At 45.9% G+C, this 72,089-nt stretch overlaps 1 protein-coding gene across 1 annotated transcript; it reads left to right on the forward strand.

The window, feature by feature from the left end:
• Window positions 1-1,424: 1,424 nt before the first annotated feature.
• LOC134966151 (visinin-like) lies at window positions 1,425-37,505 on the forward strand. Its single transcript, XM_063942682.1, has 3 exons — window positions 1,425-1,900; window positions 30,400-30,511; window positions 36,964-37,505. Exons 1-3 carry the CDS (start codon window positions 1,520-1,522, stop codon window positions 37,059-37,061), a joined length of 591 nt encoding a protein of 196 aa, XP_063798752.1. The 5' UTR covers window positions 1,425-1,519; the 3' UTR covers window positions 37,062-37,505.
• Window positions 37,506-72,089: the final 34,584 nt, after the last annotated feature.

Here is a 72,089-nt window from a genome sequence, read left to right on the forward strand (position 1 = left end):
GATCTACTTCTGTGTTTTGTGTTGTTTTCCTTTTGCATCACCCAACTTCTGTCTGGTTTCAATTGGTGGACAGTCAGCCTTACATTCTTCATCCTCTTTGCTTACAAGCCGTGTCATCATCCTATGCTCTTACACAGCACTATGAATGATTTGTTCACTTTACCCTACTGAGGACTCTTGGGTACTGTAGGTCTCTCATAATAATAGATTCCCTCACAGAGCAGGCTAACAACACTCTGCACTGTCAATGATCTTTCTATAACTGGCTTCCAGAGCCTGCCGTTTGGATTGCACTTTGGTATTCAGACATTGACTACAGATAGCGTCTTCTGTTCCAGTATAGTTGAGCGTTAACAACCAGGTGTAACTTAAAGGTTTGCACCCTCTTACAATGAAGGCTAGGAAGGGAATACTTCCACGAGGATGTTTTACTAGGCACTTGACCGAGTGTTTAAATAAACTGCTCCCACCACAATCCTTAGACATGTCTGTGAGGCTCACTGATATATTGCCCTGACACTTCTCATTCACTTGCATCCCAAGTTCTTTTACTCGTTAAGTAGAGATTTGAGTTATGTTGCTCTATCAATCGCTATGGGGGTTATTCATTTAGTGCCATTTTTTCGGCTAGCCGAAAAACCGCCACTAATTCGACGTAGTGTATTCAATTGCGGGTGTTTTCACCCATTTTTGAGTCACTTTATGCCCATGCCTTTTCTGTTTTTTTTGTGGACGAATCAGCATGGGTGAAAATGGACCCAAAAACTGGCAAAAACGTCTGTGATTTTGCCAAAATACGTGGATTGGCAGTGAATTCGCCAATCCACATGGTTTTCGCCCGTGCCGGTTTTTTTGACCAGTCAAAAAAAGGCACAGGCATTGAGTAGGTTGAATGTTAATTCGACCTATAAACAGCCGAATAGTGCAGTATTTCATCTGGACGGAAAAAAAAAACGCCACTAAATGAATACCCCCCTATGTATCATATACTAAGACATCCTACCCTCTGTGTTTTGTGGATATTTATTTACATGTTTGTCAGAAAATGTTAAGTAAAATGTTTATTTTAGCTACAGTTTTAAATTAATAAACTACTGGTTTCCAGGTATTGTTAGGGGGTGTAATATGTTGTTGTTGTTGTTGTTGTTGTTGTAGTTGTTGCTACTATTTTTATCTACTGAAAGAATGACAGAGTATAAGAGATGAACAAGGAGCATCTGGTAGAAATTAAAGATGTGACTAAACCTGCTCAGGATTGAAATCTCTCTTCGTTAAAGAGATATAGGCATCACTAAGTCCTTCACGCAACCACTCATGAAAGGTAGAGATGAAGGGGTTGGTCTTGTGATGTAATAAATAATTTAGGAGTCTATAAAAGAGGAAGCAATTACTCTTGACACCTTCACTACATTTTAGCTCAGTGGAAGTAACAAGAGTTTGAATCCAACATTTTTCTGAATACAGTTATTCTTGGTGGCAGGAGGTAAATAGAGTAGGAAGAAGTAAGAGAACAAATAGCATGGGGAACAGTAAAAGCGGAGCTTTGTCTAAAGAGATCCTTGATGATTTAAAGTTAAACACAAAGTATTCAGAGGATGAGCTGTTCAAGTGGTATGAGGGTTTTAAGAAGCAATGCCCAGATGGCAAGATCAGCCGCACAGACTTTGAAAAGATCTATGCCAATTTTTTTCCTAACTCAGACCCCAAGACCTACGCAAGACATGTTTTCCGTAGCTTTGATACAAACGATGATGGAACATTGGACTTCCGGGAATACATTATTGCACTTCACCTTACCTCTTCTGGGAAAACCAGTCTTAAACTAGAATGGGCATTTTCTTTATTTGATGTGGACAGAAACGGTGAAGTCAGCAAGGTCGAAGTACTTGAAATAATCACAGTAAGTAAACTTTGGTCTTTTGCATTCACTTACTGTCTAGACAAGATAAAGGGGGACATTTACTAAGCAGTGATAAGAGTGGAGAATTGAACCAGTGGAGAAGTGCCCATGGCAACCAATCAGCACTAAAGTAACATCTATAATCTTCATACTATAAAATTATACAGAGCTGCTGATTGGTTGATGGGGAAACTTCTCCACTGGCTCACTTCTCTGCTCTTATCACTGCTTAGTAAATGCCCCCCTAAATTATGTAAACCAAGCTCTGTTAGAACATAGCAACATACGTACTCCAGTTAAGTGTTTATTCATTTTAATACAGGTTGAGTATTCCATATCCAAATATTCTGAAATATGGAATATTCCGAAATACAGAATTTTTAAGTGAGACTGAGATAGTGAAACCTTTGTTTTCTGATAGCTCAATGTACACAAACTTCATTTAATAGACAAAGTTATTAAACATATTGTATTATATGACCTTCAGGCCATGTGTATATGGTGTATATGAAACATAAATGTATTGTGTGTATGTACACAAACTTTGTTTAATGCACAAAATTATTAAAAATATTGGCTAAAATGACCTTCAGGCTGTGTGTATAAGGTGTATATGAAACATAAATGCATTCTGTGCTCAGACTTGGTCCCATCGCCATGATATCTCATTATGATATGCAATTATTCCAAAATATGGAAAAATCTGATATCCAAAATACTTCTGGTCCCAAGCATTTTGGATATGGGATACTCAACCTGTAAATTTTATTTAAAATAAAATGATGGTGGGGATCTGTCATACCAAAGTTTTAGGATCCATGCCCAAGTAGACTAATCCCCCTAAATATATGCCAGCAGGCAAAGGGTACACCCCCTTTTGCACCAAATCAAGGTAATTCCAGCAACTCTTCAAATGTATTAATTTAAATACAAACCTAAACGCGACTTTGTAAGAGTAAAAACCATTTTATTGAATGATTGAATTCAATTGCTATTTTAAATGCTATTCAAAAATATATTAAACAGGAAAAATATATACCATTACTGTCTTATAGTATGTGTCAGTCATGCAATAAAATAATTGTTACGATGGGGCAGTACTTTTTATCTGATGGTTCTCAATATTATGCAGTACTGCTACTTTTTTTGTATCATTTTTAATACTTAAATCTAGTTCTAGAAACGAAAATCTGTTAAAATATTTCACAAATAAATAAAATAAGCATCTAATAACTTGTCCAGAGTGTGGGAGCTACTATAGATCTTGCATCATCTTGTAACATTAGATGGGTACCGGCACCTTATTCCAGAGTCCCGGTATCTGTTTTCGTAGGAAATTGTCAACCGGATCTTGGTACTGTAGCTCAGTGGATGTTGTGTTACGTATTAGAATTTTGTAAACATATTAACAAATAAGATAGGAGAAAGAGTAAAAGCTTGCACAGTGGTAAATAAGTGGTTTAAGGAGAAATAACAGTGAATTGTTACAATTCCGAGATCATTGCTCTGGGTTACAGTGGTTAACAAGGATCAGTATTGGGCCTATCCCCCGTAGTTGGCGTTGTATGTACAATAAGGTGTCCATATTTGTAAATGACATTAATCTATGTAGAAAGTTTAATACAGACATTTACAGTAACTCACAACAGAAGGAATTACGCAAAAGTTAGGTGTGAAAATGACAGATAAAATGTAACAGATGTCAGGTTATATAAGTCGAGGCACCAATACCATTTATGCTACTTATGTACTGAATAGAATATACAGTAATTGGATAAATCTCTGCTAGAACAGGATTTACAAATTCTAGAAGACAGTAAGCTGAGCAGCGGCACTTACACCAGCTGTTGTAAATGCTATTAGTATCCTGGGATGAACAAAGCAGCAAAAGTAGTATATGATGCAAACAGAGTTTTACATTTGGTCAAAAATCTCATAAGACAAATATTTGTCTCATGACTTCTGTACCAAGGTACGTGCAAGTGAAGATAAGATTACTTTGAATGGGAAAAGGTCAACTCTTCACTGTAATGTTAGTCCCACTACTATAATCTCAGCCAGATGATGTGGTGATTTGTTAACTGGAATCAAAATGTATTGCATGCTGTTATTGTAATAAATTGTTTAAACAGAACAAGTGAGTAACATCATTGAGCTAATTAATCTGGGGAATTCATAATGCAATATTCTCCCACTGTGAGGATGAGATGGGAATTGCCTAATTGATATTTGTTACCTTTCTCTGGATCAATATAGCTAGAGAAAGGAAAAGGCTGATTTTTTTTCTATAACACCCTATTAATCCTTTAAAAGCAGGCATGCACGGCAGCCCACACAATGTACTGTAGGCCAATACTTCTAACAACATTGACAGAATACTGCGTGTGTGATACATTTAGGAAAACTTACAGACTGACCAACCCAAATTGCTCTTCTGACGCTGACTGGTGCTATTTTTTTAATCATTGTGGCATATGCAGTATAATGCTTTGGGCGCATATTAAACCATTATTTCACAATAATTGTATTATTTATACAGCACATTTCTCCAACAGGACTCCAGGCATTTTACAGAAACCATAATACAATGTTGAGGCAGCCATTTTGGGTATCACTTCCAAAGTTTATTCATCCTTTCCACAAAGGATCCAGGTCAGGCAGCCATTTTAGGTGCACTACATAGGATTACATTAGGCAGAATAGGCAATGTCAGGAAGACATGACACATCAATGGGTGAGATAAACATGCTACACAGGATAAAAGATCATGGCAAAAACATCAGAACAATGCCTTGTTCATCCTACACGAGAAAGTACCAGGTGAGGCAGCCATCTTGAGCACACTATGTAGGTTACAATGTGCCTGACAAACAATACATGGAAATAAGGCGTACATGGGTAAAATGAAACGTACTAACAGGATACCCACTGCATAAATAGTTCCACATGTTATTCATCCTGCCCTTGATAGTACCAAGGTAGGAAACCCTCATGGGGCACTACATAGGTTAGAGAGAGTAGGATGAGCAATTCATTGATGTGTAAAATACAGTAAAGAGTTACAGTAAAAAAAATAAAAAATAAAAAATAATAATAATAATAACAACAATATATATATATATATATATATATATATATAGATGAAGCGTGAAGAAAAGCGGCACTCAAAGTCTGATATAGAAGTCAAATGTATTTCACACGTAAAAGTGAACCGACGTTTCGGGGACCAGACGCCCCTTTTTCACCTTGAAAATATTTTGCAAGGTATATGATCACTAATAAAACTCTATTCTAGTAATACTACACAAAATTTCTAAGTAGATTTTGAGTATGACTATTCATATTTAAAACCATCCTTTTTCATAAATATATGATTTGGGTGTTTTTTTCAGCACTGCTTATTAATAATTCATGAAAGAGCAAATTCATTTTGTTTTTTATTAATTGATAGGAAATATTGACTGCAAGAACAGGTTCGATTTTAATTTTCTTATTGCATCATACATATTCTTTCCTGAAAGTTAAAATGTAATTATCACATAAATTCAAGAAAAGTGAATAATATTATGTATGAAACTGAACTTGTATGAATTTGAAAGATAAAGTATATACCATTTGCTGGTATGGGTTATATTTTTGGCTTACATGGATAACATGTTGTTTAAAATCCTGTTTATATACAGTCTCATAAAGGAAGGTATTAATTTATAGGCGCCCTCTACAGGGAGGAAATACATTGCACTTATCAGATAATATCAAAAATATAATTTTACTAAATCTTTTCTACAAATATAAGTACCCTACATTGATGCCCAATTGATCAGTGCCCCTGTGCCAAGTATTAGTCATGTAGAGCATATTGTTTAATTAACATAATTAACTTTTCCATCTAAAAACATTGATCCATTATTTTAAGCTTTAACCTGTTGTAAATCCAACTGCTAAACACCTACACTTAAAATAATATGAATTCCAATAATTAATGAGTAGAATTGTTTTATTTATTCTTACTAAATATTATCTATTTTATTTTTGAGCTCTAAACTACTTACCTATCATACTAATAACTAATAATGAAAATATATAGACATGTTCTGTTTTGAGTTGCTTTTCTTTTATGTAAATATACTTAACAATTAGTGTCCAGATCTGGACTCCTTCCTGAGTCCTTTCTAAGGCATTAACTTTAAGTTCCAGACACTCTGAATGCGTATATTGATATGAATAGGCAATTGTAAGTAGGAAGTAGACCTCTTCCTGTGCAAGTGAAATCATCTGAATGCTAGTGGGCTATTTCCTTAAACATAGGCTTTCACAGGCAAGTGTTTGTGATAAAACCCACCATAATCTGATCACAGGCACAAACGTTGTAGAGTAAGCCAAAGGAAAGAAAAACGGCAGTTTTTTCGGATTGGAAAGTAAATATTTCATGCCGTATGAAAACATAAATTATCATCAGTTGATTATATAATTTTGTATATATTTATTAATGTCATCCAAACTTCTACTTATTCTAAACTGGAGATACAATATCACTTGCAGCTGACGTTTGAAATAAAAAAAAATTATATTGTTATATATAGTCTTTCTGTTTCTTTATGTATGTATCCCTTCCGTTGTAGAACCGTTCTGCAGATACAGTTTTTGGAATAATTATGTGTTACATGTGTTGCATGTCATTTACAGCTCCTTGCAAGTACTTAGGAAACCATGCTGGCATTTAACATGCAGGAGTAAGCAACACTTGTACCTGCTGATAAGCATCAAAGGAGAACACTGCAACATATACATCCTATTTAATAAAACACACTTGTGTATGATTGTAATGCCAGTGGGTAAGGAGCCTTAGGTATTATTCAGCATGACAGGTAGGATCATACTTGCCTAATCTTCAGGAATGACCGGATAGTTAATGCAAACATCCCCCCCCCCCCCCCCCGAGTTATCCACAAGTGGGTGGTCTGTGGAGCGATGGCGGAATTCATGCTGAATTGCGTCCTACTGGCCCCGCCCCCTACCTCACAATGCTGGTAATCCCAGCACTGTGTAGCAAGGGCGGGGCCACCATGATGTGTACATGTGGTTCCGCCCCTGTTCCGCCTCCTATTCAGCATCACGGCACCCATCATGCCCCCTCCCATGATTCCCCCCCCCCCACGGCCCACTGTGCCAACCTGGCTGCCAGAATGTCGGCAAGTATGGGTAGGAAGCGGCACCTTTTAGTAAGCATTCAAAAAAATCCAGTAGTTCCACCTAATGTACACTGACGAAACATAAAGCTGAACAAAATTCTTTAAAAACAACTTTAGGGTTAAATAAGCACACAGCAAGTACATCAACTGCTGTCTATTAGAGATATCAGTAGGTGGGACAGATGTAGGGGTACATTTACTAAGCATTGATAAGAGCGGATAAGTGAGCCAGTGGAGAAGTTGCCCATAGCAACCAATCAGCACTGAAGTAACATCTATAATTTGCATACTATAAAATGATACAGAGCTGCTGATTGGTTGATGGGGAAATTTCTCCACTAGCTCACTTCTCCAATCTTATCACTGCTTAGTAAATGTTCTCCTAAATTACCCACAGTGTTTACAGAGCTGGTAAAGCTCAGTATTTAACGCCTAGGACTATTTATTATTTAGTTAGTTTTCCTGTGTAGTATACCTGTAAATAACGTGTGTTAGCCCACAGATTCTGCGTTAAGGGCATGAATCTATGGGTAACACCACAAGTTAAGCCTCAAAGGATGCAGTTAAAGTGATTTTTTTTTCTCACAGCTCCTGGGGCTGCAAGGAATAGTCTGCGTTGAGTACACTTTCAACATGTGGGGCTGCAGCAGTCAATTGAATTGCTCAGGTTTTACCCATGGCTAATTGAATCTGCCCCATAGAAATAGGCTCCCAGATGCACCCTCTAGGACAGGCTTTTTCAACCAGTGTGCCGTGGCTGGTGTAGTACTGAGTGATAATGTTAGAATGTAAGCTCTCACGAGTAGGGCCCTCTTCCCTCATGTGCTTATACTTTTCTTACTTTAATAATCCTCAACTGCCCAGATCCCACAGTTTTTTGACCACCTGGAACTTATCTCTATGTTTACTGGTGTAGTTATGCTTAGTTGCCCTGTACTTGTCCTATATTGTCTTCAACTGTAAGTCACTGTTTTCCTATTTTTTATGTGCATTTGTACTCTGTAATTTGGCGCTGCGGAACCCTTGTGGCGCCATATAAATAAAGGATAATAATAATAATAATGACTACAAGAGTGGCCGAATTGTGTACGACTCTGAATTAGGCTCTTAATCCGGGCCGGATTAAGTCTTGAGGGGGCCCCAGGACAATTCAATTGTGGGTGTCCCTTCCAATAAAATGAAAAGTGTTGGACAACACCTAGAAGGTCATACAAAAGCATATACTACAACATACCTCCCAACATATGTCCCCTCTGATGTGGGACTCCCTCGTGCCGCATAGCTGTGTGCGCCCAAAAAGGAGGTGTGGCCTATGGAAAGGGGTGTGGCTTCACGGGACTACTACTGCTTTAATGATCCACGCCCCCGTTTTCTATCACTGTGGTGGCATGCCCAGAGCTCCATGAGCTGCTAGCATGCCCCCAGTACATCTGTCTCCCGTTAACAGACACTGCCCCTCCCACCACCGCAGGACACTGCAGCCCATGGGAGGGACAGCGGGAGACAGTCCCAAAGAAAACAGGACTGTCCGGCAAAAAAAACGGGACAGTTGGGAGGTATGCTACAACTATTTTATTAATTGATCCTCCTTTCAGCATCATATAGAAAAACCTGATGAGATGGACTGACAACGTGTGCTATTAATAACTATGGCCAGTGGTGCCGAGAGAGGGGGGGAGGGTACAAATTACCCGGGCTCAGGTCTGATAGAGGGGCCCAGTGGGGGCCCCGGGCTCCATCCCCCTTACCTGGTAGCAGAAGCTACAGCATTACTCCTCAGCCCAGAACATGCTGCTGTTTGCTGGGCTGCAGTGTTGCCATGGAGGCACTTAAAATTAGTGATGTGCACCGGACATTTTTCGGGTTTTGTGTTTTGGTTTTGGATTCGGTTCCGCGGCCGTGTTTTGGATTCGGACGTGTTTTGGCAAAACCTCACCGAAAATGTTTTGTGGGATTCGGGTGTGTTTTGGATTCGGGTGTTTTTTACAAAAAACCCTAAAAAACAGCTTAAATCATAGAATTTGGGGGTCATTTTGATCCCATAGTATTATTAACCTCAATAACCATAATTTCCACTCATTTCCAGTCTATTCTGAAAACCTCACACCTCACAATATTATTTTTAGTCCTAAAATTTGCACCGAGGTCGCTGGATGGCTAAGCTAAGCGACACAAGTGGCCGACACAAACACCTGGCCCATCTAGGAGTGGCACTGCAGTGTCAGGCAGGATGGCACTTCAAAAAAATTGTCCCCAAACAGCACATGATGCAAAGAAAAAAAGAGGCGCACCAAGGTCGCTGTGTGACTAAGCTAAGCGACACAAGTGGCCGACACAAACACCTGGCCCATCTAGGAGTGGCATTGCAGTGTCAGGCAGGATGGCACTTCAAAAAAATTGTCCCCAAACAGCACATGATGCAAAGAAAAATGAAAGAAAAAAAGAGGTGCGAGATGGAATTGTCCTTGTGCCCTCCCACCCAACCTTATGTTGTATAAACAGGACATGCACACTTTAACGAACCCATCATTTTCAGCGGCAGGGTCTGCCACACGACTGTGACTGAAATGACTGGTTGGTTTGGGCCCCCACCAAAAAAAGAAGCAATTCAATCTCTCCTTGCACAAACTGGCTCTACAGAGGCAAGATGTCCACCTCATCATCATCCTCCGATTCCTCACCCCTTTCACTGTGTACATCCCCCTCCTCACAGATTATTAATTCGTCCCCACTGGAATCCACCATCTCAGGTCCCTGTGTACTTTGTGGAGGCAATTGCTGCTGGTGAATGTCTCCACGGAGGAATTGATTATAATTCATTTTGATGAACATCATCTTCTCCACATTTTCTGGAAGTAACCTCGTACGCCGATTGCTGACAAGGTGAGCGGCTGCACTAAACACTCTTTCGGAGTACACACTGGAGGGAGGGCAACTTAGGTAGAACAAAGCCAGTTTGTGCAAGGGCCTCCAAATTGCCTCTTTTTCCTGCCAGTATACGTACGGACTGTCTGACGTGCCTACTTGGATGCGGTCACTCATATAATCCTCCACCATTCTTTCAATGGTGAGAGAATCATATGAAGTGACAGTAGACGACATGTCAGTAATCGTTGGCAGGTCCTTCAGTCCGGACCAGATGTCAGCACTCGCTCCAGACTGCCCTGCATCACCGCCAGCGGGTGGGCTCGGAATTCTTAGCCTTTTCCTCGCACCCCCAGTTGCGGGAGAATGTGACGGAGGAGATGTTGACGGGTCACGTTCCGCTTGACTTGACAATTTTCTCACCAGCAGGTCTTTGAACCTCTGCAGACTTGTGTCTGCCGGAAAGAGAGATACAACGTAGGTTTTAAATCTAGGATCGAGCACGGTGGCCAAAATGTAGTGCTCTGATTTTAACAGATTGACCACCCGTGAATCCTGGTTAAGCGAATTAAGGGCTTCATCCACAAGTCCCACATGCCTAGCGGAATCGCTCTGTTTTAGCTCCTCCTTCAATGTCTCCAGCTTCTTCTGCAAAAGCCTGATGAGGGGAATGACCTGACTCAGGCTGGCAGTGTCTGAACTGACTTCACGTGTGGCAAGTTCAAAGGGTTGCAGAACCTTGCACAACGTTGAAATCATTCTCCACTGCGCTTGAGTCAGGTGCATTCCCCATCCTTTGCCTATATCGTGGCCAGATGTATAGGCTTGAATGGCCTTTTGCTGCTCCTCCATCCTCTGAAGCATATAGAGGGTTGAATTCCACCTCGTTACCACCTCTTGCTTCAGATGATGGCAGGGCAGGTTCAGGACTGTTTGGTGGTGCTCCAGTCTTCTGTACGCGGTGGCTGAATGCTGAAAGTGGCCCGCAATTATTCGGGCCACCGACAGCATCTCTTGCATGCCCCTGACGTTTTTTAAATAATTCTGCACCACCAAATTCAATGTATGTGCAAAACATGGGACGTGCTGGAATTTGCCCAGATGTAATGCACGCACAATATTGCTGGCGTTGTCCGATGTCACAAATCCCCAGGAGAGTCCAATTGGGGTAAGCCATTCTGCGATGATCTTCCTCAGTTTCCGTAAGAGGTTGTTAGCTGTGTGCCTCTTCTGGAAAGCGGTGATACAAAGCGTAGCCTGCCTAGGAACGAGTTGGCGTTTGCGAGATGCTGCTACTGGTGCCGCCGCTGCTGTTCTTGCTGCGGGAGGCAATACATCTACCCAGTGGGCTGTCACGGTCATATAGTCCTGAGTCTGCCCTGCTCCACTTGTCCACATGTCCGTGGTTAAGTGGACATTGGGTACAACTGCATTTTTTAGGACACTGGTGACTCTTTTTCTGAGGTCTGTGTACATTTTCGGTATCGCCTGCCTAGAGAAATGGAACCTAGATGGTATTTGGTACCGGGGACACAGTACCTCAATCAAGTCTCTAGTTGCCTCTGAATTAACGGTGGATACCGGAACCACGTTTCTCACCGCCCAGGCTGCCAAGGCCTGAGTTATCTGCTTTGCAGCAGGATGACTGCTGTGATATTTCATCTTCCTCACAAAGGACTGTTGGACAGTCAATTGCTTACTGGAAGTAGTACAAGTGGTCTTCCGACTTCCCCTCTGGGATGACGATCGACTCCCAGCAGCTACAACAGCAGCGCCAGCAGCAGTAGGCGTTACGCTCAAGGATGCATCGGAGGAATCCCAGGCAGGAGAAGACTCGTCAGACTTGCCAGTGACATGGCCTACAGGACTATTGGCTTTCCTGGGTAAGGAGGAAATTGACACTGAGGGAGTTGGTGGTGTGGTTTGCAGGAGCCTGGTTACAAGAGGAAGGGATTTAGTGGTCAGTGGACTGCTTCCGCTGTCACCCAAAGTTTTTGAACTTGTCACTGACTTATGATGAATGCGCTGCAGGTGACGTATAAGGGAGGATGTTCCGAGGTGGTTAACGTCCTTACCCCTACTTATTACAGCTTGACAAAGGCAACACACGGCTTGACACCTGTTGTCCGCATTTGTGTTGAAATAATTCCACACCGAAGAGCTGATTTTTTTTGTATTTTGACCAGGCATGTCAATGGCCATATTCGTCCCACGGACAACAGGTTTCTCCCCGGGTGCCTGACTTAAACAAACCACCTCACCATCAGAATCCTCCTTGTCAATTTCCTCCCCAGCGCCAGCAACACCCATATCCTCATTCTGGTGTACTTCAACAGTGACATCTTCAATTTGACTATCAGGAACTGGACTGCGGGTGCTCCTTCCAGCACTTGCAGGGGGCGTGCAAATGGTGGAAGGCGCAAGCTCTTCCTGTCCAGTGTTGGGAAGGTTAGGCATCGCAACCGACACAATTGGACTCTCCTTGGGGATTTGTGATTTAGAAGAACGCACAGTTCTTTGCTGTGCTTTTGCCAGCTTAAGTCTTTTCATTTTTCTAGCGAGAGGATGAGTGCTTCCATCCTCATGTGAATCTGAACCACTAGCCATGAACATAGGCCAGGGCCTCAGCCGTTCCTTGCCACTCCGTGTCGTAAATGGCATATTGGCAAGTTTACGCTTCTCATCAGAAGCTTTCAATTTTGATTTTTGGGTCATTTTACTGAACTTTTGTTTTTTGGATTTTACATGCTCTCTACTATGACATTGGGCATCGGCCTTGGCAGACGACGTTGATGGCATTTCATCGTCTCAGCCATGACTAGTGGCAGCAGCTTCAGCACGAGGTGGAAGTGGATCTTGATCTTTCCCTATTTTGACCTCCACATTTTTGTTCTCCATTTTTTAATGTGTGGAATTATATGCCAGTATCAATAGCAATGGCCTACTACTATATATACTGCGCACAACTGAAATGCACCACAGGTATGGATGGATAGTATACTTGACGACACAGAGGTAGGTAGAGCAGTGGCCTTCCGTACCGTACTGCTATATATACTGGTGGTCACTGTGTCAGCAAACTGCAAAACTAAAATGCACCACAGGTATAGAATCTAGATGGATAGTATACTTAATGATGACACAGAGGTAGGTACAGCAGTGGCCTTCCATACCGTACTGCTACAAATAGTATACTGGTGGTCACTGTGTCAGCAAACTGCAAAACTAAAATGCGCCACAGGTATAGAATGTAGATGGATAGTATACATAATGACGACACAGAGGTAGGTACAGCAGTGGCCTTCCGTACCGTACTGCTATATATAGTATACTGGTCGTCACTGTGTCAGCAAACTGCAAAACTAAAATGCACCACAGGTATAGAATGTAGATGGATAGTATACTTAATGACGACACAGAGGTAGGTACAGCAGTGGCCTTCCGTACCGTACTGCTATATATAGTATACTGGTGGTCACTGTGTCAGCAAACTGCAAAACTAAAATGCACCACAGGTATAGAATGTAGATGGATAGTATACTTAATGACGACACAGAGGTAGGTACAGCAGTGGCCTTCTGTACCGTACTGCTATATATAGTATACTGGTGGTCACTGTGTCAGCAAACTTCAAAACTAAAATGCACCACAGGTATAGAATGTAGATGGATAGTATACTTAATGACGACACAGAGGTAGGTACAGCAGTGGCCTTCCGTACCGTACTGCAATATATACTGGTGGTCACTGTGTCAGCAAACTGCACAACTGAAATGCACCACAGGTATAGAATCTAGATGGATAGTATACTTAATGACGACACAGAGGTAGGCACAGCAGTGGCCTACTGTACCGTGATGCTATATATTATATACTGGTGGTCACTGGTCAGCAAAACTCTGCACTGTACTCCTCCTATATAATATTATACTGGTGGTCCCCAGTCCCCACAATAAAGCAGCACACTGAGCACAGATATGGAGTGTTTTTCAGGCAGACAACGTATACTGATGGTCACTGTCAGCAAAACTCTGCACTGTACTCCTGCTATATAGTACAGCTGCTCCCCAGTCCCCACAATAAAGCAGTGTGAGCACATATATATATGCAGCACACAGCACAGATATGGAGCGTTTTTTTCAGGCAGAGAACGGATAAAACTGGTGGTCACTGATCAGCAAAACTCTGCACTGTACTCCTCCTATATTATACAGCTGCTCCCCAGCCCTCCCCACATCTAAGCAATAATGCACAATCAGGTTCAACAATAACGGAGAGGACGCCAGCCACGTCCTCTCCCTAACATTTCCAATGCACGAGTGAAAATGGCGGCGACGCGCGGCTCCTTATATAGAATCCGAATCTCGCGAGAATCCGACAGCGGGATGATGACGTTCGGGCGCGCTCGGGTTAACCGAGCCATACGGGAGAATCCGAGTATGCCTCGGACCCGTGTAAAATGGGTGAAGTTCGGGAATGTTCGGTTTCCGAGAAACCGAACCCGCTCATCACTACTTAAAATACAATTTTTTTCTGTATTTTTTCTAAGGATGCATGGCCATGCCTCCTGTATTTGACCACGCCCCCTGAAAAGTACCTGGGTCCAGCGAGGCTCTCTACTGCCCTGACTATGGCACACGGGGATAAACTGTTCCTGGTAACTATGGAAGCAGCGCAACCACCCCTAAGTGAAATACAGGGGGGGAAAAATTGGCGCCTCCAGCAAAATGGGCTATTAATTAATAGACCAATGGATAATATACTGTATTATTTACACATACATAACTAGCAGCTGTTAAAGGGGTTACTCAGCCCTTATCAAAACACAATCCAAAAACAAAAGTGACCCCTAAGTGACACTATGTACACAATAGAGAGAAACTGTGGGACAGGGGCTGCTGCTTCTCAGACTGCCAGCAGCTCCCGGGTCCCTCACCTCCCATGCTTTCTGGCCCGTAATTTGTGACAGCGGCTGCCGCTGCTCAGGCTGCATACAGCACAGTGCAGCTCCCGAGTCCCTTCTCCCAACTGATTAAGATTCTGGGGTATACAGCCTGAGCAACAGGAGCTGCTGTCCCAAATGCCGGGTCAGATTACCCTGTGTGGGGGGCCCTCTGTCTGTGGGGGCCCCGGGACGACCGCCTTTGTTGCCTCTGCCTAAATCCGGCTCTGTTAATGTGCAACTTCCTCATGAGCTGCATTAGGCATTGGTGGGAAACACTGCAGGTGTTCCTTGTCTCTTTACAAAGCATAAACCAAATAGTTACTAAAGAGAAATAAGTGAGACACATTTTCCAAAGTGAACAGTCAGTGCATATAAAGCAGGTGCAGTGCCCTGCCTACAGTCAGAGGCAGAACTCTGGGAGGCAACGGAGTCAGCTGCCGCCGGGCTCCTGCTTTGAATGGGGGCACCTCTCCTCCTGTTTCGTGTGTTCAGCGACATTAATCAATTAAGTTAACTGACAGCAGCCGGTATCTCTTCCGTAGATGAAGCTAACTATATGAAGTTATTTCTCTGACAATTACACGTAACTTTAAACAGTTAGAATTCTCATACTTCCTATGCAAGACCAGATATCTCCATCAGTAAGGTGCATGCTACCAGTGTAATAGGTTGTGGGTTCTAATCCTGGATATCATATGACACTTGCAAATTAATTGTCAGAGAAATAATCAGCATTGTGAGTGACTGAGCAGATCTATGTAGTGTGTGGTTGGACCCCTACATAGATCTGCCAAGTTGCAACAGTTTTGTAGTAGCTTCATATAGTCAGGGCCGGCGCCACCACTAGGCAGCTTTAGGCAGCTGCCTATGGGCGCCGGCCACTTGAGGGCGCCACTACAACTTTCATACTGAAAAATTAATCTTTCTTTCACAGATTGCGCTTGCCAGCGATGGCTGTGGGTCTAATCATCCACAGCCACGCTATCACTAGATCCCTGCTTGTGGGAAGTATTGCGGGGGGGGGGGGGGGGTTTACTGATGGCTGCTACCGCGGAGTGAGATGGAGGGAGGAGGGAGCGACGGCGGGTGTCTGCTCACCTACCGCTGCTCTCCTCTGGAGGGGGGAGAGGCCAGCTACTACTCCGGAGGCGGGGTTACTGATGACTGCTAAAGTAAGTGTGTGCTGCGGGGCAGGAGAATAAGGGGAAATCCGTCTGCTGTGTTTCTTGTAGGACGGGGTAGGAGAGAGATGCCGCTGAGTGTGTCCCTGGGGACGGAGGAGTGTGCCGGCGCCGGGTACTCGTGTATTGTCAGGTACGGGGGATGCGCTGGCCACCGCCGCTGCAGCTGTGGAGAGAGGGGGTGCCTGGGCATTGCTGCTCATGTCCCATGTCCCATGTGTGGTGGGACAAGGGAGATTCACCAGCCACTTCCGCTGCTGGAAGGGGGGGATGCCGCCACTCCTGTGTAATGTGGGGTGTCTCTTGCCACCGTTGTGGATGGGAAAACGGGGGTTCCCGCCGCTCATATGTATTGAAGGGGGGGGGGGCAGTATAGGAGGTTAGCTGCTAATGCTGTGTGTATCTGTATATCTAGCTATCTAGATAGAGATATATAAGATAGATAGATATATATATATATTCATTGACCGGCCTTCTCGTGATGTTATAGGGGGAAAAAAACGACAATTTACATACTATGGCCTTATGTACATATATGTACTGCACATATGTATACACTGCAACATTATGCCAATGACATAATCTATAGTTTCCTACTGCAAGACCCACCCGCAACGCAAATTGCAGTATCAACGTACCATTAGTCCAACTATCGGACGCCCCCTATGGCAGAGCAGAATGTCCATTGAAACATGGCTGCCGAGGCCAGCACGACTGCGTCAGTTACAGCCATCAATGCTTCACAAATTTCTGGACATTGCCACCCAGCAGTGATGGAGCTGCAGCTGCAGGGAGGAGAGTTTTGGATCCCAGACAGCATCTGCTACCTAGGGACTCATCTCTGTACTATAAGTACCTTTCATAACTTCATTATCTGTGCAGACAGAAGACAGAAGACAGGAAGGTACAGAAATACCTTCCTGTCTTCTACTCTGACTGGGTATCTCTCTCTGCCATCTCCTCCTTGTACTTCTCTCCCATCTCCCCCTATTCCTCCTCTCTTTCCTATTTCCCCCTATTCCTCCTCTCTTTCCCATCTCCCCCTATTCCTCCTCTCTTTCCCGTCTCCCCCTATTCCTCCTCTCTTTCCCGTCTCCCCCTATTCCTCCTCTCTTTCCCGTCTCCCCCTATTCCTCCTCTCTTTCCTTTCTCCCCCTATTTCTCCTTTCCCTTCTCCCCCTATTCCTCCTTTCTTTCCCTTCTCCCCCTATTCCTCCTCTCTTTCTTATTTCCCCATCCTCCTCTCTTTCCCTTCTCTCCCTATTCCTCCTCTTTCCCTTCTCCCCCTGTTCCTCCTCTTTTTCCTATTTCCCTCATCCTCCTCTCTTTCCCTTCTCACCCTATTCCTCCACTTTTTCCTGTCTCCCCCTATTTTTCCTCTCTCTCTCCCATCTCCCCCATTCCTGCTCTCTCTCTCAACTGTCTTCCCCTATTCCTCCTCTCGCAGGTGGATTCAGCATCGGTCCTCTCCAGGTCCGGCAGTGCTGCATCTGATTATTGGATCAAACGGAGCTGGGTCAGCAAGGAGAGGGCAGCAATGTTTTCTTTATTCATTTATTTTGGGGTGGGGAAAGTACAGCCTGATTTAAAAAAAAAAAATTCCCCCATGCATTTTTGCTGTAAATATTACCACAAGTTTTTTTTCAATTGGATACCACAGGTATCAAGGTTTTCCATACCTGCGGCAATGAAAAAAAAGGTTGCGATAGCCGTGGTAATTATTAACGCAAAATTTGCACACCCAATCGAATATGCTCACATAAATAATCAAATTTAAGGCACATATGGTGTCTAATTCAGTATAAATCACACAGTAAAAACTGCTGAATTAGGCATTAAATCACTAATACTTAAGGAGAATATTGTAAAATACATTCTTTGTGCAGCTATAAGAACAGACAATCAAGGGGTAAATCCAGTTAGCTGCGAAGTGCCGTTGCCACGGCGTTTAAACTCTGGCAACAGTACCCAGTCTGGATTCGCACAAAATTGCTCATTACCGTATGGGGCAGCGAGCACTTTTCAGCGAGTTCGGTCCGCTGTAAAGTGCGGCCGCTGCCGTGATGATTTGCTCCTGCGATATCATCGTGGCTAATTGGATTAACCCCTAAGTGGGACTCATAGAACTGGACACAATTTACACACATAAAAAAGATGTTTCCTGACTGCCCTCATTTATTTATATTTAGGTAATAAAAATAGTGCAATAAAAAAAAAAGGGTATTGATGTATTCCATGCAAGCAAGCGGCAGGTTTACTTATAAGATGCCACCTGTGTGTATGTGGTGGGGGGGGCGGGGGAGGGGGGAGTAGGCTGAAGTTTTGCCTAGGGTGACACAAAACCTCGCACCGGCACTGCATATAGTTAGAATTAGAGATGAGCGAGTTCAGTTTTACTCGGTGTTACTCGGATCTCAAAATGGCATCTTATTGGCTCACGGATGATATATGGGGGGGGGGGGGGGGGGCACCAATATTTTTCTTGCCTCTGGGCAACTGGGATAAACTTACGCCACTGCCTACAGTGATGCTAACAGCAATGTGATAAAATAGGTAAACCAGTGTATCGGACTGTGGGGGTCATTCCGAGTTGATCGCTCGCTAGCAACTTTTTGCTGTGCTGCGATCAGATAGTCGCCGCCTATGGGGGAGTGTATTTTTGCTTTGCAAGTATGCATACGCTTGTGCAGCCAAGCGGCACAAATTTTTTTTTTTGCAGTTTCTGAGTAGCTCTGGACTTACTCAGCCGCTGCGATCACTTCAGCCTGTTCGGGACCGGAATTGACGTCAGACACACGCCCTGCAAACGCTTGGACACGCCTGTGTTTTTCCAAACACTCCCAGAAAATGGTCAGTTGACACCCATAAACGCCCTCTTTCTGTCAGTCTCCTTGCGATCGGCTGTGCGAATGGATTCTTCATTAAATCCATCGCCCAGCACCGATCCTCTTTGTACCCATACGACCCACCTGCGCATTGCGATCAACTCTGAATGACCCCCAGTGTACCTGTCAGTTTTGGACTCAGGAATATTAATGCATGTGTTCTACTCTCTTCCTACCATTTATACTGTAGGGTGTGTTTGACTGTGGTCACATCACCTCCTCATTATAATGTTCCATTTATAGCTCATGTAGATGTCCCCACTTTTGAATTGTGGTGAAGGAGCTCCCGGTAGCCAGTCTGCGGCTGTGGCCACTGCAGTGTTCACAGAGGCACTAATTATTTCAGGAGATGACGGGACCTATCCATCCATATAGTCATGTTAGAGGTCAGAGCTGCATGTGACAGGTCAAGTGTCATAGCCAGTGCTATTTTTAAGCAGGTACCAGTAGGAACTCAGTTCCTGAAGCTCTCATTAAATATGACAGAATCAGGAACTGGGTTCCCATACTTGTTCTGGGCCAAAATGTATTTTCCATAAAAAAAAATATTTTAAAGTCCAGTTCTTTTCTAAAAACTATCATCTATCTATAGCTTTTTATCATCTATCTATAGCTTTTTTTTTAATATCTCCTCCCCCAGAACCTATTTTTCAGAATAATAGTACTGGTCATAATAACTCATACCTCCCAAGACTGGAGGTCTTGTCAGCGGAATGGGGGTGTTTGTCTTTTTTTAACAAAATGCCTTTTTTAAATATTGCAAGCAGCAGACACCTGCCTCCTCACAGTGGTAGTGCATAGTGCATTCCTTAATAATTCAAGCTGTCAAAAGCTGGATGGTTGTGAGGTAGGCATTATATGAGGAGGAGAATTAAGTAAGCCACATACTGGGCAGGGTGTACAGTACTAACCCAAAAAATTTGGGTAAACCTCTAAAAAATTGACATTTTCAGAGCTTTGCCACTATCCTTATATGAATTAAAGTGGAATGCAGTGGATATCAGAGATATCTGCAGACCACTTGCACTGCAGTCCGCACAGAGGGGGTCATTCCGAGTTGATCGCTCGCTAGCAATTTTTAGCAGCCATGCAAACGCATAGTCGCCGCCCACGGGGGAGTGTATTTTCGCTTTGCAGGAGTGCGAACGCCTGTGCAGCAGAGCACCTGCAAACACATTTTGTGCAAAACAAGAGCGACCCTGTAGTTCCTTATCCTGTGCAATGATTGCTGCAACGAGTGACACGGTAATGACGTCAGATACCCTACATTTTTCCAAACACTCCCAGAAAACGGTCAGTTGACACCCATAAACGCTCTCTTTCTGTCAATCTCCTTGCGTTCGGCTGTGCGATTGGAATGGTCGCTAGAACCAGTGCAAAACCACAATGGACTTCGTACCCGTAAGATGCGCGTGCGCATTGCGGTGCATACGCATGCGCAGATTAGCTGTTATTTTTCACTGATCGCTACGCAGCCAACAACGGCAGCTAGCGATCAACTCGGAATGACCCCCCAGAATTCTATAGAATTCTATGGATAGCATTGCCCATAGAAGCCTATGGGCTTCTATTCACAGTATTCTCATGAGAGGGATCTGAAGGATCCCTCTCCATCCCCCTACAGCTTGCACATGCTCTGTCTGACGGCTACACATGTGCAATCAGACTCCTGGGTCTTATTGGAAGAATTGTCCCTTGCATAAATGTTCATGCAATATATGATACATCCCACCCCCTGAGAGTTAGTAGAAGAAGCAGAGTTCCCAATAGCCTACAGCTAACTTGGCGGTATGATTTTCAGAGCATTGTGTTTAAGACGCATTACATTTGAAACACCGCATGATTGAGTTCTCGGGTCTGGGACTGAGGGTCGACAGCACAAAGGTCGACACACCTTAGGTCGACGCCAATTGGTCGACACACCTTAGGTCGACATGGACAAAAGGTCGACATGGACAAAAGGTCGACAGGAACAAGGTCGACATGGAAAAAGGTCGACATGAGTTTTTTATGTTTTTTTGGTGTCGTTTTCTTCGTAGAGTGACCGGGAACCCCAATTAGTGCACCGCGTCCCCTCGCATGGCTCGCTTCGCTCGCCATGCTTCGGGCATGGTGCCTTCGCTCCGCTACCGCTTCGCTCGGCACACTTTACCGTTCCAATCGTAGTCCACGTGGATCGTTAAGTATGAAAAGGTTCAAAAAAAGAAAAAAATCGTGAAAAACTCATGTCGACATTTTTCCATGTCGACCTTGTTCCTGTCGACCTTTTGTCCATGTCGACCTAAGGTGTGTCGAACAATTGGCGTCGACCTAAGGTGTGTCGACCTTTGTACTGTCGACCTGGAGTCCGGATACCGAGTTCTCTGGGTCTCTTTTACAAACAGCAAAATAGGCAAATGCATGATGGTATTGTGCGCCTTGATTTGCATGGATTCACCTAGATTTTTACCATCTAGCAGTATTTTCAAAGAAAAACATAAAAGTTTTATTTAATGAAAGTGGTAGAAGGTTGCATTTGTTATAATTTTTCACATTGTACCTTGATAGTGGTTGAGCTCCATGTTTTTATGTGTAGGCCTATGTATTTTATTATTATTTATAGGGTGCCACAAAGCCACACTTACCTACTCTAGCAGAATTTGCAGGAAAATCAAAATTTTTAGGTTAGTCCCCCGCACTCCTGGAACAGTAGGTGTAACTCCTGCATCCCACTCACTTCCTAATAAAGCAGGCATGATGGGGAGATTACCACGGGAATCACAACACCGTATTTAGGGGATGGGGCTAAATTACACAAATTGCATCACTTTAACACCACCCACTTCATGCGGACCCAGGAATCAAAGCATTTTTCCCTTAGCGGCGCCCGATGATGCCTCCCCTCCCACCGAGGTGTCCAGCAGTGTCTCCTCTTCAGGCTCCTTCTCTTGTTAAGTATGCACAAATATCTGCAATACTGTACACAGCAATCATAGGAAAACGCAGAGGGTGTTTCTGGTTGCCTGGAAACCCCCCTCCGCCTGGCCAGCAGCTAAAATTCTGAACACAATAGCAATAGTATATAATATGATTACTAGAGCTGCCATGACAACACGCAGTTTATTCACAGAGTGGAGCTGCTGAATGTACCCAATGGCAGCAGCTTCTTCTGCCAAGTTTGCTGTGTGTGGTTCTGAGCGCTCAATCGGTGCACTGGGCCAAAGAGTAGCTGCCAGGAAGAAAAAACAGGCTCCTTACCATGAGGTGGGAGAATGTGTGCTTAGAAAGTGCAGTTCGGTCTTCTACTGGTTCTATTATGTTTGTGTATTTATTTACTATCGTATGTTTAACCTTTTCCTGACCACTTATGTTATTTATATTAGTTAAATATGTTTTATACAGCCTATAATATAGACCATCTATAGTGTTAATTATTACTTCTGTTTGCCATACACTATCCAGTGTATAAGAAAACCAGTGTCTGCACTAGGTTCTGCGGCTCCACCAGACTCCCGCAGTTGCTCCAATGTTCCGCAGAGTGGGAGATTGTGGATTGCATTGGAATCCCCCATCTAGAAATTCTGTGTCTTCCCCTGGCAATGATATACAAAACAGGGTACAAAGCAACAAAATAATCTGTTGATCAGCAAACATATCCATATTTACATATGTAGTCTCAATCATGTGTATGTGTCTAATAGCTTAGATATGTTTAGCAGGTTTGGAATGTTTGACCTGATGTTTAAAATCCCGACAGGGGAGAGGTAACTATGCTATCCCCTCTCCCCTACCCCCCTAACCCTAACCCTCCCTTCCCACAGCCTAACCCTAACCCTCCCCCCTTAGTGCCTAAACTTAACTTCACCCTGGTGGTGCCCAACCCTAACCCTTTCTCCCCGCAGCCTAACCCTTCCCCCCTCCCCTCCCCCCAGGTGGCGCCTAAACCCAAATCCGTCCTCCCTGGGCCTAACCCTAAATCTCCCACAATACTTACAGTCGGGATGCTGGTTGTAGGGATTCCGGCGTCAGTCTCCTGATCCTGTTGGGATTCCGGCATCGGTCTCCTGATCCTGTTGGGATTCCGACATCAGTCTCCTGATCCTGTTGGGATTCCGGCATCAGTCTCCTGATCCTGTTGGGATTCCGGCATCAGTCTCCTGATCCTGTTGGGATTCCAGCGTCAGTCTCCTGATCCTGTTGGGATTCCAGCGTCAGTCTCCTGATCCTGTTGGGATTCCTGTGTCAGTCTCCTGATCCTGTTGGGATTCCGGCGTCAGTCTCCTGATCCTGTTGGGATTCCTGCGTTGTCATTCTGACAGTTGTCAGGATCGCGCTGGTATTCCAACTGCCGGGATCCCAACACCAAGTATCTTAACCGCATCCCTGTTTAGCATAGTGGGAAGGGATGAAACATGAAGAAGGGGAGCTCTCCTTGTGGGGGCTTACATTATAAAGGGAGGGAAAGTAGTGGGGGCATGAGTAAGATTTTATGGGGGAATGGCAGAGATCATAAAGTATCATCAAATAGCTGGGATCTGAGGGAGCGTCTGCAGTGTATGTAAGTGTTTATTGTAGTGGTGAATCATAAGCTGTGCCACTACTAACTGGTCATGCTCAGGATAATTCACAGTTACATATTAAAGCACTTTGAGCACAGCCCAAACAATGCATGCAAGGTTCTAACATCATTCTTACTATAATGATGATGCAAACTCTAAACTAAGTGGAGGCACCCAAGAAAAACAGCAGCACCCTCCTTGTGATGACTGATCATATCAGGAAACGGATCAAATAGATGCTGTAGTGTATATTGCAGATATTGGCCAGGCTAAGAGTTGCGGGATGTGAAAAGTTTGGCGCTGACCACACAGGGAGCATCCTGAGGGTAAGGTCATATGCTCTGTGTTACATGCTGAGGGTAAGGTCATATGCTCTGTGTTACATGCTGAGGGTAAGGTCAAATGCTCTGTGTTACATGCTGAGGGTACGGTCATATGCTCTGTGTTACATGCTGAGGGTACGGTCATATGCTCTGTGTTACATGCTGACGGTAAGGTCATATGCTCTGTGTTACATGCTGAGGGTAAGGTCATATGCTCTGTGTTACATGCTGAGGGTACAGTCATATGGTCTGTGTTACATGCTGAGGGTACGGTCATATGCTCTGTGTTACATGCTGAGGGTAAGGTCATATGCTCTGTGTTACATGCTGAGGGTAAGGTCAAATGCTCTGTGTTACATGCTGAGGGTACGGTCATATGCTCTGTGTTACATGCTGAGGGTAAGGTCATATGCTCTGTGTTACATGCTGAGGGTAAAGTCATATGCTCTGTTACATGCTGAGGGTAAGGTCATATGCTCTGTGTTACATGCTGAGGGTAAGGTCAAATGCTCTGTGTTACATGCTGAGGGTAAGGTCATATGCTCTGTGTTACATGCTGAGGGTAAGGTCATATGCTCTGTGTAACATGCTGAGGGTACGGTCATATGGTCTGTGTTACATGCTGAGGGTAAGGTCATATGCTCTGTGTTACATGCTGAGGGTAAGGTCATATGCTCTGTGTTACATGCTGAGGGTAAGGTCATATGCTCTGTGTTACATGCTGAGGGTAAGGTCATATGCTCAGTGTTACATGCTGAGGGTAAGGTCATATGCTCTGTGTTACATGCTGAGGGTAAGGTTATATGCTCTGTGTTACATGCTGAGGGTAAGGTCATATGCTCTGTGTTACATGCTGAGGGTAAGGTCATATGCTCTGTGTTACATGCTGAGGCAGTGGCGGAACTAGCGAGCGGTGGGCCCAGGTGCGACAAAATGCTTTGCCCCCCCCTCTCCCCATCCCATCCAAGTCCATCCCCTCACCCCTGGAAAGGATCTCGTGAGGGGGACCTGCTCAGGCCCAGAGAAATGGATACCTAGCTACAGTGCCGTAACTAGACATTTTAGCACTGTGTGCAAGAAACGGCATCGGAGCCCCAACCCTGCATGCAAAACAGGGGCAGTGCGCGCCAAAATAATACCAATCTATAAAACGGTGCACAGTAGTCTCCATTATTCAAATTACGCCGCACAGTAGCACCACTACACCAGGTAGAGACCCTTTTACACCTTACGGCGGACAGATTCCTCTTTTTACACATTACGGCAGACAGCGTCTCCTTTTTACGCATTACGGCAGACAGCGTCCCCCTTTTTACACATATTGGCAGACAGCGTGCCCTTGTTACACATTACGGCAGACAGTGTGCCCTTTTTACACATAGCGGCAGACAGCGTCCCCTTTTTACACCTTAAGGCAGCCAGCGTGCCCTTGTTAGACATTACGGTAGACAGTCCCCCTTTTTGCACATGAAGAAAGAGAAAGAAAGCAAGAAAGAAAGCAAGAAAGAAAGAAAGAATTATACTTACCCCTCTCTGCTGGCTCAGGCTCCTCGGTGCAGCTTCTGGCAGAGATGGATCACGATTCCCGGGCAGGAGAGAAGGAGGATGAGGGAGGTGGAGGAGGGATCCGCAGCAGCGCTGTGTTATTGGTGGAGGCGCTGCTGCTGCTGTCCCTCTGCTTCACTATAGGCTGTTCTCCGCCGCTGTGAATGGCTGGGATGCGCTTCACAGCGGCGGAAGACAGCCTATAGTGAAGCAGAGGGACAGCAGCAGCGCCTCAACCAGTAACAAAACGCTACTGCGGCTTCCTCCACCACCTCCCTCCTTCTCCTTACCCCTGTGACCGCTGCGCTGCGCTCCTCTCCTGTGTCCTGCGGGGCGGCTGTGTGCTGTGGGCTGTGTGCCTCTGTGCTGAGGGTAAGGTTATATGCTCTGTGTTACATGCTGAGGGTAAAGTCATATGCTCTGTGTTACATGCTGAGGGTAAGGTCATATGCTCTGTGTTACACTAGTTGAAAAAATAAAAACCCGGAAAGAGAGAGAATAATAAAACTGTCACTAGCAGATGTCACTAATCCGAGCAGGAACATACTGTGCAGGAGAGGAATAAAGAAACCTATGAAATTAACATGATGACACTGATATGTACCTGTATGGAGGCCATTTAATAAGCCTATACTTTTTGTAATTGTATAAAGCAATACGATTTTTCTAATCTCATGAGATAGGTAATGAGATACTGATATTCAGAACTAAAGGCCAGTAACTCTATGCTGTTATACAATTACTGAGCTCATCATGGAAATGCACTGAGTTTATTTTATTTTAAAGTGACTGCAGCATATATATGTAGTTTATCAACGGAATATTTTTTGTACTTATACATCACTTTGGGGCCCATTTATCACAATCTGCATATGAAATGTGGTTGGGATATGAAAAATGTGCCACTGGTCACAATGTGACAGTTAGAAATACCGTATGAATGTAGCAAAATGAAGCTGCCGGAACATAGCCTGCGAGAAAGTGTCCCAGCAGATCACCTCTCCACACTTGTTTATTGCCGCATCCAGCTTTCGCAAGCGTGAAAGCCTTCATATGCCGGCAGCACTGCAGGAGAGCCAGACCTGTCATCAGCTGTGTCTGTGTCACAGTGACAGAAGGGAAAAGGGGGAGAACGGATCTGCAAAGATCCCTCTTCCAGTCTCCTTTCCGACACAGTAGGGGAATGATCTGCAAAGATCCCTCTTTTCAGTATCCTTTCTGACACAGCCAAAGAATGGGGAAGGATCTGCAAAGATCTCTCTTCTCAGTCTCCCTCCCGACACAGTAGGGGAATGGGGAAGGATCTGTAAAGATCCCTCTTCTCAGTCTCCCTTCCGATACAGCACGAGAATAGGGGAAGGAGCTGCAAAGATCTCTGTTCTCAGTCTCCCTCCCGACACAGTAGGGGAATGCGGAAGGATCTGTAAAGATCCCTCTTCTCAGTCTCCCTTCCGACACAGCACGAGAATAGGGGAAGGAGCTGCAAAGATCTCTGTTCTCAGTCTTCCTCCTGACACACCAGGGAAATAGGGGAGGGATCTAGGGCCCAGGTGTTCCTGCGAGGCTATGTCCCCTAACCATGAGGTCACACCCCCTAGATTTGGGCCTCCTCCTCCTGCAGGTGACGGGAGGTATGCTACTAATCCTGACAGTCCTTGCTGTTGGGAGCTAAACTCAGCTGAGCTGGCAGTGCTCTCTGGGCGTGGAGCTAAGACCAGGTAAGAGGAAGAGAACATGTGAGAGATTGTGAGACACAAGGAGAGATAGACAGGAGTGACAGAGGAAAGAGAGCGCAGGAGGTCTGTGAAGGGGTGGCTGAGAAGCATCAGAAGGATCACTGCTTAGAAGTACAGTATATTCAGTGTCGGACTGGGGCATGAAGGGCCCTCCGGGGAAGTGCTGCTGTAGGGGCCAATGATTAAGGGTGTGGTCAGGCTACAGTGGGGGTGTGGCCAGACACCACAGAGGCTTGGCTAATCATTACAGAGTACATGTTCTGTGCCCCTTGGTAAATATATAATAAACCATATTCTTGTGAAGTATAATGTAACACACTGGCGTATCTATAGTGGGTGCAGTGAGTGCGGTGCACAAGAGCCCCTGCGTCCAGAGGGGGCCCACACCGCACACACTGCACTCATTTCTTCTATATACTTACCTTTCTGGTGTCCGGGTGTGGGTCCCCTCCTCTCCCGAGTCCCGTAGCCGGCAGCCACAGCAGTGCTGTTAGTGCTCTGTCTGAGCACTAGAGACTCTGGCAGAGTGCCAGAGTCTACAGCGCATGCATGGTCTCCGGAAAAATGGCCACTGCGACATTTTTTCGGAGACTTGTGCATGCGCTGTAGACTCTGGCACTGTGCCAGAGTCTCTAGCGCTCAGAAAGAGCGCTAAAAGCGCTGCTGCCAGCAGAGGGACAGGAGAGGAGGGAACCCACACCCGGAGACTGCACACAGGTCCCCTTCTCTCTAGATTTGCCCCCGATGTAACATATTCATAATGCATAATTCAAGTGCACTAGGATAGAGTCTGGAACCTGATCCCTAGAGGAGGACAAGGGCCTACAGGCATTGGGGCCCACCGGGGGTTTCCCCTGTTCCCCCCCTGTGGGCCAGTCCGACCCTGAGTATATTAGAGGTGAAAGCACAGAAAATCTGAAAAAGAGGAAAGGGGTCTATGTTCTAAGTCTTGGAGAGTGATAAAGCGGAGAGAGATAAAGTACCAGCCAATCAGCTTCTGTCATGTTACTGTTAATGAAAAAATTACAGCTTTAAACAGTCGCAACTAGTGGCGGAATTTACCTATAGGCTGTAGGACTGCAGCCCCCCAAGATAAAATCCACCACCTTGATCTGTATCAGTGGAGCCAGATGCAGACCGAGACTACATGGCTTCACTGTGACCGGCAGTGACTTCCTATTGGAAGTCCTACTTGTCAGTCACAGACACACAAGGCAGTCCCATTGGGAGGTGTTTCCTCCCTCTGGGTCTGCCAGACCAGGCTGCGATTAGCAGAGTTAATAATACAGTGTCCGGGCAGGGGGACAATTATCACCGCTCCACTTACTTATACTGCATGTTAAATTATTTTGTGTAAATTACACTCAAACTATAACTATATTATCTGTTAGCCTGAGGACACCTTATTACATTGCTGTGCAGTGTGTATGATGTCTCAAAAGCCCACCCCAGGCTCCATGTTTAATTTGTATCATTACTGTATGTTACTAAAGCAACATTTATAGTACTAGTACAGGTAAATGAATGCTTAATATTATTACCCTACCTGTGGTGATGCAAGCGGAGATGTGGTGATACAATTTGTGTCATCGTGGCTCTTCCCCCACGTGGACCTGATGTGATATTATTCAATGGGAAAGGGGCCTAATGACACAAATAACTGTAAATCAAGTCATCAAGGCATCACACCACCCATATGACCAGGGAAGTAGGAGGGAACCAAGAGGTAGGCCTACTCTCCAGAATTCAAACATCTCCCATACATTCTGGGAATGTAGGTAAGCATTATTAGATTCTGACCTGTCTCAGGTTAACCACTTGCCTGGGGTGGTTGCATCAGATGCAACCACACCAGGCTGTGCTTTCCCTGACGTCATAAATCGCACTGTGCAGCTGCTGGAAGAGAATTCTGCTGTCAGAGAGACCTCCCGACCGCTCTGAATCCTGGTTCCTTGCCCCAGTGACTGCTGTGATGTTTCCCTTACCTTCCCTGTGTACACTGGAGGCTGCAGACAGAAGCAGCCGCCGGGAAAATGTAGGTTTGCGATGGTCGCTATGGTCCAATATTTCTGCCATCAATGTTTAACCAATGGTTCTAAAAAAAAAATTGTTTACAAATAATTATTATTTAAAAAAAAAATAGAATTGTGTTAGATATGTTTAAATAGATGTTCTTAACCTAATTCAATCAAGAAAAAACGTAAATTTCTGAGTGATTTTTGGAGAAAATGTCAGCCAGTTGAGTGGTTAAAGCACTCCTACCAGGACTGCATTAATTTCTGGGGGGGGGGGGTTATGCTTTCTTACTCCTGCTCATGCGTGCTCTGACATCACGGTCATGTGACTCCTGTTCATGTGGGCTCTGACATCACTGTCATGTGACTCCTGCTCATGTGAGCTCTGACATCACTTGGTGCAGTTTTCTTATCTAGCCTGCTATTTAAACTCCACTGTTAGAGTAGCGCTACTGCATAGTCACCTGGAGCATCCAAGTGATACTACAGACAGGCACTCTGCAGTCAGTAGCGCTACTGAAAGACACCCAGAGCATCCAAGTGACATTCCAGACAGGCAACCCGTATCTGTGGAGCTGTCCAGAGCGTCCTTAGGACACTCCGGGCAGAGCTAGTGCCCCTGCCTTCTAGGCAGGGCATCATGGATGTAGGGGGTGGGGCTGGCACAGGGTGCACTGCCTCCCAGTTACAGTACTGCTCCTTGGTACTAGTAACCTGGAGGTCATGTGTTAACCCACAACTGAAGCCATAATAGGCAGGATTTAGGGGGTGGGACTGGCACAGGGCACACTGACGCCCAATTACAGCGCTGCTCTGTGGTACTAGTCACCCTGAGGTCATGTATTTTACCTACAATTCAAGTCATGATGGAATACATTATGGAAAACTTTTAAAGGAGATTCCTCCACATCTGCTTCTTCCATCCGAGTTCCGATCTTTTTTGTCTTGGTAAACGGCCGTTCTCTGAAACCCAGCATCAAATACACAGACCAAAACTCCACATACAATATTATGAGTAACAAATGGCAACATTTTTGTTCTGCTCCATACAGGAGAAATCATAAGATATTTCAGAGCAATTGTATAATTTAAAGGACTTTCTAATAATTGTCTTATCGTTTTAATTTTTTCCGTATTTGTAATTGTTGGCATTATCTTAGTTTACCAATACAGTATTTCTCCTTGGTGGTTGGTGTGCTCTCTTAGAGAAATTACTTATAAGTATTGAAATCGTTTCACTCAACAATTAAAAATTAACTTCTCTTTATCTACAGGCGATATTCAAGATGATTCCTGCAGAAGAACAGAAAAATCTACCAGATGATGAAAATACACCACAGAAAAGAGCAGACAAGCTATGGGCTTACTTTAAAAAGAAAGACCATGGTATCTGAACGTTTAAATATTAGTACATAAGTTGTCATATTTATAAATTAATTAATTAATTAATATATTTATAATTTATTTACAAAATATTTATTATTTATTTGTTTATTTGCAGTTTGACAAAGTTGAAGCATGCTGTTCTGTTATGCCCCATAATAGTCATCCTTGTTTATTTTATGAACCATAGTAGTGCCCTAGTTCATATTATGTCACTCTATAGGGCTGCCAGTACACATCATGCAACACAGTACCCATAATTCACATTATAACATACAGTGTCCCTTGTTCATATGGGGGGTAATTCCAAGTTGATCGCAGCAGGATATTTTTTAGCAGTTGGTCAAAACCATGTGCTTTATTTTTACACTGCAATTTAGATTGCAGATTGAACTCACCACACCCAAATCTATCTCTCTCTGCACATGTTATATCTGCCTCCCCTGCAGTGCACATGGTTTTGCCCAACTGCTAAAAAATTTCCTGCTGCGATCAACTTGGAATTACCCCCATTGTCCCATATTACAGTACCCCAGGCCCCCGTTTTTTGGGACTGTCCCGCTGTCCCACCCGCGGGCTGCAGTGTCTAGCAGAGCAGCGGTGAAAAAATGCTGTGCGCATGTGCACAGCATCTATTCACGGGAGACAGAGGGACTGTAACATTGTAATGCCCTGCGGTTCATTTTATACCACACTATGAGCAGGTCTAGGGACTTAACAAAATTTATTGTAGGCCACAAGGCAAAAGTTTGTAAAGGGCCCCAATGGTGAAAAATGCAACTAATACATGTTACTGTAACATAGCAGCTGCACTCCCTGCACCTATGGTAGCTATGCCTTTGTATATAACACATGTAACTGTGAAAGGAAATATGGGCCCCTCTCAGCTCTGGCCCCATAGCAGCTGTACTCCCTGCACCTCCGGTAGCTATGCCCTTTGGAGAGCCACATTCAAGTGCAAGGACATGATGTAATCGGGTGGTCTTCTGTATGCCGAATGTCGGGATCCCAGCGCACAGTATACCGGCACCGGAATCCCGACACCCGGCATACTGACAACTATTCTCCCTCGTGGGGGTCCACGACCCCCCTGGAGGGAGAATAAAATAGTGTAGCGCGCCACCGTGCCCGCAAGGGGCTCCTTTGCGCTCGCCACGCTGTCGGTATACCGGCGGTCGGGCTGCCGGCGCCGGTATGCTGGGCGCCGGGAGCCCGACCGCCGGCATACCGTACGACACCCGATGTAATCTCCAAGGGCCTGCCGTTAACCTGTTTGCAGTGGGAGCGGTGCCAATGTGGGAATAACCCGGATTCGCGCTGCAGTGAGAAAGGGTCTGTCCCGGGTCTGGCCCAGTTTGGAACTGTGTTGCAAATCCCAGGTCAGACCAGGGATTTAGATGTAAAAGGGGTATTAAATATGGGCACGTGAAATAAATAGCATATTGTTGCATTTTACTACTGTATGTGAATGTTACACATTGCTCATACTTACTACTCTTCAGAAACTTGCGGAAGACTTTGGATTTTAGACAGTTTTCCTTAACAGAACATTGGGGTCTATTTACTAAGACGTGGGGTATATTTACTAAGATTCGTAATTTCCGAAAATAGGTCAAAGTTCAATCACGAATGACATCGACAGTGTAAAACTGCAACTTTTTGAATTGATTACGATGGATTTACTAAGCTGTCGTATTCGTATTTTTCTTTGCTTCCGATGTCGATGTCATTCGTTTTTTTTTACCTATTTTTACGGCAGTGATTAGCAAAACACTGCCGTTTTTTTTTACAATCAATCTCGGCCGGATCTGTGTGATCCGTGCTGGGGTTCTTATTTTTTTTTTTTTTAATTAAACAATGTAAAATCCCAAAAAAAAATGCGTGGGGTCCCCCCTCCTAAGCATAACCAGCCTCGGGCTCTTTGAGCCGATCCTGGTTGCAGAAATATGGGGAAAAAAAATGACAGGGGTTCCCCCATATTTAAGCAACCAGCATCGGGCTCTGCGCCTGGTCCTGGTTCCAAAAATACGGGGGACAAAAAGAGTAGGGGTCCCCCGTATTTTTAAAACCAGCACCGGGCTCCACTAGCTGGACAGATAATGCCACAGCCGGGGGTCACTTTTATATAGCGCCCTGCGGCCGTGGCATCAAAAATCCAACTAGTCACCCCTGGCCGGGGTACCCTGGGGGAGTGGGGACCCCTTCAATCAAGGGGTCCCCCCCCCCCCAGCCACCCAAGGGCCAGGGGTGAAGCCCGAGGCTGTCCCCCCCCATCCAATGGGCTGCGGATGGGAGGGCTGATAGCCTTTGTTGTAAAAGAAAAGATATTGTTTTTAGTAGCAGTACTACAAGTCCCAGCAAGCCTCCCCCGCATGCTTGTACTTGGAGAACCACAAGTACCAGCATGCGGCGGAAAAACGGGCCCGCTGGTACCTGTAGTACTACCACTAAAAAAATACCCAAAAAAACACAAGACACACACACCGTGAAAGTATAATTTTATTACATACATACACACATACATACATACTTACCTTATGTTCTCACGCAGGTCGGTCCTCTTCTCCAGTAGAATCCAAGGGGTACCTGTTGAAGAAATTCTACTCACCAGATCCAGTGGTCCAGGCTCCTCGGCAAATCCAGGGATAATCCACGTACTTGAATAAAACAAAAAAACGGCTGCCCGACCACGAACTGAAAGGTGACCCATGTTTGCACATGGGTCACCTTCCCACGAATGCCAGAAACCCACTTTGCCTTCTGGCTAAGTTGGTTTCTTCAGCCAATCAGGGAGTGCCACGTTGTAGCACTCTCCTGATCAGCTGTGTGGTCCTGTCTTCACTGACAGGCAGCACACGGCAGTGTTACAATGTAGCGCCTATGCGCTACATTGTAACCAATGATGGGAACTTTCTGCCCTGCGGTTGACCTAAAGTGACGTCACCGCTGAGCAGAAAGTTCCCATCATTGGTTACAATGGAGCGCATAGGCGCTACATTGTAACACTGCCGTGTGCTGCCTGTCAGTCAGTACAGGAGCACACAGCCGATCAGGAGGGTGCTACAACGTGGCGCTCCCTGATTGGCTGAAGAAACCCACTTAGACATCAGTCAGAGTGGGTTTCTGGCATTCGTGGGAAGGTGACCCATGTGCAAACATGGGTCACCTTTCAGTTCGTGGTCGGGCAGCCGTTTTTTTGTTTTATTCAAGTACGTGGATTATCCCTGGATTTGCCGAGGAGCCTGGACCACTGGATCTGGTGAGTAGAATTTCTTCAACAGGTACCCCTTGGATTCTACTGGAGAAGAGGACCGACCTGCGTGAGAACATAAGGTAAGTATGTATGTATGTGTGTATGTATGTAATAAAATTATACTTTCACGGTGTGTGTGTCTTGTGTTTTTTTGGGTATTTTTTTAGTGGTAGTACTACAGGTACCAGCGGGCCCGTTTTTCCGCCGCATGCTGGTACTTGTGGTTCTCCAAGTACAAGCATGCGGGGGAGGCTTGCTGGGACTTGTAGTACTGCTACTAAAAACAATATCTTTTCTTTTACAACAAAGGCTATCAGCCCTCCCATCCGCAGCCCATTGGATGGGGGGGGACAGCCTCGGGCTTCACCCCTGGCCCTTGGGTGGCTGGGGGGGGGGGACCCCTTGATTGAAGGGGTCCCCACTCCCCCAGGGTACCCCGGCCAGGGGTGACTAGTTGGATTTTTGATGCCACGGCCGCAGGGCGCTATATAAAAGTGACCCCCGGCTGTGGCATTATCTGTCCAGCTAGTGGAGCCCGGTGCTGGTTTTAAAAATACGGGGGACCCCTACTCTTTTTGTCCCCCGTATTTTTGGGACCAGGACCAGGCGCAGAGCCCGATGCTGGTTGCTTAAATATGGGGGAACCCCTGTCATTTTTCCCCCCATATTTCTGCAACCAGGATCGGCTCAAAGAGCCCGAGGCTGGTTATGCTTAGGAGGGGGGACCCCACGCAATTTTTTTTGGCAAAAAAAAGCACTTTCCAACCCCTTCCCACTGATATACATGCACGGATCTCATGGATCCCTGCATGCATCTCAAATCACGAATAAAAAAAGCAGGTCTGTTTTTTTTTAGGACTTTTTTACGAATTGTAATTTTTCACGGCAGTGTTTTGGGTTTTTTTGCTTTGCACTTCTTAGTAAATGACCGAGATTCATACTTAAACAGGCGTAATTTGACCGATGGTGTATTCATTCGTAATTTTTTACCTGAACTAGAAAAAAATTACGAATGCCCTCATCACTGCCGTGATTAGTGTTTAGTAAATGACCGAGATTGACCGAGATGACACTTTGATGAAAAAACGGCATCTCGGTCAAAATCGGGAGCTTAGTAAATATACCCCATGGAGAGATATATGGTGGACAGAGATAAATACCAGCCAATCAGCTCCTAACTGCCATGTTACAGACTGGGATAGAAAAATAACAGTTACCAGTCTGTAACATGGCAGTTAGGAGCTGGTTGGTTGGTTCTTTATATCCGTCTACTTTATCTCTCTTCAAGGCTTAATAAATAGACCCCCAAGTCTGTAGTTGGCCATTAGCATTTTATTCAGCCATATTTAATGGAAAACTTGCTAGGAATGTTCCATATTAATTTCTTTATTAACCAATTAAACCTCCTGTAAACAACTTTATTGTAATACATTTTTTCATAATTACCCATAAAACATTTTACTTACATAGCATATTAAGCCATAATGCATGTTCCAGTTAAAAAAACAATCCATAATAACAGTTTGTCGTAGCGGTGCGAACGGGTCGGAATGATCCCTATTGTGCGCACACACTGAGCGATACAGCAAACGATATTGGCCCTCATTCCGAGTTGATCGCTCACTGACGTTTTTCGCAGCGCAGTGATCAGGTTACTACTGTGCATGCATATGCACCGCAATGCGCACACGCATCGTACGGGTACAAACAGCAACGTTGCTGTGCAATGCTTCTAGTGACGAATCCATTCGCACAACCGATCGCAAGGAGTTTGAGAGGAAGAAGGGGTTTCTGGGTGTCAACTGACCGTTTTCTGGGAGTGGTAGGGAAAACGCAGGCGTGTCCAGGCGTTTGCAGGGTGGGTATCTGACTTTAATTTCCGGGACCGGACAGGCTGAAGTGATCGTAAGGGCTGAGTAAGTTCAGACCTACTCAGAAACTGCAAAATACTTTATCGTCCCGCTCGGTTGCACAAGCGTTCGCACACTTGCAAAGTGAAAATACACTCCCCTAGAGGTGGCGACTATCTGATCTGCAAAAAATAGCTAGCAAGCGATCAACTCGGAATGAGGGCCATTGTGTGTACACACTGAGCGATACAGAAAACAACATTGCTCAGTGATGTCAAGTCACAGCCGGCCCGTACATACAGGTTTGGCCAACATAGCCAAAATTGACCTGCATGTACGGCTGACAGAGAAGGTCGTTAACGACCCCACAGGAACATGCATTGGCCATCATTTGCATCATAGACACTGTGTGATATTTTAGTCGGGATGTACTTATGTGACACAATACCTACAACTACATCCCGCCACCTCACAATCCCGACAGTCGGCATGCCGACTAACAGGGACTATTCTCACTCCTAGGTGTCCACGAGGGGTGGTCTTCAGTATGCCAGTGGTCGGGCTCCCGGCGACCAGCATACTGGCGCCGGGAGCCCGACCGCCGGCATACCGACAATTATTCTCCCTCGTGGGGGTCCACGACCCCCCTGGAGGGAGAATAAAATAGTGTGGCGCGCATAGCGCGCCACCGTACCCGTAGCGTGGCGAGTGCAGCGAGCCCGCAAGAGGCTCATTTGCACTCACCACACTGTCGGTAAGCCGGCGGTCGGGCCCCCGGCGCCGGTTTGCTGGTCGCCGGGAGCCCGGCCGCCGGCATATCGTAGTGAACCCATCCACGAGACCCATAGAACGGGATCAGAACCTGTGGCTAGCGGAGCTCGCCACCGAGCCCGCAAGGGGATTCGCTGCACTCACCCCCCCCCTACGGCATTATAATCCCCGGGATCCTGGCGTCGGTATGGTGACCGGCAGGATCCCAAGCGCCGGTCACCCATACCCAAGCTATTTTAGTCAATATAGCTCAGAAGGGGGAAAATGAGCGATATTGACTAAAATATCGCACAGTGTGTATGCACCTTTTCTCAGATGTCAGATGGTCACACAGTGGATCCGTTGCTGTGCCTTCGGGTGCAGCAGCAGATCACAGAGGCCGGCATTGAGCATTTTTATACTTAAGGCGCCTACTTTGGCTTTTACATATATGAGCACAGCCGCAGCGTACAAATACACAGGGGCTGTGCTATAATGACCACCTCTGAATCACCTCCTTTGTACTTTGTAGACATATCCATGATGTGTGTATGTAACCAAAGTCGATGGTTAAGTCTTATTCACTTCTTCTTGTCATCCAGATAAAATCGCTGAAGGAGAATTCATTCAAGGCGTTATGATGAACGACGACATAATGCGGCTTATACAATATGACCCGAAAGTCGCCGGCAAGTCTTGAAGGAATACTACAGGGCATAAACATATGCCAAATGTGATTGCATGTGGTTTATATGTGTTTGTGAGGTATCATGTTATGTTTACAGGCCACAACAAAGGCTCTATACATTTATAACATAGAACATGGATAGATGTCTTTATCAATTCAGCTGTTGGACTACAAGTCCCAGAATACCTTTTTAAGTGTAGCAGACATCAAATACTGCTTCCCTCTCCAGGATTTTCAGCAATTGACATAATTGGAAATGATCATACCACACTAAGATGGTAACACTCTCTTGGATACACTGGGAGGTTGTGGCAGTGACGTACACTCATTGTGTTTCTTACTGTGACCCTGACTGCAGAAACTGCAAAGATAATTGTCTGGTCAGGACATGGCTATGGGCTGCAGTGCCGTCCAAGCAGTGCAGGGGGGAGCTGGCCAGGACATATGAACATACATGTGCAGTTGTATGTAACATATGTCCTGGCTTCCTTCCCCGGGGATCTGCTGCCACAGCAGCATGGAACACAGTGCTCAGGCTCAATCACTATTTAGCCCGCCCCTGGACTCCTGTGGAACCAGCCAATGGGAGTCCAGGGGTGGGCTAAATGGTGATTGACAGCCGGAGCACTGTGTTCCATGTTGCGGCAGCAGCAGATCCTCGGAGAAGGAATCCAGGACATATGTTACATACAACTATGCATGTGTGTTCATTCATATGTCCTGGCCAGCTTCCCCCCTGCACTGCTTGGATGGGAGCAGCAGCCACCGCTGGGCCTAATCCATGTTTGTATGCAATGCAGATGTTCACGCAACTGAGCAATTATAGGCAGACTGCGTATGTGCCGCGATCGCAGTGCGCACGCACCAAGGTAACTCTGCAGTGCTGCTTGCAGTGAGAATTTCATCCCAGAGTGATTGACAGGAAGGGCCCGCTCAGGGGAGGTAACGGGGAGAGGACGCAAAAACACAGGCGTGGACATGGACATTTTTGGAGCATGTATATGCTGTCAGCTGTGATTATGTATGTAGAGAAACATTGCACCTGCATCACCACTGCCGCGGCCAGTCTGCGCAGCCATAGGGCTACCCTAGCAGTCAATGTTCTACGTTGTTGCATAGGCTGCAAATGTGTACGCAGTTGTGAATGAGATTGCGATGGCTCTGGTGGGCGTTTATCTTCTTTTGCGAAGACCAGCAATTCCGTAGCCTAAAAAATTGCAGCTGCGTAGGAAAGTGCGTACAAACATGAATTAGGCCCTAGGAGCAAGGTCATTGTAAGCAGGACTACAATGACAGGGTACGAAAAAAATCCAGGATCTGAATGTCAACGCGAGAATGTCAACATGGTCTGAATGCTGACATGCTTAACTTCAGGCTATGTCGACATTCAGACCATATCAATATTCTGAACGTATACCGTTATGGGAAACACACCTGTTCACTGTGTAATCAGTACTAAATATACTTCATTTATGCCACAAATATAATTATCCACATGACACCATTTGCAGATTTGACTCCAAAACTGTTTTCTTATATAAGGTTTTAAAATGCAAAATAAAGAATTCATGAAAGACTCCAAATAACACTGGATTTGTTTTTTAAATATCCATGGAAATATTGTAGCTGTATAATGGGTTTTACTTGTCAAATTTGCCTTACAACATACTGTAGATCAGATTCTGCAATCATAATCACTGACAAAGGGCCTGATTGGGAGATGTATGCAAACCCAATTTTTCCTGCAATTGAGCGATTATCGGCGGTCTGCATATGCGTACAAAGGTGGGTACACACTGATAGATGTATCTTCAGATCAATGGATCTGCAGATATATCTATAGGCAGATGTGTTGTGTGTGCAATACACCCTGCCCAATCCGTCGTGACTGACGTCACGAACTGGGGAAGCATTTACATGCGCCCGCCTAGTTGAGCCGTCAATCACTGCTGGCTTGTGCAGGAAGTGTACGGGTAGTTGGTTGGCTGACCGCCCGTACACGCAGAACGATGCACCAATATATCTGTAGATATACTGTATTGGTCATCGTGTGTGCTGCAGGGTCGAATCTATATGTCTGTGAACAACGGCGTTCACAGACATATCGTTGGTACACACTGGACGGTGGACCAGAGATATATCGGCCGTTCAATAGAATGGCCAATATATTGGCCAGTGTAAACGCACTTTAAGTCGCAGTGAGTGTGTGCTGCATTGTTTGCAGAGAGGATTTATTTGCAAAGTGATTGACAGTCAGAGATCTCTTGGGGGGGAGGTAACGGGGAGTGGTATCAAAAGTGCAGGCATGTCACTTTTGGGGGCATATTTGAGGCTGCAGCTGTGATCCCATATGCAGCTGCAATGTCTCTGGTGTCTTACTTCCTGTGCCCTTGCTGCGTTACCATTGTGTTATTTGGAACTTCAATATCAACTGTTCTATGACAGACACTGCGTCTTTATACGCAGCCACTGGGTTTCGCAAAGCTGCAGGTGGGCGTCTCAATCCAAATCCAGATGGTTGCGACATTTGCATATTTTCGCACAGCAACTATGGCCCTCATTCTGAGTTGATCGCACGCTGCAACTTTTTGCAGCCTGTGCGATCAACTAGACGCCGCCTATGGGGAATGTGTATTTTTGCATAGCAAGGCTGCGATCGCTTGTGCAGCTGAGCTATGCAAAAACATTTTGTGCAGTTTAGGAGTAGGTTCTGACTTACCCACTGCGATCACTTCAGCCTATCAGGTCCCGGAATTGACGTCAGACATCCGCCCTCCAAATGCCTGCGTTTTCCACTCCACTCCCAGAAAACGGTCAGTTGCCACGCTGGAATGCCTTCCTCCTGTCAATCTTGTTGCGATCTTGGCAGCGATTGTTTTCCTCGTTGATTCAGTCGCTGCTCGGCATTTCCCATCGCCGGGCAGCGACGCGCCTGCGCATTGCGCCCACTGTGCATGCGCATTCCGGACATGTTCGCATGGCTGCGGAAAAATAGCAGCGTGTGAATGGGTCGGAATGACCCCCTATGTACACATAGCTGGGAATGCATTTGAGTACATCTTTGAATCAGACCCAATGATAGAGTAGCCTCCAAGAAAGCAATACCTGTTTATGAAAAAGACGTTCCAGTTCTGCCTCGAGCAGGGGTCAGCACCCGGATGTGATCATTATGCCGCCTAAAATTTGGTTGAGCTCAGTGTTCTAGTTCTCTCTCTCTCTCTATATATATATATATATATATATATATATATATATATATATAGAGAGAGAGATATATATAAAACCGTCCAAGAAAAAACGGCACTGGAAGCTTATTTCAAGTGAAGAAAATGTATTGCTATTGTATCCAGGCACGCAGCGTAGCTGTTTGCCTTGTATCAGAGTGCCAGATGTTATGGACTGTATATATATATATATATATAGATATATATATTTTATATATATATATATATATATAGATATATATACCCCAACAAATAAACAGAAACTACATTTTAGTTGTGGAGAATATGTAATACATTTCCAACCATACAACTATAAAGTGTGGGAAGTACAATAGCAGTCACAGAGTTGGTGGCAGCCGGATAGACCAAAACACAGACTGAACTTATAGGTACATTTGTTGGTTTCGGATTATTGGTATAGTTTGCTATGAATAACTAAATAAATAAAATGCTATTTTATTTATATCATATAGAGGCCACAATTTAAGGCAAGCATTGCATATTGGTCTTAGCTTGTACATCTTCCGAACCTGCCACTTAAAACTATTCCACATGCCACGTTTGGCACATGCACCAGGTGATGCTAACACACTACTAGGGATACTGTTAAGAAAATACAGTTAATTATTATCTCCACAATAAAATATTTATTTCACTCGCACATAAATCTAATTTAGGTCCTGATAATTGGTACTTTGCTACATAAATTATTTCTGATATTTTCAATGTTAAGAATTTTTACTCTTCCCAGTAACAATCTTGATGGTCCACCTCCTACCTACATGCTGATACAGGTGTAGACGAGATGCAATTAAGTCAAAGTTCAGAGGCCGTGTGGGATGCTGGCTGAACTCTGAGGTTTTTTTAAAGGGGCAATCATGTACAAGGTTAAACCATGCATTGTACATGATTGCCCCTTTAAAAAAGCAACAACCGAGTTTGGCTGGCATACCGCACAGTCACTGAACTTGGACTTTATTACATACCGCCCATAGTCTGCATCATTTCCTGAGCTCTGCCAATGCTGCTAGTATGGAGGCAGCATATAAGATTCATAATTCAACAGCTCTCTGCAGGAAGTGTGCAGAAAGCGGAACATTAGTGGATTGCTGTGGTACTTGTGGTCAGGGACTCCAAGAGCGGGATGGGGGGAGGGGGGTACTGATTACTCTGGCCCAGGTTTGCCTGGGGGGCCTGGAGGAGGCGAAATGCCCCCCTTTTAGGTTAATGCTACCCTGAAGATAGGAATATGAGGTAACGTTTTAATAATGGGTGTGGACAACTTTCATTTTCAGTTCCAAAAGCCCATTCTTTCCAACGTCAATGTACTATTCTTATTCCATTGGAAGTATCCTCATGCTACTTCCTAACCTATTTTACAATGCAATTTCTGAAATTGGTTCAAAAGTCAAATACAAGATCAATGTATTATTTATTTTCTGTGTTTTATACTTTGTGTTGTATGTTGAATATGTCGTCAGTGAATTCAGATCTTTTTAGTACTGACTTTAATTTCTATAATAGTTTAATAATTTATTATGTTGAGCTATTTAATAATAAGTATTTACTCTGTTGAAAGTGATCAATGTCAATTTTCATACTCATCTGTGTCTTCAGCAGGACTTCTAGTCTAATGAACATTATCATAAAACAAATAAAACAATAAAACAATGTAGAGTTAAAGGTTCCTTTTTACTTACAGTATGTGCTGAATACCGTAGCAAGAGTAGATCAATGCTAAACGTTTCTATAAAGAGTGACAAAAATGTTATTAGTATCCACTAACATAGAATTCAACAGTCAGCTGTATTAAGATGTTTGCTATCTAATATATGCACAAGTTTAGAAATGCATTAGAATATATTTTTGTTAGGGGACTGTTCTATGTATACTAGGAAGTGTTGCTTCCTTAGAACATTCCATTGTTTGTCTGTAAGACTAGTGATGACGTACCAGGGAGCCACTCACAGTGTAACGTTGCTATAATACCTTTTTTATTGTCAAGTTTCAAAATGTCTAGGGCAAGCAATAGTCAAATCCATAAAATCGGCATATCCCAATTGTTATATATGACTGTATGTTTTTATTCCATCGTTTCAATAAACATTACTAGAATTTTTGATGGCCTGAATTGACAATGTTTTTAAAAAACCAAAGAAATCTACAATAATGTGTAAATTAATGTGTTTGACCAGGGCTGGCCATGACCAATTTGATGCCCTAGGCAAGAAAGCAAGATTCTGTCTCTGCCCTCCCCTCCCTCCCCCATTGTGGGACCCTTTTCATCTGAGGTGTGTGGCCCTGTGACAGTGGGTGACTGGGGAGGCAGAGGGTGTCAGTTTCTCCAGCCATCAAACCTCATCCCTTTGTGTCTCTAGCCATCAAATCTCCCACACCTTGTGTCTCCAATCATCAGATCTCCCCCGCCTTGGGCTTCCAGCCATCAGTTTCTCCCAATCGTGTGTCTCCAGCAATCAAATCTCTTGGTCAAGCTAGTGTACCACTTCATCAGGAAGCTGCAGGAACTGGGCTGTACAGGCTTTCTGCTGTTGCCTGTCATATAATATGACAGGCAATGGAGCAGCAGTCCTGGAAAGCCTGTACATCCCTGCAGAGGACAGCCACTGTCAGCCAGGACTTTTGAAATTTGGAGACAGTGCAGAAGAGCTCAGATGTCTAGCCTGCCCAGATGCCCCTAGGCATTTCCAGATACCCTTAAGCTTTTCCAGGTGCCCCTATGCATTTGCCTATATTGCCTATTCCTAGGGCAGGCTCTGTGTTTTACCCAATCTCTCTTATCATTAGTCTAACAGTCTGCACCTACGTTCTAAAAAGTGAGCTATGACGGATACGATGATGCAGACAAAACTGTGATTTTGTTAATAATAACAATGCAGGATTTCTGAGGGGGTTTCACAAAGCTTGATGTTAAAGCACGTGTTGTTAGACAAAGAGTATACCCTTTAAACTATCACCGATGTCTATCCAGGTATATTTCTGAGCTGAATTAAGGGGGGCAAGACACAGGGGGCACGTAACTCTGCCCCCCCTCCCTTCCCCCCATCCCCTCTCAGGGGGGCCCCAGGCCTTTATTACAGGTGAAGTGCAGCAGGACTGCACTACAAGGCTTCGAGCTGTGAGAATCTGAAACTAAAAGTAGGTGGAGTAGAAGCAGGGAGGCGGGGCTACATGGCACTCAGTAACAGCCAGTGCCAGCCCAGGCTAGCAGCATGGGAGAGAGAGAGAGGAGGGGATGGAGGAGCTTCTGAAAACAGTAAGTGCAGGTGCAGCCTTGTTTAAGGTGAGAGAGAAGAAGGGGGGAGGCACTTTAATGTCTCCCTCTATGTACATATGTATGTGACTATACTGTATGTATGTGTATAAATGTTTGACTGTATGTATGTGTGTGTTTAAGTGTGTGTATTTATGTATATATGTATGTGTTTATAAGTGTTTATCTGTAGGTATGGGTGTTATACGTTTTATTGACATTTGGGATGATGGAGGTCATAAGACCGACAGCAGCATCCCGATGGAAAAGATCCCAACAGGTGTTCGGTAAGTATACTTACCCTCCCCACCAACTTCCCTAACCCTATCCCTCCATTCCCACAGCTTAACTCTAACCCTCCCAGGTGGTGCCTTTACCTAACCCCCCCTTCCCACAGCCTATACCTTACCCTTCCACCACCCCCCCGCCGCCCCCCTCCTGCAGCCTAATCCTCACCATCCCCGATGGTACCAAAACCTAACGCTCCCTTACATCTGCCTAACTCTAACCCTACCTTCCCTGCAGCCTAACCCTAACATCCCACCGCGCAGCCTAACTCTAAGAGACTCTGGCATACTTATGATTAGAATGCCAGTATTCTGGCTATGTGTTGGGATTCCGGCGCCGAAATTTGGACTGCCAGCATCCAGTCCCCTGGCATGCTGAACAAATCCCGTATGTATTTGTACAGGACTGGCTTAATACCTGTGGGGGCCCGGGGCACTTAAGACAAAGGAGCCCAGAGGAGATATGCATTAGATCAGCCCCTGTACTACTTACACACTGGGACAGGACTCAGGAGGACTATGTGTCTGTGTCTCTCTCTAGACCCCGAATTCTCTCATTAGATAACAGGTTACACAGAACCCAGACACCCAGGCAGGGAGGAGGAGAAGCTGTGGTCCCTGGGTCACTTATAATTCTCTACTCCCTCCTTTCTCATCTATGGTCAGGGAGCTTTATGGGTAGCTCATAAAACCTGATATTCCTGTGTCTCTACCTGCACTGTATATAGTCCTACTAGCATTCTGGCTGCCTGGATCTGCTGCTGTACAAGAGGCAGAGCTAGTGATGTTAGTGTGCTCCAGCCGGGGGGGGGGGGGGGGGGGGGGGGTCTGACAGAGGGGGGCCCAAGGTACAGTATTCCCTTCACACCCCCACTCTTAATCTGGCTATGTGTGTGTGTATTAGTGTGCGTCTGTCTGTATGTATGCATGTAACTATTTATGTATGTGTGCATATGTGTAACTATGTATTTGCATATATGTCTGACAGTACATATATATGTGTATATGTGTGTGACAGTCTATATGTGTGACTATGGGTGGGATGTACTAACTGCAAATTGTGGTTTTACAGCATTCCCGATATGTATCAAGTTGCTTTCTGGAGCTTGTATCTGATAGACAACACTTTCTATAGATGGCATTACCTATATTGGCATCTTGCACATAAATTCTCAAAAGGGATCCTATGAGTTCCCATCAGTGTCCCCCGCAGCTAGGACTGCCAGATCATAAACCCAGGAATCCTCACATCGCAAAGGATGGTCTTATCGGTAGAGCTCTCCTCTCCATAAATATCACAAATCTTTATGCATACGGCGTTAACAAACGCTGTTATGCAGACGGTAAAGGGTGGGCTGTATCACATGCAAAATTCACATTCCACCCTATATACTGTATGGTTCACTACGATCTGCCGGCGGCTGGCCTCCCGGCGACCAGCATACCGGCGCCGGGAGGCCAGCCGCCGGCTTACCAACAGTGTGGCGAGCGCAAATGAGCCCCTTGCGGGCTTGCTGCGCTCGCCACTCTACGCGCGCCACACTATTTTATTCTCCCTCCAGGGGGGTCGTGGACCCCCACGAGGGAGAATAAGTGTCGGTATGCCGGCTGTCGGGCTCCCGGCGCCGGTATGCTGGTCGCCGGGAGCCCAACCGCCGGCATACTGAAGACCACCCGTACTGTATGTATGCACACTCCCTCAACCACCCAAATTTTGTTGGGACTGTAATATATTTGGGGGGGAAAAGTAGGGAGGGAGCTGTCTCACCTGCTGTCTAAGAAAGCGATTTACTAACCTCTAGGTCAGTGGTTTCCAAACTTTTTTGAATCACGGTGCCCTAGAATATTAGAATTTTTTTCACGGCACCCCTAGGCCAAAAATTTCTTATTGAGAAATTTAGAAAGAAATATTACATTAAGTAGATCGCGTTTTTATGTCATCCTTAGGGTCAGTTGTGTGATGAGGGACAAGATTTGCTTCTGTTTGGCCACATATTTTATGACTGGCAGCCACCAGCACTGGTTTTGCCTATGAATAATTTGAACTGGTCCTGGACCACCAACCCAGGGCACCCCCTGCAAGTGTCCCGAAGCACCCCAGGGAGCCACGGCACACAGTTTGGGAACCTCTGCTCTAGTGTGATATGAAATGGGGGCGTGATATGTGGACATGCCCCCTTTTCATGTGCACAAAAAAAGGCTTGCACTCGAGAACCCAATCCCTGCATCTCAAATGATGCTCTTAAGCCAGCTTTGAATAATGTACTAATACCACCTTGTTTGGTGGTGGTTCCGCCTACAGTTCATTTGTGCCACCCACATGAGGCCACTTCCAGAACTTTTTCCAGAGCCACTTTTGGTTTCCAGTCCACCCCTGCTCACCCCCCTCTACTGACATTCAAAGATGGTGAATGTTAATGGATAGCTGGTTCTGTATTACTATAGAGCTGACAGATCCCCAGCAAACAACATCTGCATGTAGCCTGTGACTAACGGTAGGGGGCCTGTTGGTAAAATATTTGAAAATCTGGTAGTGCAGCTTTAACACACCATTTTTTTAGAGAAAATATTTATCACCATGGGCCTAATTCAGATCTGCTCGTAGATGTGCTAAATGCAGCACATCTACGATCAGTTTCTCTGACATGTGGGGGGACGCCCAGCACAGGGCTAGTCCGCCCGCATGTCTGGCCCTACCTCCCTGCAAGAGTGCAAAAGCATCGCACAGCAATAATGCTTTTGCAGCCACTGAGTAGCTCCCTGCCAGTGCAGCTCCTACGTGCTGGCAGGGGACTAACCGCCGCATACCGGGTGAAAGCGGCTGTGTGTGACATCACGCAGCTGCCACGGCCCGTCCCCACAATGGTGCGCACACGCCGTTGGCACGCCCCCTCCCGCCCCGTGACCGCCTCTGCCTGTCAATCAGGCAGAAGCAATTGCAGACCTGAGATGCATTTATCATCTCACTGGGCTCCCGGGGTGCGCGCGCACTCCACAAAGGGATTCAGACTGCAATCGCTACCGCTGCAGCGATCCAATCTGAATTACCCCCCATGTACAAAGCATAAATAAATATTTTAAGTGGAAATACACTAGAGGTTTTCCAAATTTCAAATAAAGAAAGAAATCTAACATGTTACTATATAAGTAAATGTTACTAAATAAATAAATAAATAAATATATCCACATGTCTTTATTGAATAGAATAAATAAACTGTACTGTATCTCTAAAAGTCACTGTATACTATATACAATATATACTGTATACTATATACAATATATAGAAGCTCTCCATCTTTCAATGAAATCAATGAATATTGAGTAACCTGAAAATAGTATTGATCACGTTTATTGTACCAAGCTATCTATATGAACACTTATAACAGATTTACATATTTTTATCAACAGTTATTTATATTGCGCACACATAACTTCACAATCAGATGTCTCTTTTAAACGAATAAGCTAGATATACTGGGTGTGGTATGGAAGGTAGATATTAACTAGGTTGATAGTGTCTAGGTTGACCACTATTGGTTGACAGTAACTAGGTCGACAGGTCGACATTAGTTTTTTATGGGTGGGTTTGTGTCGTTTTCTTCGTAGAGTGACCGGAAACCCCAATTAGTGCACCGTGTCAACTCGCATGGCGAGCGAACTTCGGGCAAGGTGCCTTGCTGTGCTCGGCACAGGTTACCGTTCTCAATTGTAGTCCACGTGGATCGTTAAGTATGAAAAGGTTAAAAAAAAAAATCGTGAAACATTCATGTCGACCTTTTGACCTGTCGACCTAGAACATATCGACCTAGAGACCCTGTCAACCTAGAAACCCTGTCAACCTAGTTACTGTCGACCAATAGTGGTCGACCTAGAGACCGGATCCTAGATAAACCACATATACATATAAGAACTACATATACAAATGATCTAAAAACACTAGTAGCGGTTATATGATCACTGTGCCCTAATGAAATGAACGAGTGTTAGAAGCTAGGGAACTGAAGCTCTCTGTAATCCATATCCACCAAGAAATGATAAGGTATCACAAGCTGGAAGATTGTAATGATCACATACTGTATACATCAAAATTATTAGCCTGAATGAGTGTCTATTGTAAACAAATTTATTCAGGTTTGTTAGCAAACCAAAAAAGTTAGCAATTGGGCAAAATCATCTTAGTAGCCATAAGCCATGTATTGGAGGCCGTTCAATGGTATGTTCATTCAGCAAATAAAAGTGCTTAGAACAGAGGTTCCCAATCGCAGTCCTCAAGGCACCCCAACGGTCCTGGTTTTAAATGTATCCATGCTTGGCCACAGGTGACTTAATTAGCACCTTAGTCAATTTGATTTAACCATCTGTGCTGAGCCATGGATATCCCTAAATCCTGGACTGTTGGGGTGCCTTGAGGACCGTGTATGGGAACCTCTAGCTTAGAGTATGTTGGGGTACATTTAAATGTGTATATAGGGCCTAATTCAAGGTTGATTGCAAAATAAAATTTTCCTCTAATGGGCAAAACCATGTGAACTGCCGGGTGGACAGATGTAACATGTGCAGAGAGAGTTAGATTTGGGTGGGTTATATTGTTTCTGTGCAGGGTAAATACTGGCTGCTTTATTTTTACACTGCAATTTAGATTTCAGTTTGAACGCACCCCACCCTAATTTAACACACTTGGCGATGTCAGCAATTTGGATGATGATCGATCTGAATGATGATCGTTATCGGCCATCGTTATTGACTTGTATTGAAAACCAACGAAAAACCAACAATGAACGACCGCGGGGACATGCATCGCTCATTGGGGGTCATTCCGAGTTGTTCGCTCTGTATTTTTTTCTCGCAACGGAGCGATTAGTCGCTAATGCGCATGCGCAATGTCCGCAGTGCGACTGCGCCAAGTAAATTTGCTATGCAGTTAGGAATTTTACTCACGGCATTACGAGGTTTTTTCTTTGTTCTGGTGATCGTAATGTGATTGACAGGAAGTGGGTGTTTCTGGGCGGAAACTGGCCGTTTTATGGGAGTGTGCGAAAAAACGCTACCGTTTCTGGGAAAAACGCGGGAGTGGCTGGAGAAACGGAGGAGTGTCTGGGCGAACGCTGGGTGTGTTTGTGACGTCAAACCAGGAACGACAAGCACTGAACTGATCGCACTGGCAGAGTAAGTCTCGAGCTACTCAGAAACTGCACAGAGAAGTCTTTTCGCAATATTGCGAATCTTTCGTTCGCAATTTTGATAAGCTAAGATTCACTCCCAGTAGGCGGCGGCTTAGCGTGTGCAAAGCTGCTAAAAGTAGCTTGCGAGCGAACAACTCGGAATGAGGGCCATTGTCGGTACATTCACACTAAACGATACAACTGATATATTGTTCATTTCTGAACGATATTGTTCATATCGCCCGTCACCGTCGCTAAGTGTGTAGAACCCATTACTCTCTCTGCACATGTTAGATCTGCCCCACCTGCAATGCACACGGTTTTGCCCATTAAAGGAAAATGTTATTTTGAAATCAACCTTGAATTAGGCCCATAGTTATTTATATCTGCTTACATACAAGTATGAAATATGGGTAAGAACACATTTGTTACTTCCATCTGCATGTTCAATAACCTTTTTCATATCAGTATGCATACACATCCCAACAAATCCAACATACATATCCAAGGTCACTAATTTTTCTGCTTCTGTTAGAGAAACTAACATGTCTTTATTGTCCAACTTTTCCTATTTAAACAAATACAGTACTATTCATTGGGGAGGGGATATGAGAGCTACTGCACACAGGGGGATCGCAGCGCTGTGATCAGGTCAGAACTGCGCATGCACCGCAATACGCAGGCGTGTCGCACGGATACAAAGCGAATCTTTGCTGAGCGATGAATTTAATGAAGAATCCATTCGCACGGCCGATTGCAAGGAGATTGACAGGAAGAAGGCGTTTGTGGGTGGCAACTGACCGTTTTTTTGGGAGTGTTTGGAAAAACGCAGGCGTGTGTCCAAGCGTTTGCAGGGCGCGTGTCTGACGTCAATTCCGGCCCCGAACAGGCTGAAGTGATCGCAGCGGCTGAGTAAGTTCTGGGCAACTCAGAAACTGCACAAAACTTTTTTGTACCGCTCGGCTGCAAATGCAATTGCACACTTGCAAAGCTAAAATACACTCCCCCTATAGGCGGCGACTATCTGATCGCAGCGCTGCAACAAACAGCGAGCGATCAGGTCTGAATTAGGCCAGAGTCCTGATTTTTGTTTTAGTTGTCACCTAGTCTGGAGATGCAAGGACACAGAGTTGATCGCAGCAGCAAATTTGTTAGCAGTTGGGTAAAGCCATGGGGGTCATTCTGAGTTGATCGCTCGTACGGGTACACAGGGGATCGTTGCTGAGCTATGGATTTACAGAAGAATCCAATCGCACGGGTGATCGCAAGGAGATTGACAGGAAGAGGGCGTTTGTGGGTGGCAACTGACCGTTTTCTGGGAGTGTTTGCAGAGAGAGTTAGATTTGTGTGGGTTATTTTGTTTCTGTGCAGGGTAAATACTGTCTGCTTTATTTTTACACAGCAATTTAGATTTCAGTTTGAACACACCACATCCAAATCTAACTCTCTCTGCACATGTTATATCTGCCCCCCCCGTCCCCCCTGCAATGCACATGGTTTTGGCCAACTGCTAAAAAATTTGCTGCTGCGATCAACTCTGAATTAGGCCCACAATTTATCCCATTGAAATCCGCAATTGCCTAAAACAGATTTCTAATTCAACAGCAAAGAATTGAAGCAACGGGTTTCACCCATGTAAAAAAAATGCTGTGTGGCCTAGTTTGTGGCTTAATGAATCGTCCCCAAAGAATTAATTTGGTAGATTCAAAAAAGTCTTCTTTACATAAGTCATGAACAACAGGAGGTGAGGAGGGCGCCCTCCAGTGTAGAATTTTCTTAGAACAACTAGTGTGCTTTAAAAACTGTGGTCATGTACCAAAAAGTATTTCCAACACAAGCTTATCTGTAACATATCCTGTATTATACTCTGGGATCTCTGCAAATTTTTACTCAGAGAGAACACAAATGATAGAAACAACCATATAATGTGTTATATTCAATAATAAAAGAAAATGTTGATATGAATAATGTAATATGTGTGCAAAGTACTGTATCTGAATGAAAGCAAAATGTAAAATATGTCTTTTGTAAAGATGCATGCAGCACATATTTTGGCCAAAGTACAGTTCAAGTGTGTTCAGGCATAATGCTTCCTATGCTGAGGACAAAACAAAGAAGAAGCTGTTGGGACTTGTTACCCATACTGGTGCTCGCATCTGGGGCAAGTTACGAACTGATGACGATGATGACGATTGGCAGATGCTTAGATTGTCTCAATGCGATTGAGTTCCTTCCACTAATACTTTAATAATGATTCCACTGTCAGAGTAAGATTAGCAGTAATTTCACAGCAATAGAGCACACTTCACATTTACCTTTAATGGGAAGATGACAGATGTGTTGTGTCTATTGATGTAAACTTAGGACCTTATTGAGGTTTGTTAGCAAACCAAAAAAAGCACACTAATGGGCAAAACCATATTGCACTGCAGTTGGGGCAGATGTACTCTGTGCACAGAGAGTTAGATTTGGGTAAGGTGTTTTCAAACTAAAATCTAAGTTGCAGTGTAAAAAACGAGAGTTATGGTAGACTTTGTTAACTCTCTTTCTTCGAAGTTCATAGGGTCCACAGGGAACATCAGGGTTGTAGATGGGAGTCCGGGCACCAAAGAGTTAAGCTTTCAGCGTATCCCAGAATGCTCGGCTCCTCTCCACTATAACCCCGCCTACAGGATCAGGCATTCAGTTTTGTTAACCAACCAAGGCAGGAAGCGGAAAGGAGAGAAGAAAGATGTTAGGCACAAAAGAACACACTCTAACCGACAGAAGAAGGGAACTAGAGGCCAATGCCATAACCCAGAGAGGCCAGGTGCGTCAGGGTGGGCGCCCTGTGGACCCTATAATCTTCGAAGAAAGAGAGTTAACAAGGTAAGTCTACCATAACTCTCGTTTTCTTCTACAGGGTTCATAGGGGTTCCACAGGGAACATTGGGAATGTCCCAAAGCAGTATTTTAAGGGAGGGGATACGCCTGAGAGGATAAAAGAATCTAGCATCCATAGGAAGCATCCTGGGAAGCGAATGTATCAAAGGCGTAAAACCTAAGAAACTTATGGATGGAAGACCAAGTAGCCACCTTGCAAAATTATTCAGTGGACGCTCCACGGCGTGCCGCCCCTGAAGGTCCTACAGACAGAGTAGAATGGGCAGAAATCAAAGCAGGCGTAGGAAGGTCAGCTTGAATTTATGCTTGTGCGATGACTATTCTAATCTATGTGGCCAGAGTCTGTTAGCTGGCCAACCTCACTTGTGAAATCCATAGAGTATGAACAAAGCATCAGAACGTCTGATAGAGCTAGTGTGGTCAACATAAATATATAGAGCCCACACTACATCCAGAGAATGTTCCTTCATTGACAAACTGGTGAGACGAAGGCCGGAACTACAATTTCCTGATTAACATACAACTTAAGAACCCCTTTAGGGAGGAAACCTGGCCTAGTTCGTAGAACTGGCCTATTTTAATGAAAAAAATCAGGAAGGGAGGATGACAGGAAAGTGCTCCTAAGTACGATACCCTCCTGACAGATGCAATAGCAAGCAAAAACACCACGTTTGCGGTCATCCATTTGAGATCAGCTGACTCTAAAGGCTCAAAGGAGGGCTCCTGAAGTGTGTCGAGCACGACCGACAGATCCCATGTAGCAAATGGAGTGACATGAGGAGGCTGTACTAGGATGACACATTTTTGCGTTGGAACCAAATGGACAATGCCGAAATGTGACTTTAAGCAAGGCAAAGCGTAAGCCTAAATCTAAATCTCTTTGAAGAAAAGCAAGTATTCTTAAAATGTTAAAAATAGTTGCATCATAACACTTGGCAGTGCACCGTATGACACACTCTATAATATATACTTGCTGAGGCAATAGCAATTAAAAGCCCTATTGTTCTCAGGATTGATGATTCAAGAGCCACGCAGTCAAAGACAGACAGGCTAGCTCTGGATGGAGACATAGGCCTGATATAGAAGGTCCAGTCGTTGAGGAAGCAGAAGGGGTTGTCCTACTGAGAGGCCTTGGATATCGGAGAACCAAACCATCTGGGGCACGCCAGGGCTACCAGAATGAGTTTTCCTTCTTCTTGCTGGAATTTCTGAAGTACCCGATGTAGAAGGGATGAAAGTGAACGTCCTGGCGACTGAGGAAATCCGCTTCTCAGCTGAGTACGCCGGGAACGAATACTGCTAATATGGCCAGAATGTGATGTTCGGGCCACCTGAGGATCTTGGACACTTCTTGCATTGCCATTTTACTGCAAGTGCCACCCTGGTGAATGATATATGCCACTGCTGTGGCATCGTCAAGGACGATGTAGCCTGCCTGGAGGAACTAGTGTTTCCTGGCAGGCAAAGTCTGAGTCAGCTTTTGCACCTGATTAGACAGGGATTCCACTTTGGGTGGATTTACTATTGGGACAATATATTAGGTGGCAGTGACGTAGGGGGGCCCATACAGGGCGTAAATCGGCCCACCAAAGTGCCCAAAAGCTGTGAGAAAGCAGGCCAAGGAGGCTCTTGTGTAGGTACAGGAGCCGTGGACTGACAAGGAGGTATATAGCCATTAAGGCATACTGTAGGACATACTATATAACATCCTCCACAGATAACGGCTAGAGATGAGCGCCTGAAATTTTTCGGGTTTTGTGTTTTGGTTTTGGGTTCGGTTCCGCGGCCGTGTTTTGGGTTCGAACGCGTTTTGGCAAAACCTCACCGAATTATTTTTGTCGGATTCGGGTGTGTTTTGGATTCGGGTGTTTTTTTCCAAAAACACTAAAAAACAGCTTAAATCATAGAATTTGGGGGTCATTTTGATCCCAAAGTATTATTAACCTCAAAAACCATAATTTACACTCATTTTCAGTCTATTCTGAATACCTCACACCTCACAATATTATTTTTAGTCCTAAAATTTGCACCGAGGTCGCTGTGTGAGTAAGATAAGCGACCCTAGTGGCCGACACAAACACCGGGCCCATCTAGGAGTGGCACTGCAGTGTCACGCAGGATGTCCCTTCCAAAAAACCCTCCCCAAACAGCACATGACGCAAAGAAAAAAAGAGGCGCAATGAGGTAGCTGTGTGAGTAAGATTAGCGACCCTAGTGGCCGACACAAACACCGGGCCCATCTAGGAGTGGCACTGCAGTGTCACGCAGGATGGCCCTTCCAAAAAACCCTCCCCAAACAGCACATGACGCAAAGAAAAAAAGAGGCGCAATGAGGTAGCTGTGTGAGTAAGATTAGCGACCCTAGTGGCCGACACAAACACCGGGCCCATCTAGGAGTGGCACTGCAGTGTCACGCAGGATGGCCCTTCCAAAAAACCCTCCCCAAACAGCACATGACGCAAAGAAAAAAAGAGGCGCAATGAGGTAGCTGACTGTGTGAGTAAGATTAGCGACCCTAGTGGCCGACACAAACACCGGGCCCATCTAGGAGTGGCACTGCAGTGTCACGCAGGATGTCCCTTCCAAAAAACCCTCCCCAAACAGCACATGACGCAAAGAAAAAAAGAGGCGCAATGAGGTAGCTGACTGTGTGAGTAAGATTAGCGACCCTAGTGGCCGACACAAACACCGGGCCCATCTAGGAGTGGCACTGCAGTGTCACGCAGGATGTCCCTTCCAAAAAACCCTCCCCAAACAGCACATGACGCAAAGAAAAAAAGAGGCGCAATGAGGTAGCTGTGTGAGTAAGATTAGCGACCCTAGTGGCCGACACAAACACCGGGCACATCTAGGAGTGGCACTGCAGTGTCACGCAGGATGTCCCTTCCAAAAAACCCTCCCCAAACAGCACATGACGCAAAGAAAAAAAGAGGCTTTTTACTGATATTTGGTGTTTTGGTTTTGACATGCTCTGTACTATGCCATTGGGCATCGGCCTTGGCAGACGACGTTGCTGGCATTTCATCGTCTCGGCCATGACTAGTGGCAGCAGCTTCAGCACGAGGTGGAAGTGGATCTTGATCTTTCCCTAATTTTGGAACCTCAACATTTTTGTTCTCCATATTTTAATAGGCACAACTAAAAGGCACCTCAGGTAAACAATGGAGATGGATGGATTGGATACTAGTATACAATTATGGACGGGCTGCCGAGTGCCGACACAGAGGTAGCCACAGCCGTGAACTACCGCACTGTACTGTGTCTGCTGCTAATATATAGACTGGTTGATAAAGAGATAGTATACTCGTAACTAGTATGTATGTATAAAGAAAGAAAAAAAAACCACGGTTAGGTGGTATATACAATTATGGACGGGCTGCCGAGTGCCGACACAGAGGTAGCCACAGCCGTGAACTACCGCACTGTACTGTGTCTGCTGCTAATATATAGACTGGTTGATAAAGAGCTAGTATACTCGTAACTAGTATGTATGTATAAAGAAAGAAAAAAAAACCACGGTTAGGTGGTATATACAATTATGGACGGGCTGCCGAGTGCCGACACAGAGGTAGCCACAGCCGTGAACTACCGCACTGTACTGTGTCTGCTGCTAATATATAGACTGGTTGATAAAGAGATAGTATACTCGTAACTAGTATGTATGTATAAAGAAAGAAAAAAAAACCACGGTTAGGTGGTATATACAATTATGGACGGGATGCCGAGTGCCGACACAGAGGTAGCCACAGCCGTGAACTACCGCACTGTACTGTGTCTGCTGCTAATATATAGACTGGTTGATAAAGAGATAGTATACTCGTAACTAGTATGTATGTATAAAGAAAGAAAAAAAAACCACGGTTAGGTGGTATATACAATTATGGACGGGATGCCGAGTGCCGACACAGAGGTAGCCACAGCCGTGAACTACCGCACTGTACTGTGTCTGCTGCTAATATATAGACTGGTTGATAAAGAGATAGTATACTCGTAACTAGTATGTATGTATAAAGAAAGAAAAAAAAACCACGGTTAGGTGGTATATACAATTATGGACGGGCTGCCGAGTGCCGACACAGAGGTAGCCACAGCCGTGAACTACCGCACTGTACTGTGTCTGCTGCTAATATATAGACTGGTTGATAAAGAGATAGTATACTCGTAACTAGTATGTATGTATAAAGAAAGAAAAAAAAACCACGGTTAGGTGGTATATACAATTATGGACGGGATGCCGAGTGCCGACACAGAGGTAGCCACAGCCGTGAACTACCGCACTGTACTGTGTCTGCTGCTAATATATAGACTGGTTGATAAAGAGATAGTATACTCGTAACTAGTATGTATGTATAAAGAAAGAAAAAAAAACCACGGTTAGGTGGTATATACAATTATGGACGGGATGCCGAGTGCCGACACAGAGGTAGCCACAGCCGTGAACTACCGCACTGTACTGTGTCTGCTGCTAATATATAGACTGGTTGATAAAGAGATAGTATACTCGTAACTAGTATGTATGTATAAAGAAAGAAAAAAAACCACGGTTAGGTCACTGGTATATACAATTATGGACGGGCTGCCGAGTGCCGACACAGAGGTAGCCACAGCCGTGAACTACCGCACTGTACTGTGTCTGCTGCTAATATATAGACTGGTTGATAAAGAGATAGTATACTCGTAACTAGTATGTATGTATAAAGAAAGAAAAAAAAACCACGGTTAGGTGGTATATACAATTATGGACGGGCTGCCGAGTGCCGACACAGAGGTAGCCACAGCCGTGAACTACCGCACTGTACTGTGTCTGCTGCTAATATATAGACTGGTTGATAAAGAGATAGTATACTCGTAACTAGTATGTATGTATAAAGAAAGAAAAAAAAACCACGGTTAGGTGGTATATACAATTATGGACGGGCTGCCGAGTGCCGACACAGAGGTAGCCACAGCCGTGAACTACCGCACTGTACTGTGTCTGCTGCTAATATATAGACTGGTTGATAAAGAGATAGTATACTCGTAACTAGTATGTATGTATAAAGAAAGAAAAAAAAACCACGGTTAGGTCACTGGTATATACAATTATGGACGGGCTGCCGAGTGCCGACACAGAGGTAGCCACAGCCGTGAACTACCGCACTGTACTGTGTCTGCTGCTAATATATAGACTGGTTGATAAAGAGATAGTATACTCGTAACTAGTATGTATGTATAAAGAAAGAAAAAAAAACCACGGTTAGGTCACTGGTATATACAATTATGGACGGGCTGCCGAGTGCCGACACAGAGGTAGCCACAGCCAGTGGCGGATTTAGGGGGGGGGCACCAAGGCACGTGCCCCCCCTGTCATTTTTAGTGCAGACTGACATGCGGACGAGTGTCCGCATGTCAGTCTGCGGTCTCGTTTCGTCCCCTGCTGTTAGGATGGACACGGAGGGCACAGTGCGCGCCTCTCCTGCGTCCCTCCTGTGTCTCCGGCGGCCGCTGGTCTCATAAAGGAAGTGCCGTTCGTGAGCACTTCCTTTATTACAGTGACCCGCGGCCGCCGGAGACCCAGGAGGGACACAGGGAGGCGTGCACTGTGCCCTCCGTGTCCCTCCTAACAGCAGGGGAGCGGGGGGAGCAGCGGCGGCGGCGGCGGCGGCGGAGGAAGGGGGGGGACGGGGGACGCACTGGGGGGGAATATCTGGCACTGGGGGCATATTTGCAGGGAGGGGGGGGGGGCGAATATCTGGCACTGGGGACATATATGGCACTGGGGGGAATATCTGGCACTGGGGGCATATCTGGCACTGGGGGGGGGATATCTGGCACTGGGGGCATATGTGGCACTGGGGGGGGGATATCTGGCACTGGGGGCATATCTGGCACTGGGGGGGGGATATCTGGCACTGGGGGCATATGTGGCACTGGGGGGGGGATATCTGGCACTGGGGGGAATAACTGGCAGGGAAGGGATATCTGGCACTGGGGCATTGTCTGGCACTGGGGGCATATGTGGCACTGGGGGGGGGAATATCTGGCACTGGGGCATATCCATATGTGGCAATGGGGGCATATATAGCTCTGGGGGCATATGTGGCACTGTCGGGGAATATCTGGCACTGGGGGTATATGTGTACCTGGCACATGGGGGGGGCTATATTTGGCACTGGGGGCATGTGAGTACCTGGCACCGTGGGGGAATATCTGGCACTGGGGACATATGTGGCACTGGGAGCACAGCCCTAGCAACAAGGACTACCTCCTAGCAACGAGCATGACACCCAGTGCATGAAACCCCTGGCAACGAGCATGACACCCAGTGCATGAAACCCCTGGCAACAAGCATGACACCCAGTGCATGAAACCCCTGGCAACGAGCATGACACCCTGAGCATGAAAACCCCTGGCACCGTGCATGGAACCAAGAGCATGAAACCCCTGGCAACGAGCATGACACCCAGTGCATGAAACCCCTGACAACGAGCAGGTATTTGAAAAGTAATTAGAAGCCTTACTGTAGGACTTAATGTGTAATGGGCATTACGGTGTGTGGCATAATGTATCACGGACATTGCGGTGTGTGTCATAATGTGTCGCAGGCATTACGGTGTATGGTATACTCTATCGCTGGCATTGTGATATGTGGTATAATGTCTCAGGGTCATTGCAGTGTGTGGCATAATGTATCACGGACATTGCGGTGTGTGCCATAATGTGTCAGGCATTACGGTGTGTGGTATACTATATCACGGGCATTGTGGTATGTGGTATAATGTCTCAGGGTTATTACAGTGTGGCATAATATATAACGGGCATTGCGGTGTGTGGCATAGGGTATAACGGGCATTGCGGTATGTGTCACAGGCATTACGGTGTATGGTATACTATATCACGGGCATTGTGGTATAATGTCTCAAGGTCATTGCAGTGTGTGGCATAATGTGTCCCAGACATTGTATGTGCTATAATGTATCAGGGGCAGTGCAGTGTGTAGCATAATGTATAACGGGCATTGCGATTCCTGTCATAATGTGTCACAGGCATTACGGTGTGTGGCATAATGTGTCTGGGGCATTACAGTGTGTGCATATTGTGTCATGTGCATTATTGTGTGTGGAATAATGTCTAAGGGCCATTGCAGTATGTGGAATAATGTATACTGGGCATTACTATAAGGAGGAAAAATGACAAATAATGTAAGGGGCATGAATCAGGATTATTTTTCTTTTCTGTGGTGGCCAACGTCTGGGCGTGCAGGTTGCAAAACTGGGGTATAAGGTAGTCTTTTCCTGCAATACCACGCCCATTCCAACGAAGCCACGCCCATTCCAACGAAGCCACGTCCCTTATGGTGCCCCCCCTGTAATTTTTTTCTGGATCCGCCCCTGGCCACAGCCGTGAACTACCGCACTGTACTGTGTCTGCTGCTAATATAGACTGGTTGATAAAGAGATAGTATACTACTAATATTATATACTGGTGGTCAGGTCACTGGTCACTAGTCACACTGGCAGTGGCACTCCTGCAGCAAAAGTGTGCACTGTTTAATTTTAATATAATATTATGTACTCCTGGCTCCTGCTATAACCTATAACTGGCACTGCAGTAGTGCTCCCCAGTCTCCCCCACAATTATAAGCTGTGTGAGCTGAGCAGTCAGACAGATATATAATATATATAGATGATGCAGCACACTGGCCTGAGCCTGAGCAGTGCACACAGATATGGTATGTGACTGAGTCACTGTGTGCTGTGTATCGCTTTTTTCAGGCAGAGAACGGATTATAAATAAAAGTGGTGGTCACTGGTCACTATCAGCAAAACTCTGCACTGTACACTACTGAGTACTCCTAATGCTCCCCAAAATTAGTAAATCAAGTGTCTAAACGGAGAGGACGCCAGCCACGTCCTCTCCCTATCAATCTCAATGCACGTGTGAAAATGGCGGCGACGCGCGGCTCCTTATATAGAATCCGAGTCTCGCGATAGAATCCGAGCCTCGCGAGAATCCGACAGCGTCATGATGACGTTCGGGCGCGCTCGGGTTAACCGAGCAAGGCGGGAAGATCCGAGTCGCTCGGACCCGTGAAAAAAAACATGAAGTTCTGGCGGGTTCGGATTCAGAGAAACCGAACCCGCTCATCTCTAAGATAACCCCGCACAGCATGCTCTAAATGAGAGTAATACAGGGGATTCTGCTTGTTTGTGGCCCTTTCTGTTAGACATTTCTGTGAAATTATCAAGGTGCCCTTATACTCTGATATAGTGAATGTAATAAACACACATAGTAACGTATGTGACTACTGTATATACAGCAAATTGTTGCTGTTAAAAATACTAGTGATGAGCGGGTTCGGTTTCTCGGAAACCGAACCCCCCCGAACTTCAGCCTTTTTACACGGGTCCGAGGCAGGTTCGAACCTTCCCGTCTTGCTCGGCTAACCCAAGCGCGCCCGAACGTCATCATCCCGCTGTCGGATTCTCGCGAGGCTCGGATTCTATCGCGAGACTCGGATTCTATATAAGTCGCCGCCATTTTCACACGTGCATTGAGATTGATAGGGAGAGGACGTGGCTGGCGTCCTCTCCGTTTATAGAGAAGAGAGTAGAGAGTTAGAGACACTATTTGGTATTTACTAATTTTGGGGAGCATTAGGACTGGAGTACTACTACTTGCTGATAGTGTGACCATTGACCACCAGTTTAATTAATCCGTTCTCTGCCTGAAAAAAAACGATACACAGTGTGACACAGTCACATACCATATCTGTGCTCAGCCTCAGTGTGCTGCATCATCATATGTAATACTGTATATCTGACTGTGCTGAGTGCTCACTGCTCACACAGCTTAATTGTGGGGGAGACTGGGGAGCAGTTAGAGCAGGAGTACATAAATAAATAATATATTTTAAGTACAGTGCACACTTTTGCTGCCAGAGTGCCACACTGCCAGTGTGACTGACCAGTGACCACACTGACCACCAGTATATTGTGATTGTCTGCTTAGGACGGAGTACTACTTGCTGATAGTGTGACCAGTGACCAGTGACCACCACCAGTTTAATTAATCCGTTCTCTGCCTGAAAAAAAAACGATACACAGTGTGACACAGTCACATACCATATCTGTGCTCAGCCCAGTGTGCTGCATCATATGTAATACTGTATATCATTATCTGACTGTGCTGAGTGCTCACTGCTCACACAGCTTAATTGTGGGGGAGACTGGGGAGCAGTTATAGCAGGAGTACATATTTTAAGTACAGTGCACACTTTTGCTGCCAGAGTGCCACTGCCAGTGTGACTGACCACTGACCACCAGTATATTGTGATTGTCTGCTGACCACCAGTATATTGTGATTGTCTGCCTGAAAAAGTTAAACACTCGTCGTGTGGTGTTTTTATATAGTGTCCAGCAGGTCCGTCATTACATAATATATATATACCTGTCCGGCTGCAGTACTAGTGTTATATATATATATATTTTATTTTTATCTCATTATCATCCAGTCTATATTAGCAGCAGACACAGTACGGTAGTCCACGGCTGTAGCTACCTCTGTGTCGGCAGTCGCTCGTCCATCCATAATTGTATACCACCTACCCGTGGTTTTTTTTTCTATCTTCTTGATACTAGTAGCTTACTTTAGGAGTCTGCAGTGCTGACAGACAGTGTCCAGCAGGTCCGTCATTACATAATATATATATATACCTGTCCGGCAGCAGTACTAGTGTGATATATATATATATTTTATTTTAATCTCATTATCATCCAGTCTATATTAGCAGCAGACACAGTACGGTAGTCCACGGCTGTAGCTACCTCTGTGTCGGCAGTCGCTGGTCCATCCATAATTGTATACCACCTACCCGTGGTTTTTTTTTCTATCTTCTTGATACTAGTAGCTTACTTTAGGAGTCTGCAGTGCTGACAGACAGTGTCCAGCAGGTCCGTCATTACATAATATATATATACCTGTCCGGCTGCAGTACTAGTGTGATATATATATATATATATTTTATTTTTATCTCATTATCATCCAGTCTATATTAGCAGCAGACACAGTACGGTAGTCCACGGCTGTAGCTACCTCTGTGTCGGCAGTCGCTGGTCCATCCATAATTGTATACCACCTACCCGTGGGTTTTTTTTTCTATCTTCTTGATACTAGTAGCTTACTTTAGGAGTCTGCAGTGCTGACAGACAGTGTCCAGTAGGTCCGTCATTACATAATATATATATACCTGTCCGGCTGCAGTACTAGTGTGATATATATATATATATTTTATTTTTATCTCATTATCATCCAGTCTATATTAGCAGCAGACACAGTACGGTAGTCCACGGCTGTAGCTACCTCTGTGTCGGCAGTCGCTCGTCCATCCATAAGTATACTAGTATCCATCCATCTCCATTGTTTACCTGAGGTGCCTTTTAGTTGTGCCTATTAAAATATGGAGAACAAAAATGTTGAGGTTCCAAAAATAGGGAAAGATCAAGATCGACTTCCACCTCGTGCTGAAGCTGCTGCCACTAGTCATGGCCGAGACGATGAAATGCCAGCAACGTCGTCTGCCAAGGCCGATGCCCAATGTCATAGTACAGAGCATGTAAAATCCAAAACACCAAATCTAAGTAAAAAAAGGACTCAAAAATCTAAAATAAAATTGTCGGAGGAGAAGCGTAAACTTGCCAATATGCCATTTACCACACGGAGTGGCAAGGAACGGCTGAGGCCCTGGCCTATGTTAATGGCTAGTGGTTCAGCTTCACATGAGGATGGAAGCACTCAGCCTCTCGCTAGAAAAAAGAAAAGACTCAAGCTGGCAAAAGCACAGCAAAGAACTGTGCGTTCTTCGAAATCCCAAATCCACAAGGAGAGTCCAATTGTGTCGGTTGCGATGCCTGACCTTCCCAACACTGGACGTGAAGAGCATGCGCCTTCCACCATTTGCACGCCCCCTGCAAGTGCTGGAAGGAGCACCCGCAGTCCAGTTCCTGATAGTCAGATTAAAGATGTCAGTGTTGAAGTACACCAGGATGAGGAGGATATGGGTGTTGCTGGCGCTGGGGAGGAAATTGACAAGGAGGATTCTGATGGTGAGGTGGTTTGTTTAAGTCAGGCACCCGGGGAGACACCTGTTGTCCGTGGGAGGAATAGGGCCATTGACATGCCTGGTGAAAATACCAAAAAAATCAGCTCTTCGGTGTGGAAGTATTTCAACAGAAATGCGGACAACATTTGTCAAGCCGTGTGTTGCCTTTGTCAAGCTGTAATAAGTAGGGGTAAGGACGTTAACCACCTCGGAACATCCTCCCTTATACGTCACCTGCAGCGCATTCATAATAAGTTAGTGACAAGTTCAAAAACTTTGGGCGACAGCGGAAGCAGTCCACTGACCAGTAAATCCCTTCCTCTTGTAGCCAAGCTCACGCAAACCACCCCACCAACTCCCTCAGTGTCAATTTCCTCCTTCCCCAGGAATGCCAATAGTCCTGCAGGCCATGTCACTGGCAATTCTGACGAGTCCTCTCCTGCCTGGGATTCCTCCGATGCATCCTTGCGTGTAACGCCTACTGCTGCTGGCGCTGCTGTTGTTGCTGCTGGGAGTCGATGGTCATCCCAGAGGGGAAGTCGTAAGACCACTTTTACTACTTCCACCAAGCAATTGACTGTCCAACAGTCCTTTGCGAGGAAGATGAAATATCACAGCAGTCATCCTGCTGCAAAGTGTATAACTGAGGCCTTGGCATCCTGGGTGGTGATAAACGTGGTTCCGGTATCCATCATTACTGCAGAGCCAACTAGAGACCTGTTGGAGGTACTGTGTCCCCGGTACCAAATACCATCTAGGTTCCATTTCTCTAGGCAGGCGATACCGAAAATGTACACAGACCTCAGAAAAAGACTCACCAGTGTCCTAAAAAATGCAGCTGTACCCAATGTCCACTTAACCGCGGACATGTGGACAAGTGGAGCAGGGCAGGGTCAGGACTATATGACTGTGACAGCCCACTGGGTAGATGTATGGACTCCCGCCGCAAGAACAGCAGCGGCGGCACCAGTAGCAGCATCTCGCAAACGCCAACTCTTTCCTAGGCAGGCTACGCTTTGTATCACCGGTTTCCAGAATACGCACACAGCTGAAAACCTCTTACGGCAACTGAGGAAGATCATCGCGGAATGGCTTACCCCAATTGGACTCTCCTGTGGATTTGTGGCATCGGACAACGCCAGCAATATTGTGTGTGCATTAAATATGGGCAAATTCCAGCACGTCCCATGTTTTGCACATACCTTGAATTTGGTGGTGCAGAATTATTTAAAAAACGAGAGGGGCGTGCAAGAGATGCTGTCGGTGGCCAGAAGAATTGCGGGACACTTTCGGCGTACAGGCACCACGTACAGAAGACTGGAGCACCACCAAAAACGCCTGAACCTTCCCTGCCATCATCTGAAGCAAGAAGTGGTAACGAGGTGGAATTCAACCCTATATATGCTTCAGAGGTTGGAGGAGCAGCAAAAGGCCATTCAAGCCTATACAATTGAGCACGATATAGGAGGTGGAATGCACCTGTCTCAAGCGCAGTGGAGAATGATTTCAACGTTGTGCAAGGTTCTGCTGCCCTTTGAACTTGCCACACGTGAAGACAGTTCAGACACTGCCAGCCTGAGTCAGGTCATTCCCCTCATCAGGCTTTTGCAGAAGAAGCTGGAGACATTGAAGGAGGAGCTAACACAGAGCGATTCCGCTAGGCATGTGGGACTTGTGGATGGAGCCCTTAATTCGCTTAACAAGGATTCACGGGTGGTCAATCTGTTGAAATCAGAGCACTACATTTTGGCCACCATGCTCGATCCTAGATTTAAAACCTACCTTGGATCTCTCTTTCCGGCAGACACAAGTCTGCTGGGGTTCAAAGACCTGCTGGTGAGAAAATTGTCAAGTCAAGCGGAACGCGACCTGTCAACATCTCCTCCTTCACATTCTCCCGCAACTGGGGGTGCGAGGAAAAGGCTCAGAATTCCGAGCCCACCCGCTGGCGGTGATGCAGGGCAGTCTGGAGCAACTGCTGATGCTGACATCTGGTCCGGACTGAAGGACCTGCCAACGATTACGGACATGTCGTCTACTGGCACTGCATAGGATTCTCTCCCCATTGAAAGAATGGTGGAGGATTATATGAGTGACCGCATCCAAGTAGGCACGTCAGACAGTCCGTAATTATACTGGCAGGAAAAAGAGGCAATTTGGAGGCCCTTGCACAAACTGGCTTTATTCTACCTAAGTTGCCCTCCCACAAGTGTGTACTCCGAAAGAGTGTTTAGTGCCGCCGCTCACCTTGTCAGCAATCGGCGTACGAGGTTACTTCCAGAAAATGTGGAGAAGATGATGTTCATTAAAATGAATTATAATCAATTCCTCCGTGGAGACATTGACCAGCAGCAATTGCCTCCACAAAGTACACAGGGAGCTGAGATGGTGGATTCCAGTGGGGACGAATTGATAATCTGTGAGGAGGGGGATGTACACGGTGATATATCGGAGGATGATGATGAGGTGGACATCTTGCCTCTGTAGAGCCAGTTTGTGCAAGGAGAGATTAATTGCTTCTTTTTTGGTGGGGGTCCAAACCAACCCGTCATTTCAGTCACAGTCGTGTGGCAGACCCTGTCACTGAAATGATGGGTTGGTTAAAGTGTGCATGTCCTGTTTATACAACATAAGGGTGGGTGGGAGGGCCCAAGGACAATTCCATCTTGCACCTCTTTTTTCTTTAATTTTTCTTTGCGTCATGTGCTGTTTGGGGAGTATTTTTTTGAAGGGCCATCCTGCGTGACACTGCAGTGCCACTCCTAGATGGGCCAGGTGTTTGTGTCGGCCACTAGGGTCGCTTAGCTTACTCACACACAGTGGCGTAACTAGAAATTTTTCTCCCCCAAGCCAAAAAATTCTTTGGCGCCCCCCCCCCCCCCCCGCCGCATAATTGGGAGCAAGAAAGGGATAAATATGCGCGCGCCGAAGGCGCGCGCTGCAAAAAAGGGGGCGTGGTTTTGTTGGAATGGGCGTGGTTTCTCATAAAGGGGCGTGGTATTGCAGGAAAAGACTACCTTATACCCCAGTTTTGCAACCTGCACGCCCAGACGTTAGCCACCACAGGAAAGAAAAATAATCCTGATTCATGCCCCTTACATTATTTGTCATTTTTCCTCCTTATAGTAATGCCCAGTATACATTATGCCACATACTGCAATGGCCCTTAGACATTATTCCACACACAATAATGCACATGACACATTATGCCACACACCATAATGCCCCCGACACATTATGCCACACACCGTAATGCCTGTGACACATTATGCCACACACCGTAATGCCTGTGACACATTATGCCACACACCGTAATGCCCCCGACACATTATGACAGGAATCGCAATGCCCGTTATACATTATGCTACACACTGCAATGCCCCTGATACATTATAGCACATACAATGCCTGTGACACATTATGACACACACCGCAATGACCTTGAGACATTATACCACAATGCCCGTGATATAGTATACCATACACCGTAATGCCTGTGACACATACCGCAATGCCCTGCCCGTTATACCCTATGCCACACACCGCAATGCCCGTTATGTATTATGCCACACTGCAATGACCCTGAGACATTATACCACATACCACAATGCCCGTGATATAGTATACCACACACCGTAATGCCTGACACATTATGACACACACCGCAATGTCCGTGATACATTATGCCACACACTGCAATGACCCTGAGACATTATACCACATATCACAATGCCCGCGATATAGTATACCACACACCGTAATGCCTGTGACACATTATGACACACACCGCAATGTCCGTGATACATTATGCCACACACCGTAATGCCCATTACACATTAAGTCCTACAGTAAGGCTTCTAATTACTTTTCAATTACCTTCTCGTTGTCAGGGGTTTCATGCACTGGGTGTCATGCTCGTTGCCAGGTGTTTCATGCACTGGGTGTCATGCTCGTTGTCAGGTGTTTCATGCACTGGGTGTCATGCTCGTTGCTAGGAGGTAGTCCTTGTTGCTAGGGCTGTGCTCCCAGTGCCACATATGACCCCAGTGCCAGATATTCCCCCACGGTGCCAGGTACTCACATGCCCCCGGTGCCAAATATAGCCCCCCCCATGTGCCAGGTACACATATTCCCCCCCCCAGTGCCACATATGCCCCAGTGCCAGATATTCCCCCCCAGTGCCACATATGCCCCCAGTGCCAGATATTCCCCCCGTGCCAGATATGCCGCCAGTGCCATATATTCCCCCCCAGTGCCACATATGCCCCCAGTGCCAGATATTCCCCCCAGTGCCAGATATCCCCCCTAGTGCCAGACATCCCCCCCCAGTGCCAGACATCCCCCCCAGTGCCATATATGCCCCAGTGCCAGACATCCCCCCCCCAGTGCCAGATATCCCCCCCCAGTGCCAGACATCCCCCCCCCCCAGTGCCATATATGCCCCAGTGCCAGACATCCCCCCCCAGTGCCAGATATCCCCCCTAGTGCCAGACATCCCCCCCAGTGCCATATATGCCCCAGTGCCAGACATCCCCCCCCCAGTGCCATATATGCCCCAGTGCCAGACATCCCCCCCCAGTGCCAGACATCCCCCCCCAGTGCCATATATGCCCCAGTGCCAGATATCCCCCCTAGTGCCAGACATCTCCCCCCCAGTGCCATATATGCCCCAGTGCCAGACATCCCCCCCCCCAGTGCCAGATATCCCCCCCAGTGCCAGACACCCCCCCCCAGTGCCATATATGCCCCAGTGCCAGACATCCCCCCCCAGTGCCATATATGCCCCAGTGCCAGACATCCCCCCCCCCCAGTGCCAGATATCCCCCCCAGTGCCAGACATCCCCCCCAGTGCCAGACATCCCCCCCCCAGTGCCATATATGCCCCAGTGCCAGACATCCCCCCCCAGTGCCATATATGCCCCAGTGCCAGACATCCCCCCCCCAGTGCCAGATATCCCCCCCAGTGCCAGACATCCCCCCCCCAGTGCCAGATATCCCCCCCAGTGCCATATATGCCCCAGTGCCAGATATCCCCCCTAGTGCCAGACATCTCCCCCCCAGTGCCATATATGCCCCAGTGCCAGACATCCCCCCCCAGTGCCAGATATCCCCCCCAGTGCCAGACATCCCCCCCCCAGTGCCAGATATCCCCCCCCAGTGCCATATATGCCCCAGTGCCAGATATCCCCCCTAGTGCCAGACATCTCCCCCCCAGTGCCATATATGCCCCAGTGCCAGACATCCCCCCCCCCAGTGCAAGATATCCCCCCCAGTGCCAGACATCCCCCCCCAGTGCCAGATATCCCCCCCCCAGTGCCATATATGCCCCAGTGCCAGATATCCCCCCTAGTGCCAGACATCTCCCCCCCAGTGCCATATATGCCCCAGTGCCAGACATCCCCCCCCCAGTGCCAGATATTCCCCCCAGTGCCGCCGTCGCCGCCGCCGCTTATTGGAGGGACACGGAGGGCACAGATCGCCTCTCCTGTGTCCCTCCTGCTGCATCATCTCCGGCGGCCGCGGGTCTAATAGGGGGAAGTGCCGTCCGTGAGCCAATTAGAGCTCACGGACGGCACTTCCCCCTATTAGACCCGCGGCCGCCGGAGATGATGCAGGAGGGACACAGGAGAGGCACACGCTGTGCCGTCCGTGTCCCTCCAACAAGCGGCGGCGGGAAGGAGAAAGCAGACTGACATGCGGGCGCTCGTCCGCATGTCAGTCTGCTGTAATCAGTGGCGCCCCCGCAGCCCCTCGCCCCCAAGCCACCGCGAGGACTGCGGGGGCAGTAGTTACGCCACTGCTCACACAGCTACCTCATTGCGCTTATTTTTTTCTTTGCGTCATGTGCTGTTTGGGGAGTGTTTTTTGGAAGGGCCATCCTGCGTGACACTGCAGTGCCACTCCTAGATGGGCCAGGTGTTTGTGTCGGCCACTAGGGTCGCTTAGCTTACTCACACAGCTACCTCATTGCGCCTCTTTTTTTCTTTGCGTCATGTGCTGCTGTTTGGGGAGTGTTTTTTGGAAGGGCCATCCTGCGTGACACTGCAGTGCCACTCCTAGATGGGCCAGGTGTTTGTGTCGGCCACTTGGGTCGCTTAGCTTAGTCATCCAGCGACCTCGGTGCAAATTTTAGGACTAAAAATAATATTGTGAGGTGTGAGGTGTTCAGAATAGACTGAAAATGAGTGGAAATTATGGTTTTTGAGGTTAATAATACTTTGGGATCAAAATGACCCCCAAATTCTATGATTTAAGCTGTTTTTTAGGGTTTTTTGAAAAAAACACCCGAAACCAAAACACACCCGAATCCGACAAAAAAAATTCGGTGAGGTTTTGCCAAAACGCGGTCGAACCCAAAACACGGCCGCGGAACCGAACCCAAAACCCGAAAAATTTCAAGTGCACATCTCTAAAAAATACCCTTGACAGCACCTGTTCACAGGGTATAGAAACAGATAGATAGATAGATAGATAGATAGATAGATAGATAGATAGATAGATAGATAGATAGATAGGATAGAGCTCAAATGAAAGTCAGACAGCAGAAACTAGCACACAGTCACATACAACGCAGATATATATTGAATTACACTGCAATGAACACTTGAAACAACTACTCAGCTTGAATAACAATCAGGTAGGATACACTGAATGTAAAAACCTGTCTTTTGCAGACGTTTTTACAGGGAGACGGAGTCCAGCATTACTGGAGACCTGCTTGCTGCCTGTGTTCTAAAATGGCTGCCCGGGGCTCTGAGGGAAGGAGGGAGTGATATGCAGCTCAGGGCTGGGAAGTCTGCAGTAGACTGGCGCCCAGAGCTGTTAGAGCGGCTACAGGTAAAGCGTTCCCTCCCCTATGCTGGTCCTCCCACTCCAGGTACTGTAAAGGGCCTCTGTAAATATGTGTTTTATCACCTTAACCTGTGCCCAGAAAAGCCCTGGTGCTCTAGTGGAGTCCCTGCTCTGTGACAGTATCCACGCCAGCGACCCGGGGTCCGTTTTCCCAGACACATGGCGGACCGCGATTTAAATGCGGGTCCTGGAGAGGTGACCCTCTTACCTTCCCCCCAATGCCAGCTATGCAGTCCTGGGGTCCCCACAGCAAGTGGTGCTAGTCACAGAGTGTAGCCCCTTCTGCAAGTTCCCATATGAGGCACTGGCCAAGCGAGAGTTTAAGTGCCGGCGGGGTGGTGGGTGGAGCTGCAGCGCTGAAGTCTGACAGACTTACAGCGCTGTCAGCCCAGTGAAGAAAAGTAGAAAAGTAGAAAGCTGTCACGGTGCACCTGCTTCTTGCAGACAACAACTAAAAATCGAATGCCTAAACCTGGAGGAGGGGTTATAGGGGAGAGGAATCGAGCATTCTGGGATACGCTGAAAGCTTAACTGTTTGGTGTCCGGACTCTCATCCACCACCTACAACCCCAAAGTTCCCTGTTCAGCCAGTATTTACCATGCACAGAAACAATATAACCCACCCACAACTAAATCTCTCTGCACATGTTACATTACATCTTCCCCACCTGCAGTGCAACATTGTTTTGAACATTAGTATGCTTTTTTTTTTTGGTTTGCAAACAAACTTGAATAACCCCCTTAATAAACAGTAATTTTGTATTTGCGTCTTGGTCCAGATTCCTTTTACATGGATAATGTGATTTTATTAGGTATGCATAACCCTGTTTAGCAAGCTCTGCAAAATATATACTTTTACATGGAGAATGTAATTTTATTAGGTATGCATAACCCTGTCTAGAAAGCTCTGCAAAATATATACGTTATGGTAAGAATTTACCGTTGATAACGGTATTTCTCCTAAGTCCACAGGATTCACAGGATAACAATGGGATATGATGGAGCGACAGCGGATTGGCACCAATCGATCAAAGCTTTCCGGCCTCCCAGGATGCAATGTGCCCGTCCATATATCCCTGCCTACTGGCTCAGTCAAATCAGTTGTATTCCAAAGCACAAGGCAGGAGTATCATGTAGAGCCCTAGTCAGGCGAGAAGAACACACATGCACATCCTTCCATGCAAGAAGGAAGAGGTTAGTGAGTAGAAGGATACTCAAATCAGGTGCGTCAGGGTGGGATCCCTGTGGATCCTGTGGACTTAGGAGAAATACAGTTATCAACTGCAAGTTCTTACCATAACGTATATTTCTCCGGCAGGGTCCACAGGTTATCCACAGGAATCAGATAACAATGGCATTTCCCAAAGCAATTTAGTGGTGGGGACCTCCTGATTGGACAGGAGAACCCTTCGCCCGAATTCAGCGTCATGAAAGGCAAAGGTATCCAAGGCATAATGTCTAATGAATGTGTTAATGGAAGACCATGTGGCTGCCTTACATATCTGTTCTGCTGAAGCACCACGCTGTGCTGCCCATGAAGGACCTACCTTACGAGTAGAGTGAGCAGAGACATTAGCCGGAACAGGGAGATCAGCTTGAGAATATGCTTCTGAAATCGTCTTTCGAAGCCATCTTGCCAGCGTCTGTTTACTAGCAGGCCATCCTCTCTTGTGAAATCCGTAGAGAATAAAGAGAGAATCTGTCTTTCTGATGGCACTGGTACGATCCACGTAGACTGGGGCGGATTGGGAACAAAAAGCGGCCCTGGAAAAATTTGTACTAGTGGCCCCACATGGTCAGCACCAGAAGTGTAAGGTCTAGCCATGGGCCATGGCAGCAGCACCCTCCCCCAAGAATTTCCAGATAGTGGGCATGTCCAGCATCAAGGGGAAAGTTAAAAAGAAATAAAATTAAATATTATAAGCACATTACATGATACGCCTTCAGAATTTAGGAAACTATATCATTCTGTAGAAAGATATACTTTCTTGCTTATTACACCAACCGTATCCCAATCACTATTCACTCAATCTTATGTCAGCCAAGCAGGCAGACAGAGCATACACTAGATCATCTGCAATCACAGGCTAAGTGGCAAAGTAATTTTCATATATGCAATTTTGCATCTTAGTCATTATGTCTATTAAAAGGACCACATGTCCTCAAACAAAACAGGCCCCGTGGGTGCGTCGGCCCACCGGGAATCTTCCCTGTAAACCCTATGGCCAATCCGCCTCTGCACGCAGATCCTTAATGCCCGGACTACGTCCAGCGACGCATC

This window comes from Pseudophryne corroboree, chromosome 10, assembly GCF_028390025.1.
Source record: "Pseudophryne corroboree isolate aPseCor3 chromosome 10, aPseCor3.hap2, whole genome shotgun sequence".
Classification (NCBI taxonomy): domain Eukaryota; kingdom Metazoa; phylum Chordata; class Amphibia; order Anura; family Myobatrachidae; genus Pseudophryne; species Pseudophryne corroboree.

What these genes read in the sequence shown, in the direction of transcription:
- LOC134966151 (XM_063942682.1), top strand. Translation starts at nt 1,520, where the DNA reads ATGGGGAACAGTAAAAGCGGAGCTTTGTCTAAAGAGATCCTTGATGAT. An exon ending in AAGTACTTGAAATAATCACA is followed by an intron (nt 1,901 to 30,399) that starts GTAAGTAAACTT and finishes CTTTATCTACAG; the next exon opens with GCGATATTCAAGATGATTCC. An exon ending in CTTTAAAAAGAAAGACCATG is followed by an intron (nt 30,512 to 36,963) that starts GTATCTGAACGT and finishes CTTGTCATCCAG; the next exon opens with ATAAAATCGCTGAAGGAGAA.